Source organism: Paramisgurnus dabryanus, chromosome 12 (genome assembly GCF_030506205.2).
Source record: "Paramisgurnus dabryanus chromosome 12, PD_genome_1.1, whole genome shotgun sequence".
In the NCBI taxonomy this organism is placed as follows: Eukaryota; Metazoa; Chordata; class Actinopteri; order Cypriniformes; family Cobitidae; genus Paramisgurnus; species Paramisgurnus dabryanus.
This window is the reverse complement of record NC_133348.1, coordinates 2939893-2995322: the sequence shown is the minus strand read 5'-3', so window position 1 is coordinate 2995322 and position 55430 is coordinate 2939893. Positions and strand designations below refer to the sequence as shown.

At 38.1% G+C, this 55430-nt stretch overlaps 2 protein-coding genes across 2 annotated transcripts; both read right to left on the bottom strand.

The window, feature by feature from the left end:
• Positions 1 to 9939: 9939 nt before the first annotated feature.
• stum (stum, mechanosensory transduction mediator homolog) lies at positions 9940 to 30640 on the bottom strand. The gene is made up of 2 exons (XM_073811487.1): positions 30358 to 30640; positions 9940 to 10214 (listed from the first exon to the last, which is right to left on the bottom strand). Exons 1-2 carry the CDS (start codon positions 30524 to 30526, stop codon positions 9940 to 9942), a joined length of 444 nt encoding a protein of 147 aa, XP_073667588.1. The 5' UTR covers positions 30527 to 30640.
• An 8931-nt stretch (positions 30641 to 39571) lies between these two features.
• LOC141283074 (C-C motif chemokine 3-like 1) lies at positions 39572 to 40569 on the bottom strand. Its single transcript, XM_073816338.1, has 3 exons — positions 40338 to 40569; positions 39978 to 40089; positions 39572 to 39888 (listed from the first exon to the last, which is right to left on the bottom strand). The coding sequence occupies exons 1-3, from the start codon at positions 40483 to 40485 to the stop codon at positions 39759 to 39761; spliced, it is 390 nt and encodes a 129-aa protein (XP_073672439.1). The 5' UTR covers positions 40486 to 40569; the 3' UTR covers positions 39572 to 39758.
• Positions 40570 to 55430: the final 14861 nt, after the last annotated feature.

Genomic DNA, 55430 nt, shown 5'->3' with positions numbered 1-55430 from the left:
TACTTGTTCCTTAACCCACGATAGTGACTAGGCGAACTGGGAAGCGAACTCGTCAGGCGGGACTAAGATCGCTGCGGAAAGAAAACCCTCTAGGGGTCTACCACTAAGGTGATGGACAAAAAGACACGAGGTCTATAAAAAATACACTCTCTTAGCAACACTAGAGAGGCGCGGGACGAACTCCGCTAAGGGAAACATGGTAAATCAGAAACTTTCCACGGAAATACTTCACAAAGAAACCACTAGGGGGCGCAATGTGGGCGCTAGCCTCACCCAGATAGTCAAGGATACATCTAGTGAGAGGCTGGCAGCCGATGCTCCGCAACATCGGCCACCAAGCGGTGGAGAAGACAAAAAACATTTTTTGTAACGTTTTTGCCTTGATGGCCTTCCATAATGGTGCGGTTTTTGCGCAGCACCAAAAAGAAAGGCACCAAGCCGACACAGGAGCCGTTCCTCGATGTTCTCACTGATCTGACGAGAGAACTCGAGAGGATACCGGCTCAACACGAACACTGTAAAATCTAGTGAACGTATTAGGTGTCGCCCAGCCAGCAGCTCTACAAATATCTGAAAGTGAGGAACCACGAGCCAAAGCCCAAGATGAAGCCACGCTTCTGGTTGAATGGGCTCTCAAACTAAAAGGGCAAGAAATGCCCTGTTTCTCATACGCCAGGGCGATTGTGTCTACAATCCAATGAGACATCCTCTGTTTAGTGACAGCTTTCCCTTTCTGCTGACCACCATAGCAGACAAAGAGCTGTTCTGAGGTCCGAAAGCTTTGAGTACGATCCACATACACACGTAGTGCACGAACAGGACATAACAAAGCCATGGCTGGGTCTGCCTGCGAAGGCAGCGCTTGTAAATTCACCACCTGATCTCTAAAGGGAGTGGTGGGAATTTTAGGCACGTAGCCCGGCCGGGGTCTCAGTGTAACGCTGGATTCAGCCGGCCCGAACTGAAGGCACGAATCGTTGACCGAAAATGCATGAAGATCCCCTACCCTTTTAATAGAAGCCAGTGCGAGGAGCGTCAAAGTTTTCATAGTGAGAAACTTGACGCTCACCGTCAGCAGAGGCTCGAAAGGGCAGTGCTGAAGGGCTTTCAGCACCATGGACAAGTCCCACGGAGGAATAGAGGGAGGGCGCGAAGGATTCAGCCTCCGCGCACCTCTTAAAAACCTAATGACCAGATCGTGCTGACCTACAGATCTACCGTCTATGGGTGCGTGATGCGCGGATATTGCCGCGATATCTACTTTAATAGTAGATGGTGACAGCCTCTTCTCCAAGCGGTGCTGGAGATATGAAAGCACAATACTGATCGAGCATTCTCGGGGGTCCTCTCGTTGAGAGGTACACCACACAACAAACAGGTTCCATTTCAGCATATACGCCTGTCTCGTAGACGGCGCTCGCGCTGCAGCTATGGTGTTAGATACCGCCTGGGGTAAATCACCTAGAACCTCCGCGCCCCGTCCAGAGACCACACATGGAGGTTCCACAGATCGGGACGGGGGTGCCATAATGTGCCCCCTTCTTGAGACAGAAGGTCCCTCTTCAGGGGAATCCTCCAGGGAGGGGCTGTCGCGAGGAGAGTGAGCTCTGGAAACCAACTCCTGGTGGCCCAATATGGAGCAACTAAAATAATTTTCTCCCCGTCCTCCCTGACTTTGCACAATATTTGCGCAATGAGGCTCACTGGGGGAAATGCGTATTTGCGAAGACCTCTCGGCCAGCTGTGTGCCAATGCATCCACGCCGAGTGTTCCCTCGTTCAGTGAATAGAATAGGCGACAGTGGGTTGTTTCTGGAGATGCAAACAGATCTATCTGCGCTCTGCCGAAACGTCTCCAAATCAGCTGGACCGACTGAGGGTGGAGTCGCCACTCGCCGGGGCGCGCTGCTCGAGAAAGCGCGTCTGCCGCTGCGTTGAGCGACCCCGGGATGTGAATGGCACGAAGAGACCTCAGATTCTTCTGACTCCAAAAGAGGAGATGGCGGGCGAGATGCGACATGTGACGAGAGCGCACTCCGCCTTGGCGATTGATATACGCAACAGTCGCAATGTTGTCTGTGCGAACTAACACATCTTTGCCTCTCAACTCGCTGCTGAAGCGGACGAGCGCAAGATATACAGCCCACAGTTCTCGGCAATTTATGTGCCAGTGCAGCTGGGGTGATGTCCACACCCCTGAAGCTGCAAGCTCGCCGTACGTGGCTCCCCACCCCGTGTTGGAGGCATCTGTGCATACTATTGCATGTCTGGAGACCTGTCTCAGTGGTACCCCCGCCCTGAGAAAAGTTGGGTCTGACCACGGGGAGAAAGTGAGACGGCATTTCGGTGTGATCGTGACACGGTGAAAGCCGGTGAGCCACGCTCTCCTCGGGACTCGGTCGTGAAGCCAATGCTGAAGCGGTCTCATATGTAGCAAACCGAGCGGTGTTACAGCCGCGGCTGCTGCCATATGCCCCAGTAATTTCTGAAATTGTTTCAGAGGGACCGCAGTCTTGCCCGAGAACGTATTCAAGCAAGCCAGAATCGACTGGACGCGCGCCTCCGTGAGACGTGCTGTAAGATTGACCGAATCCAATTCCATGCCGAGAAAAGAAATCTTCTGTGTAGGGCACAGTTTGCTCTTTTCTCGGTTGACCTGAAGACCGAGACGGACGAGGTGTTTGAGGACCCGATCTAGATGAGTGCAAAGCATTTGACGCGACTGTGCTATAATGAGCCAATCGTCGAGATATGCCAAAATGCGAACACCGCTCTCTCTGAGGGGCTTCAAAGCCCCTTCTGCGACTTTCGTGAAGACGCGGGGAGAGAGAGAGAGCCCGAACGGTAAGACTTTGTACTGATATGCTCGACCCTCGAACGCAAAGCGGAGAAACGGCCTGTGTCGGGGAAGTATTGAGACATGAAAGTACGCGTCCTTCAGGTCGATGGCTGCAAACCAATCCTGTGGGCGAATGCATTGAAATATACTCTTCTGCGTAAGCATTTTGAACGGCATCTTGTGAAGTGCTCGATTCAGAACGCGCAGATCCAGGATCGGTCGCAACCCGCCGCTTTTCTTGGGTACAATAAAGTAAGGGCTGTAAAAACCTGCCCTCATCTCGGCTGGAGGAACCGGCTCGATCGCGTCTTTCGCCAATAAGACAGCAATCTCTGCACGTAATACGTGCGCATCTGCGGGTTTCACTACAGTGAAACGAATGCTCGTAAATTTGGGAGGTCGCCGGGCGAATTGTATCGCATAGCCGAGACGGATCGTGCGTAAAAGCCAACGCGACGGACTGGGAAGTTGCTGCCAAGCTTCCAGATACCGAGCGAGGGGAATTAACGGCACAATCGTAGTACCCGCGGCGAGCGGAACAGCGGTGCTCGATGACGCGCTCTCTTGGGCTGCGTTGATATGTGTATTGTGTGAATGAGCACTCACCTGAGTCCGCTGACGGATGGCTGCGCGGGGAAGACTCTGATGAAGATGTCTCGGTGCGCTCGACACATCCGCTGGCGAGAGAGGAGAGGGAGGACGTAGGGTTATGAGCCCATCCGTCACACCCGGCTGCCTCTGAAGGCCTGGAGGAGGAAAAGGAATTCGCTCTTTTTGTGGTTCTGTGGGTGCCGGCTGAAAAGCCGGCGGAACGGAAATTAAAGAAAACCAAGGATTCCCCACCCGGTCCTCCTCCGGGGGGGGGAGTGGTGCGTTCACCATCTCCCGAAGAGCGATCCCCTCCACCTCCAGGTCGCCCGTCTCAGGGCCGCTTAGATTTATGCTTTCCACCAGGCTTAGCGGGCTGAGCGGGCGGGGCGGGCTGCTGACGGCCGGTTCCTCGCTTCCTAGGACGGCCCCGATGAGGAACGGAGGCGGCCGTCGCCGCAGGACGCCCTCGGCGAGGGGCAGACTGAGGTGCCGACGTCGACGGGGCAGGTGTTGGTTTCTTTCGACGTGGCATGATGTTGGCAAGGGCCTCAGTCTGTTTCTGGGTGGCGGAGACCTGTTGTGCGAAGTCTTCCACCGCCTCGCCGAACAGGCCGGCCTGGGACACCGGGGCATTTAAAAGCCGGGTTTTATCGGCATCCCGCATGTCCGCAAGGCACAGCCAGAGGTGGCGCTCCTGGACCACCAAGGTGGACATAGCACGACCGACGGCTTGTGCGGTGGTCTTGGTCGCACGTAGCGCCAGATCCGTAGCCGCACGTAGGTCTTTAAAGACCGCCGAATCGTGACCTCCCTCGTGCAGGTCCTTCAGAGCCTTAGCCTGATGGACCTGCAACAAAGCCATGGCATGTATGGCTGAGGCCGCCTCCCCACAAGCCCGGTATGCAGACTCCGTCAGAGCTGACGAATGCCTGCAGGCCTGTGAGGGAAGGGTAGGACGGTCCTTCCAGTAGGAGACGCCGGCAGGACACAACTGCATCGCTACCGAACGCTCCACTGTCGGGATACCGGCATACCCTTTAGCGGCCCCCCCCATCGAGGGAGGTGAGGGGTGATGGCTGATGCGGACGGTTCCGGGAGGAAAACGGGGTTTTCCACGTCCGAGTCAGCTCATCATGCACCTCGGGAAAGAAAGGCACTGGTGGGGAAGACTGTGAAGCCCGTGCAGCCCCAAAGTACCAGTCGTCTAGGCGGGACGGTACGGGAGGGGGAGGAGCTCTCCACTCCAACCCGACCGCCTCCGCAGCCCGAGCGAGCATGGCCGTCATCTCCGGGTCGAGATCGGGAACCGCAGCCCTTCCCGAAGGAGGGAGAGGATCCGGATCCACGTCCGAAAATGACGGCCCCCCCTCCGATGTTACGACCGATACCGAATCCTCGGGAGGTCCGACAGAGGCAGAAAGCGACGCAGAACGCGCGCTCTCCGTCTCCATCGGAACCTCAGATGGTTGCGGATCCGGTGGCTGAGAGCCGCTGGACGAACCAGCTTGCCGATTCAGCACCGTGAGGCGGAGGTCGTCTCTCCGTAGCTTCACAGCCGCCTTCTTAGCGGTGATCAGCAACGGAGGGCGGCGTTCCCGGAGAAACGCCACACGACCCCGCAGATCCGCAAGAGTCAGGCTCTCGCACGCGGAGCATGTCCCTCCCACGAAAGCAGCCTCAGCATGCTGGAGACCCAGACATGAGAGACAGCGATCGTGTCCATCGCGAGGACCCATGTATTTGCCGCATCCAGAAGTCGAACACGGACGAAAAGACATCTTTAAAAAGACGCTTTAACGCCCGTGAGCAGTGAACGGCTGTCTTTAAAAAGACACAAGTTCAACTGCAGCTCTTTTAGGGGAAATCACTCTTTTAGCTGTGTAGTTGATGAAGCACACAGGGAGGAGAACGCACACACTCAAATAAAAGAGAGTGAAAAGGGTGGAACACTCCGCGAACCTCGCTGTGGTGCCTTCGCCCAATCAACTAAGCACGCAGAGATCTATCCAGAGAGGTAAGAGCAGCTTCTCGTGAGCAGTGTTTGTCTGCCAGCTTTCGAAGCTAAAAAGCTGATTTGATAACTGCACCTGCCGCTCATTAAATACCTGTGCGGCGGGGCGGCGCCGGCAGATGCAATTATCTGCATGCCAAGTTCATTGGCGTTTTAAAGGTTTCTCGAAGCAGATAGGTCACCCGCGAAGCGGTTCCCAATTCGTCGGTCACGACGTGACGTCGTAGTGACCGACTGAAAGGGAACAGAACAATTATCAAAACATACAGAGTTTAAAATTTGTAAATAACGTTCTGGCTTCAGTTTTTTCATAAATTGGGTAAGTAATCGCGGTATTGCAGATTAACATAAAAATTCATCATTAACACGTTTTTATGCAAATGTTTTTTCTTAATTCATGAGATAACTCGTCAATGGCAGGGAAAGAGTTAAAAGCCAGTTTATGAGCCATGAACGTTGTGCTATTTTGCAAAATATTTTAAAGGTTAATTGACCTAATATTAAAATCCTATAATTTACTACAGATAGACACTGTTATTCCAAGTAAATGCATAGATTTGTTTTATCTGTATACCAAGACGTCTACATTTTCAGAAAGAAACTACAAAACTGTACCGTTACTGTTATTGTGAGGGTACCTTTTTTTAATGCATATACAACACATTTAAATGTTTATGTACAATATTATACCCTAATGCAGGGTTCACACCAGACACGGTACAGGCTGCAAGCATGAGTGATTTATATGTTAAGTCAATGCAAAGACGCGATAAGGAATTGAGCGTTGCCGCTTGAAACGCGCGAGTTGAAAAATCTGAACATCGGCAGATTTCCGCGTTGCTTTAACCAATCAGGACCTTGCTGTAATAGTGACGTGATTACAAAAAAGCGAGTTTCACGCACGAATGAAGCAAGTAAACTCAAATGTTCAAGCGTCCAACTACACGCGAGTAGCATGTTTTTGCCGCCTCTACCGCAGCTGGTGTGAATGCACCATTAGAATCTATTGTGTACTGAGGGCATCTAAAATCCAATGTTTGGACATAAATGTGTGTTGGCAGTGAATCCACCCACCCCTTGTTTAATCCCCTTTAAACCAAACCAGTCTCATTATACATGCCGTTTTAATACTTCACACTGATAAAGCCCCGCCCACGGCCATTGACAAAGTCCTGCATTACCTTAGTTTCCACCCTTAGCGAGTTGTCCACCATATCTTATAGTGAGAAACTATTTTCTCAGACTGTATTAACAGGAATCAGACTTATTTTAACTTAAAGCGCTCACTGTCTGTATTTTGTAAGGGAGTGAGGAGCAGTAGCTCATTTGCATTTAACTCATTCCCCGACAGCCTTTTTTGAAAAGTTGCCTGTTAGCATTTTTTTGTGATATTCACAAAAGTTTTACAAAATGCCTTCCAGGAAAATTTTCTTCTAAGAATATATAAACATGCAAATATATCAAATGAAAGAACAGACCCTCTGCTTTTACACAAACAATAAAAAACAAAAACAAAAAAATAAACGGGGAAAAAAACGTTTCATCCTACACTGTAAAAAAATTCCGTAGAAATTACAATGTTATTGCAGCTGGGTTCGCCGGTAATTTACCGTAGATTTACATTTATGTTATTTACTGGCAAGAGTTTGTTCAAAGTTAAATAAATTTTTAATATTAACAAGTCTTTATCTTTACAGAATAAAACTATACAATTACAGCCTCATGCAAAGCATTCTGGGAACCAGAAATCATCATCAACCTTTTTCTGTTTTTTGCTTCAGATTTTGTTTTCCAGAATGTTTTGCTTGATGCTGTTTTTTTAGTTTTACTCTGTAAAGACAAAGACTTGTAAATGTTTAATGTTCATTTAACTTTGAACAAACTCTTGCCAGTAAGTAACATAAATGTAAATCTACGGTAAATTACCGGCAACCCAGCTGCAATTTCTACGGAATTTTTTTACAGTGTATCTATATTTTTTCTCTGCTTATAAACTCTTAAATATGGGTATTTTCTTAGCAAAAATCTGAAATAATTGCATTTTTGTGAAGGAATTTTGTTACAGATCAGATTCAGAGCGATTATCAAAACATACACAGAGTTTAAAAGTAGACATTTTTACTTGAGTTTTTTAATAAATTGAGTAAGTGCGCCATCTAGTGGATAATCGCGGTGCTACCAATTAACATAAAAACTCATACATTTTTTTCATGCAAATGTTTTCTCTTAATGACAAGACAACTTGTCAATGGCGGGGAAAGAGTTAAAGTTACAGACTAGAGGTCTTCACGGGTCCAAAGAAATGTACCCAACCCGAATAGCTTTATACCCGAACCCGACGTGCATAAATAATTTTTTTAAAGAAAGACCCAAGACAAAACTGAGAAAATTAGACCCGAGTCCGACCCGAACCAGTGGCAATTTTTTAACCCAACTGGACCCGAATGTAAACGGCACCTACGTGTGTGCAGTCTGCAGCCCCGCATGCAGCAGTCCGACAGAAAGAAACCCAGCTGCTTGTTTTACTTCGTTATCTGACGACGACACCAATGTAACCGCTAAAATGTACATTTAAAATTGACTGACATGTCTGTCTCAATGAAAATTAACCTACCGCCAGCCACACAATGTCGCAAGCGCTCTCGTAAACAGAGGAGAGATTTGAAAACGACATTGACCCACACACGCAAGAGAGTTCAGGTCTTCGGGTCCGTTCTGCAAAAACACATTGATTTTAAATTACCCGAGACCCGATGCCGCTATTATTATACTCGACCCCTGTCTGAGGCACACGTGAAACTTTTACACCTTAACCCGATCGGGTCTTGGGTCGGACCTTGGGTTTTCGGATCTAAGTGGACCCGTGAAGGCCTCTAGTACAGACACAAAATGATGTGTTTTTTGTTCCCACCCAAATATGACAATTTTTGACATGTTATAATAAATGATCTGTGGGGTATTTTGGGCTTCCAAGACACATTCTGGCAACCCTGATGGGCATAATAGGTGCTCTTTAATGACCTATTGTTTACTAGTTAAATGTTAGGGGTACAAAACATCAATAAAAAACATTAATGTACCCCAAAGGGTACAACCTTGTACTATGTTTTGTATACCTGTTAAGGTACAAAACCCCCAGGGACAGACAGTGTATAGTAAATGCTTTTAGTATTATACAAGCTTAGGAGGTTTTGAAACCAAAATATAAAAAACCTGTGAGCCTCACTTGACAAATCCGTTGACAGATCTGGAATGGTGAGTCATTTTATTTATATATATATTATTTATATTTTATAGCACAGGCTAAACAATCACTGGCAACACCTTTATGCAAGCTTTATCTTGCAGTGATTTTTTACAACTAACCTAATAAATCCATCACATTAAAACTGCATAAAATGCAGATAAACCAACACAGCTTTATAAACAATAAAACTTAAGATTTGTTGCATGCAAACCACAACAAATATTTATGCATGCATAAGCTGTCTTCCACGGCACAAAAGAAATGCTGCAGAAAGGTCTTGTGAAGGGCTCAGCGTGTGACTGTGAGATTGTGGCACAGGTGCATCTCGGCAGACTCTGTATGATGTCTAGCCTTTGCAAGGCTTCTAATGAGTGCTATGGTGGTATTTAATAGACAAAAAGTGGCTTAAGAAGACTGATGGGAGGCTGGCAGATGGCAGGTGGTGGGAGGCACATTATCTTAGATCAGAATACGAAAATTGGACGGGAAACATGTGAAGTGATGATGGGCTGGAATGAGTGACAGCCATGGAGACAGAACGATGCTATTTAGGATAATCTCATGCATTTTAGTATCGTTTTGATTAGCATATGTCCATGTGCACACTGCAAAATTTGGGAGCATTATCAGTTTAAATGCAAGGTGAATCTGAATTTAGTTTAATCTGGGTGAACAGAAATGGAGTCGCTTCTGAAATACAACAACTATTGCAATATTTTGGTTTGAACTGGATTAAGCACTAAGACGTGGAGTGACACCAAATGTGTTTGCAGTGTGTACATGTCCGATGTTTACTTGAAGCAGATCTGATAATGAGTTTTAATACAACATCCAATATGAAGTTCACCTACCTTCAGAGACTTCAGATCCAAAGCGCCATGAACAAAATAAGAGAGAAAAAAAATGGTTAGAAATATAAACTCAATCTGTAAAAAGCCACATGCAGATCAAAAACTCAGCAGGGAATGTATGAAAATATACATTGTATATATAGTCTATAGTTTTAATAAAAAACAGAAATAAATTTGTGTGAGCTTCGACCGCCTACACGGAGCAATTACTGTAACGCTTACGATTCACTCCTACCAGCCGACTGCTGTAATAGTCATTGTTCAAAGGATTCTGGCATTTCTACAGCCCTGGAAGGCAAAGATGGCATTACGAGGAACATGAAAGATGTGAGATTAGATCTGAATAATGTAGACTAATCTGCATTCGAGATTTTACTGGAAATTGATTGTGAAAGCCGTGTTTATGCACTTATTTGTTCAATGACAAAAAGTATTGAATTAGTGAAAAAAATGCTGCTTCCTCTGTAGTCTAGTGATATTTTTGCGACATACTCACTTGCAAGAATGACCATGTCCATTCCCCAAAATATGCTCATGATCCAGCCCACCATGACGATGGCAGTCAGGATCTGAATGAAGGCGGCTGCGATGTTTAGCCAGAACACGCAACATATGTGTCTGTCAGGAAGGTCTGTCCTCGCTCCGCACAGGACCGTAAAGGCTGAGATGAATGTACCTGCCACAAAAGCACGGTGAGATGCTGTTAACATGGGGCCATGTGGCTCTCAGGCAGTTAAAATTGTAAACAAGCAATATAAAAAAAGTTCTGGTTTCATTTATATTAGATTTATGACCCTCATTTTTTGTAATTTACATTTTTTTTTTACATAAAATCATCCTATATAAAGTAAAGAACATTCTGTGAATATATAACCTTGATATCTTTAATATTATCTGTGAAAGATTTAATATTAGATTATTAAATAATAAGACTTAAGCCTGTTTTCCAAATTAATAAATGTGGCCGATATGTTATCCAAAGTGACTCACAGTGCATTTAAAATAAAAAAAAATTCTGTATGTGTGTTCCCTGGGTGTTCAAACCTATATTTAGGTTGCAAATGCAATGCTCTACCAGTTGATCTCAGGTCTTTATAAAGAGAGCTGACTTTCTGTAATGACCTCATTCATCATGTGAATTATTAAAAAGTACAGTAGTGACAAAGTCATGAATCTTTATGAATAAAGCTTGAATAGATATTAAAATTGTGATTTTAATAGGATTCTGACACTGCTGTCTATAGATCTCTGGTAGATTTAGGGCCGGTTTTCAGGACAGGGTTTAAGTCTTGTCCAAGACTAAAATGCTTGTTTGAACTGAAAACAGCTTGGATTGACTTACTATGCTTTCAAACCAGACGCAGTAGAGGCGGCAAAAACGTTGGACGCTTGAACATTTTGAGTTAACTTGCTTGATTCACGAGTGAAATTCTAGTCATTCGAAACATTCACGCAGATATTTGCGTCATGGGAGGGGCTTCTGCGACTCCGCTTCCTTCCTGTAATCATGTCAGTACTAGAACAAGCTCCTGATTGGTTTACATGGCGCAAATATCCGCCAAAGTTCTGGGGCCATATTCACAAAGAATTTTAAGGCTAAAAGTAGCTCATAAATGGCGAATTTAGGAGCAACTCCTAAAAATACTGGGCGTGTCACTCCTAAATTTAGGACTCCTAATTTTTTTCACTAAGAGTAATTCACAAAGCATTTTAGCCCTAAAAGTAGCACCTAAGTCTGGGACAGCTTAAAAGAAGTCGAGAGGACTCCTAACCAGTGTTCGAATTGAAGGGGGTCTGGGGGGGTCCCGGACCTCCTATAAGCCTTAAGGGACCCCCCATAAAGCACAAAAATATGAATTAGGGGGGTCCCCTGGTTTTTATTAAAATTAAAATACTACATAAATTTCAAATCCTCATTTTGCGTGTCACAAAGCGATACTGTCCATTATTTGTCCCAATTTCGCAATAAAATAATTCAAATGACCTCTGTCCGAAATAAAGAAACTCGCAAGTGCGCCTCATGCTGTTTTCTGGAGGAATTGACAGACGAGTTGAATGTCTCTATCTGCGTGTGGAGTATTTTTTACCTCAGTTGCGGTAAGAATCTTTAGTAATCTTTAGGTTTAAGGTTTTTTTTTTAATCTTCTCAAACAATTATTTCATAACAGTGGCAAAGCTATCCACTCAGACTGACGGCTGGTCAACCCAGTCACACAAAATATTTTATTAGGAAAGCAGAAGAAATCACGCTTAAATGATAATAAATGATAGTCTCTTTAATACTTAGCCTATCGTTCAACTACGCATCTTTCAGAAATAAATAATTATTTGTAGAAAGTATCTTTTGCATGTGTTTTTTTTAAACCTTGGAAAAATGTAACATGCAGGGCCGAAGTGGGACTCATTTTCAGCCCTGGAGTTTCATGGACCGGCCCACTTTAGTTCACCACTGACTATATTAAAATAATATAATTAAATCCTCAGTGCACTATTCTTTGCAGCCTTGCAATTAATATATTTTCCAAAAATATCGTTTCCAATTCAATGCAAATAGTCTAAAAACAGTTATGATTTTGCCATAATCATGCAGCCCTACAATAAGGTATTTTAATATTATTCAATTAAACTTATATGTTTTCCCCTATATTTTTTCCCCTAGCGTTTGCATGAAATAGATGAAGAATAACTATTAATAGATTAATCATTGTTACATATATAACTTACCGGTAGATTTTTACCTTTTTTTACATTTACCTTTTATCAAGGTATCAAGTTGCGCTCAAGTTTATTTTAAATCTAAACGTGCAGCAAGTGCACTCAAATAGACGCGTCTAAAACAAAACTCGTGTTCGCAGGCGACCGCTTTGAATAGCAGAAGGCGGCGGCGCGTCATGCGTTGTCCATGCGTTTTAAATGAATATGGACCCTAATTATGATTATGAACGCAAGAATTACTTCGTGGTCAGAAGTTGGGGCACAATCAACTTGGTCATAAAGCGGTGGGGACGTATACAGTACCACCCGCAAATTACGCGAATTACGCGAATGGGGCTGCTGTGAGTGCTGGGGACAGCAACCTTCAACCTGGTGGCATGATAACTATCTTTATGTATCTTTAAAAAGATTAATTATATGTAATTTATACAGTGAAGAAGACAGTGTTATTATTCATTTGATTCTATTTATGTACCTAAATACTACTGTTAGATCTTGCTTTATTCGTAACTTTGTTCTTTTCTATTTTTATATGCTCATAATTTCCAGTTTTGCTGATCCGAAAATTATTCAATCTATGACTCAAAAAACGCAATGTAATCATCCATTTAACCACTACTATATAGTAAAATTATGTAATTTAAGAATGAGTCCACCCTATTTCACCCCTATTCTGTTTAAAAGTTCTGCCCTTGCCAGTGTTTCACACTAATTTGAGGGGTAAACTTTTTTTAGAGTTTGAGTTAAGGGTAATTTGGGGTTTCTTTGATTAAAACCAGGATCAGATGATTGTTGATCAAGGACGATCACATCTTACGTTGTGAAATCACAGCGACCCTATAATGGAGCTTAGCCGGGGGGTGGGGCTTAGCTAGGGGACCCCCCATAAGCTTTGACATAATTCGAACACTGCTCCTAACTCACTAAGACCTATTCACAAAAGATCTTAAAATGCCTTAGGTGCTGATCCTCCTTAACATGGACAGTTTCACCAACTCAAAAGCATTGCACATACTTAAAAGCACACTTTAATGTAAGCATATTGTTTATGACATTTGTTTCATAGGCCTAATTCATTACATTCATGACAAGCAGGAAGTTTTTTAGAATTACATGAAACAATAATGATATTAAATATTTAATATTATAGGCATACCTGTTGCCATGCTAGTCTGTTTAAAGGCTGCAATCTCAACCCTCTACTGCGATTGTAATGCATATACCACCGCCTCTCGCATTCGTCCGGGGTCCGCGACATAAGCGGAAATGTTGCATTGATCTGCAACAAATCCTCTCCCCAGTGATGCGCGGGTTGATCCGAAATGAGCGGATGCATGCGGTCACCCGCGGTCACGAGTCATCCAAAAATATTTTTTATGACATTCGGGTCGCGTTCGGTCGGGTCGTTTGAAATAAAGATGGCAATTAACTATTAAACAATTACTACTTAAAAAAATGCTGGCCAGGGAGCGGGTCGGGTACACTATTTATTTTTTGCGGTCCGAGTTGCGGGCGGGTTAGTTGAAAACGTTGGTCGGGTGCCAGTTGTTTTGTACATTGACCCGCGCATCACTTTCTCGCATGTCTCACGCTTAGTTTTGCTTGATATCTCAGTGCCGAATTTCCCTTTTATTACGTTTCTTTTTTCCAGCACAAACTGGGCCAGCAGCAGTAACTGATCCTGCATCCATTTGGGCTTTCTTTTTCGTTTTGGCGAGTTCCACCATCATTTATTTATTACATTAGGCAGGCTTCTTTAATATGGGCAACATTTCCTTGCTTTAAGTAGTCTATTTAGGCTAATAGGATGTACATTAATCAAGCAAGTGTTAATGCAATGTCGTTTTATTATTAGGCAATTGGCGGCGGTTTTCATTTGTATTAGGCTTGATTTAATTTAATTCACGACTTTTCTTTTATATATGCATTTCGATGGCATTACTATTATTATTATTTTGTATAGGACACAGACATATTTCGATATTGTAATTCCATGATTTGGTGTGTCTGTGTTATGTTCCGCATGACAGCCCTGTCATCTAACAACCAATCACCGTGGTCATTGCGAGGCAGCTCGTGCATGAGAATTGACGTCATCCGTAGCAACGAAGACTCACTCTTAGTTTAGGAGTTATCATTTTTCCTTACTAAAAGTAGGTCTAAAAGGCGTTGTGAATAACTTTTAAGAGAAAACTCCTAGCTAAAATCTTTTAGTGCGATTTAGGAGTAGCCTAGTGATAAGATAAAATGCTTTGTGAATACGGCCCCAGATTTTTTAACTTGCGCATTTCCCGCGGCAACACTCAATCCGCACATTTCGTGCCATTCGCACCACGCCATTTGCACCACGCCATTCGCGTGTCCTTGCATTGACTTAACATGTAAATCACTTGTGATTGCCACCTCCTCTGCGTCTGGTGTGAACGCACAGTTAGCCTATTTAACTGTGCGTTCATACGAAATGTGGTAGAGGCGGCAAAATGCGCTATTCGTGAGTAGTTGGACGCTTAAACATTTTGAGTTTACTCGCTCCATTCGCGTGTGACATTCTAGTCATTTAAGACATTCACGTGGAAATTCACGTCATGGGAGGGGCTTCTGGGACTCCGCACGCTCCTGTAATTACGTCACTACTAGAGCAAGCTCCTGATTGGTTAACATGGAGCGAATATCCGGCAAAGTTTAGATTTTTTAACTTGCGCGTGTCCCGGGGCAATACTCAATCCGCACATTTCGTGTCATTCGCACTGCGCCATTTGCATGTCCTTGCATTGACTTAACATGTAAATCACGTCACTACTAGAGCAAGCTCCTGATTGGTTAGCGCGGCGCAAATATCCGGCAAAGTTTAGATTTTTCAACTCTTGGGTTTCCCGCGGCAACACTTAATCTGCGTGTTTCGCGCCATTCGCATTGCACCATTCGCATTGCACCATTCGCATCACACTATTCGCATGTCTTTGCATTGACTTAACATGTTAATGACTCACGATAGCCTATTTTACATTTTACCAGATGCGGTAGAGGCGGCAAAAATGCGCTATTTGCACATAGTTTGGAGCTTGAACATTTTGAGTTAACTCGCTCCATTCGTGCGTGAAATTCTAATCATTCGAGACATTCACGCGGAAATTCAAGTCATGGGAGGGGCTTCTTTGACGCCGCTCGCTTTCTGTAATCACGTCACTACTTGAGCAAGCTCCTGATTGGTTAACAGGGCGCAAATTTCTGCCAAAGTTCAGATTTTTTTAACTTGTGCGTTTCCCGTGGCAACACTCAATCCGCGCGTCTTTTCGCGCCATTCACACAGCGCCATTCGCGTGTCTTCGCATTAACTTAATGTAAATCAGTCACGATTGCCGCCTCTTCCGCGTCTGGTGTGAACGCACAGTTAACATGCATCAGTGCAGTTGTTTAGAGTCAAGATGAACACTATGTTTTTTGTAAGAGATGTTTGTAAAAAACACTTAAATTTCCTAATATAACTAAGGCTCAGTCGTGACTTAATCCAAACCCTGTCCCCAAAGTGCCCCATGCTGTACTATTGTAAAGATACTTGTGGTTTTTTAAAAAGGTTCCAATGTTTTTTTCCCTGCATAAACCGCCTTTCAATACGTGAAGTATGCAGAACACATGGACAGTGTTTGATGCTCTAGGGCACTAATGCATTTCCAAATGATTTTAAGATCACCTAAATATGCAAATAATGCAGAGAGAAAATAAAATTTACATCTATTGTACATCAAACCCGGCAGTTTTAATTTCTTTATTGTCTATTTCTAAATCTCCATTAATAAACATCATAAATACTACACGACACTGGTTTTCTCAATCATCTTCAAACCAGGGCAATTGGGTTATAAATAACTTTCTATATTTGTAAGACAGATACGTATGATTTACAGTGAAAGAGCAGGCGGTACTGTGTCTGTCTGTATGGATACTGGTGTGCTGCCAGGCATAATTTAGCATCTCATTACTGCTGTCAGAATAGTGGATGTCTAATAGAGAAGATAGCGGTTAAATCATTTATCATAGCCAACAAAAGTTGTAAATCTCCTTTAAATAATAGATATTTACGGTGGTTGAAACAACAGCCTTTAAAGCTCTGGATATGCTCTGTTCTTTTGTTGACACAGTGTGAGCCGGTATTATTTGGAGGGGACCTGAGAGTAAGACCCCATGTTTATCTTTAAAAAGTGAATTTCGAACAGAATGGAAATAAAACATTAATACCCGTTTCACCGTATCTTATTCCCATTGCTCTTATGCAAACAATACAACCTCGTAGCCTGAAAAGCAGCTGTAGCTTACAACAGGCATCAAGGATTTAATCGAATACAGAAATAGGAAGCTCTCTGTTAACATTAGCATTAATCTGAATGGAAATAATGCAGATATTTGTGCTTTATGGAAACTCTGACAGACAATCACTACGTGAACATTTGCGTATAAGAACTCCTTACATAAAAATGTATAAAATCCAATGATTTTGACATGGAAAAACTTGATATTGCCTGCATAGACCCTTTTACTGTTTGTACACAAGAACTTTTTACACAGAGAAAGTTATTTTAAAAAGTTGACTATCAACTTTTTCAACACAGCTACCAGATCCGTGTACTATAGTGGAGTGTATAAAAGACGTTAGCAGATGGCCAAATATAAAGTGGCCAGATACATATATATGTATATATGTATATTAAATTAGTGCAATCAAATGCAACAACCAGATGTTTTGATGATGGGAAACCATTTTAATAAACTTTCTGAGTTGTTAACACGTTAGAACCACTTGCGAACAACAACACATCCGTTGCCAAAATGCGCGCAGGCTATTTGATCACGTGGGCTGCAAAAGGGTCTATAATGCAAGGTGTAATTACAGCATTTACCAGCAGGGGGTGAGGATGTTTACCATCCTCCCTTATGGCAAAAAAATATTTTAAATATATGCTTTGTAGAAAGTAAAGCTTAATTAAATATATTTTTGAATTTGAAAATGTTTAGTTTTACCTTCTTATATTAACATATATTTTAAAAATGTATTGCAGGGGCAACAAATATACATTTCTATTTTTACAACCCATGGAAAAAATATTTTTTCCTGGCCAAAATAAAAACTTTTTTATTAAATGTATAAGTATAAAATGTATAATTATGAATAAAATGTATATAGGTATATTTTTGCAGTTAAAAGTAAATTAAATTTTAATCTTTTCAAACCTGTAATGTGTACAAGTTTTTCTTCCAATGCAATGTAAATATAAATGCTTTAAAATATATTTATTTTTAAAATATTTTTCAAAATCTGCGAAAAATGGCCAAAAAAATTTATTGGTGAAAAATAAATTTTTGTATACAATTTTTTTTGCCGTATGGGCTTTGCGTGTCCATGTAAGCAGGATGCTTAACTCATTCCCTGCCCGCCATTTTTTGCAAAGTTGCCCGCCAGCATTTTTTGTGATTTTTACAAAAGTTTCACAAAATGCCTTCCAGGAATATTTCTTGTAAAAATATATAAACATACAAATATATCAAATAAAAGAACAGACCCTCTGTTTTCAAACAAACAATAAACAAACTAACAAAACTTAAATTTTTAATTTAATTTTAAACTTAAAAATTTAAATCTGGGTATTTTTCTCTAAAAATATTTTTTTTTTTTTTGCAAAAAGCTAAAATAATTGCATTTTTGTGAAGGAATTTTGTTAGAGTTCAGATTCATAACGATGATAAAAAACATATAGAGTTTAAGATGAGTAAATAACATTTTGGCTTCAGTGGATAATCGCGATATTGCAGATTAACATAAAAATTCTACAAACACGGTTTTTTATGCAATTTTTTCCTCTTGTATATAACTCGTCAATGGCGGGGAAAGAGTTAAAACTTCCGTTCTGCAACTTTTAATGCCTGGACAGCTACAGGCAGAGGAAATCTGTCTAATTTAATTTTAAAATCCAGTGTCAACAAGCAATGATGCTATTTAGTTTGAGGTGGCAGCACAAGCACAAGAGTATTTAACAAAAACAACAACTGTTCCTCACCTGATGAATTTGCCCAGTGCTACCTCCTGTATCGTTGATATGAAGTTCTAGACATTTGTTTACAGTACAATTGCAATATTTAACCAAAATAAATGTTATTTCATTATTTCATCACACACACACACACACACACACACACACACACACACACACACACACACACACACACACACACACACACACACACACACACACACACACACACACACACACACACACACACACACACACACACACACACACACACACGTGCGCGCACACACACACTCTGCATATAAACATCACAATCTCCCTCCTGTCAAACTGCATTGAGCATCAGATACCCAGACAGACTACTGTCTGCTTACATATGGCACATGTCATGTAAACAGCACCACAGCCCTAACATAACAGAGAGCAAGAGAGACGTTCACATTCACACTGAAGCTTATTCTCTTATTACAGTTTTTTTTCGATTGCTAAACGCCAGTGGGCACAACTGAAGTCACATGTGCAAAACTCTAACTACAGTCTGCACAGCAGTGGACCAAACTCTAGTTTGTTTTTTTATTGCTTGAACACAGTTTTCAAAACTTTACACACTTATCCCATGACTTTAACCACAACCTGCACAACACTGTGGATTTACAGCACTTTGTTCAAATGCTAACACACTGCTGTCAAAACTGTGAACCACACATTCAAAACACAATTGATTTCAGCCTTGTGCCTTTCAAACACTGCTGACTGCAATTTCATATAAATATAAATTCCAATTTCATTTATATATACAGTAATATTACCTTTCATGTACTTTAAGTTTCTACCTTTTTTTCTCATTACTGTAATTCCGTAAATTACTACAGACTACTGAAGCAAACTGCTAATTTTCATTTACCTTAAAAAATTATGATGTTCTAGAAAAAATAATGTGATAAATCAATAAATAAATCATTCTTTAAAGAAAACATTACTTGGTGTGACATCACTGAAATTGTTAAAACTGTAAAGATATAAAGTTTGTATTTTGTGTATTGGTGTTTGATGTTAGTGTTTTTCCTCTCAGTGTGTTGTGAGTGACAGTGTGTGTTATCTCAGTGAAGGTTGTGTTTAGTGTTTGGCTGCACGGAGCTGTTTTGAGCCATATGTTAAGAGTTGTGCTCATGTGACTTTTGGTAGTGCAGACTGTAGTTAGAGTTTTGCACATATAGCTCCAGTTGTGCCCACTGTCGTTTAGCAATCGAAAAAAACTGTAACTAGAGCCACGCTGGTTAAGCGTCAGAGGAGCCCCGGCCCCTGCACATTAGACTCGTAATGACTATAATTTTCTTTACTCTCTCTCACATGTGCCGTGCTGTCAGTGTAGGAGGTTAATTATGCTGCTTGGTTCCCTTTCTTCTGAGTAAGACGAATGTTGCTAGGAGGAGGAGAACAGGGGGTGTGAAATCTGTCTGAAGAGTCTCAGGTGCGAATGCGGGTTTTTAAAGTGCGGGTTGTTTTAAACACATCTGTTACATAAACGCATTTGATAAAAATAGTTGCGATGACCCTCGGTGTTCCTGCGTGGAATGGAAAATCACTTATCTGCCCACCAGGCTGAGCGAGAGCCTCGACGGAGTTTGTAGATGCACCATTCAATAAACATTTTTCAGGAAATCATTCACAAGCCGCCTCTCCTGTTGATTACACAATGGATTGAGTTTGGAAGTCACCAAGCATAAAACTACTGGATAATACTGAAGTTTTTATCCCCACATGCATTCATTGGCCACCACTCCAAACTCTTTGAGACCCCTATGTTTAATGATCTAACCTATAAAACCGTTTCTGGTAAGATTGCGTCATCTTGCATTTCATCCACAGGCAGAAACAAAACTGGGCCAAAGAGCTTGATGTATAACAGACACATCGACAGAGAGATGAAGGATTACCATGAAGGTAGGCCCGGAAAACATTCAGCGAGATATCGGAAATTGAAAATTCAACAACAACTCAGTGGCCTCTATTTATAATAGCTGAAGGTTGAGAGCCAAGACAGCTTGTGAAAAGACATGACATAGTGAGTCTGATGCCTACAGCCATCCCAGTTCCCAGCCGATTACTCATCACACATCTCTTCCTCAGCGATTCGAGTTGTTAAAAAACGCTGTTTAACGCACTTTAAAAGACTGATTTTTAAAGCATTCCTGTGTGACTCAATGCAGAACATTGGGGTAGCAGTGCAAAAGGTCATGGGTTTGAACCCAGTAAACACACATTCTGATAAAAATGTATACAGTGTAATACACTGTAAGTCGCATTGGATAAAATGTGTCTGCCAAAGGCATAAACGTTTCTTAACACTTTTAAAGAGATTTTTAAAGAGAAACTTGAGGCTTTAGCTAAACTGATAAAAAGCAAGATTATGTTATGAAATGCTGTAATATAAAAATAAGCATTAACTTATTCCCCGCTAGCCTTTTTTTGAAAAGTTGCCCGCCAACATTTTTCGTGGTTTTCACAAAAGTTTCACAAAATGCCTTCCAGGAAAATTTTCTTCTAAAAACATCAACAAATACATCAAATTAAAGAACAGACCCTCTGTTTTCAAACAAACAAATAAATAAACAAACAAAACCGGAAAAAACGTTTCATCCTATCTACATTTTTACTCTGCTTATAAACTGGGCATTTTTCTTTAAAAATATTTTTTTTAGCAAAAAGCTGAAATAATTGCATTTTTGTTAAGTAATTTTGTTAGAGATCACATTCAGAACAATTATCAAAACATATCCAGAGTTTAAAATTAATAAATAACGTTTTGGCTTCAGTTTTTCATAAATTGGGTAATATAATCGCAGTATTGCAGATTAACATAAAATTAATCAGGTAACCGTTTTTATGCAAATGTTTTCTCTTAATTGAGACAACTGGTCTATGGCGGGGAAAGAGTTAATAATATAAAAAATGATCACACTGTAAAAAATACACAACATTTTTATCAAATCAACATATATTTTTATGTTACTTTTCTTAAAAATTAAGTTAAACCATTTCAGTTCCTCAAAAGTTCAACTTCATTGCTTTATAGCCAAATGCAACAATCTGAGATTTGCTCACAATGGGTCTCATTCATTAAGCATGCTTAAGCACACATTTGTGTGTGATATGTGCGTACGTTTGTTTTCACGAACAATTCGTTATTCAACAGAAACTTTCGTATCAAAATTTCTTCTAAATGTATGCAACAATTCAAGAAAAACCAAAACCACTCGTATGCTATTATCAAATACTGGGCTATAATTATAATGTTTGTAATAATGTTGATATATTATATTCGAAGAGTTTCGTTGAAAAACTAGATAAATCCGTTTTTAACATTTTTGTCAAGACATGTTTATTATAATGTTATCATGTTAGTATTTTGTTTTATGGTGCTACTTAGCTGTATTTTTTAAGTTATGAAGGTTTAAATCAAAACAATCCAACTGCAGTTGAATTGATATTAATTGGAATGCACAACCAAAAAACGAGATTTCTGAAAAATAAAAAAGCGGAGTTATCTCGTTTTGCAACAAAACTCTTCATTTACATGATTATATTTTATATTATAATATTTTTTGTATTATTATTATACATGATCTATATTTTCTTATTATTATTATTATTATTATATACATTATATTTAGGGCTGTCACTGAGTAAATTTTCGTCTTATCATGATTGTTTGACCTCATTGCGATGATTTCAGATCAATGATTGCACATCTCTTTAAAAATACAAGAGGGAGCTGCAGCGCCTGCATAAGAGACTGTATTAGATGTCTCCTATCAGATTGACTGCTATTGAAGGCCTGTTCTGGTTTAGTCCGTTTATTTTGTTTGCATTTTTATTTTTAGTTATGTTTCATATTTATTTTCAGACACTTTATTGTGTTTATTTCTTATGACAAATTTTCAGTTTTTGAAAGATATATTTGTGTGAAAATTATTTCATGAACAAACAAAAAATGTCAAATCATTAAACAGACAATTAATCCTCATAATCGTCAAAGTCCTAAAACAGGAAATAAATCATCATAATCATCACCATTTATTAGACAATTAACCGTCAGACAAATTTAATAACCGTGACAGCCCTAATTATATTATACATTATTATAGTCTACTTATTTTTTCTACAAATAAAGAAGATGCACGTAATGACAAATCGCCATGCTTTCCTTCCTCACTTTTTTAAATCTCTATATAAAAGCGTTTGTTTAATGCCTAATGTAAACGTCAAGTAAATGTAATGAGAAGTCCAAACGTCAATCACTTGATCTCCTGTTTTACTTTAGATACAGATGGGCATTTCTGTCATATTAATTAAATCAGTGGTTCTGCAACTGGAGGCAGCGAGATGGTGCCAGGGGGCCCAAGTTTAAAATACATTAATTTAACATGAATTTAGCACTACTTTGTATACTTTAATATGTTTTGTCTAATTAAAATGTTACGTTTTAGAACAAATTTGTCATAAATCGTCTTTGGGGGGCCGCATAGGAATGTGCCGTACACACACTGAAAAAGTTTGAGAACCACTCAATTAAATGTCATATTTGTTAACGCATCCAATACTTCTTTAATGTTACTCCGGTCGGTTGACAGCATTGGTTTCTTTCAGCAAAACCTCCCAAATAAAATATTCAAAACAAAACGTTACTGATTATAAATATGATCATAGATTTCTTTTCGAGCTCTTTCGCATCTATGACAAACTGCTCTAAAATTGTATGTGGACATGCGCTGCGGAAAGCCCTTATATGGAGCTTGTTTGGGCGTGTTTTATGCAAATTACCAACCTTGTGCACGCGGCCGCACATGTAGAACGCTACAAAAAGTATAAAAACAAACTCATGTGCGTACACACTTGTTGTGAATTAGGCAGAAAGTTTTTGTGAGAAGTTCAAGCGTGCGTATAAATACAAAAACGTATGCAATTATTAGTCAATGAGACCCATTGTCTTTAGGGTTTTAGTGAAAATCACTGCCTATTGCTAAATAGACATTACAAATACTATGTGAAGCAAATCCATTATTGTAATATGTTATTGGCCGTCTCTGTTTATTGCCATAGTGCAGTCATAATAAAATAATTGGACAAGAACGATATTAGTCTCTGGTTGATGATATCTCATTCTTATTTTGTGAGCATGGAGACCTGGCGCAGTGTCATTGTCTTTTTGATGTTGCAAATAGCTGAAATGCTCAGTGATGCTCGTGCGCACAGCACACACCATTTTTTCCTTTCAGTGTTAACTAGTATAAAAACATTAAGGAGCTCAGATGCAAAAGCCTCTAAATGCCACCTCCATCAAGAATGAGATAATAATATTTACAAAAAACACATCAAATGCACTTAGAGGGTTTTGCATTTGCTGCATTAATTTACTATCCATGTACATTGTATACTGTCTGTCCTAATGTGGAAAAATGTCAGTTGCAAATGAGCTTGTTTAACTTAGACTCGAAAAATACTGTAGTCCTGTAAAGAATATTTTTTTCAGGAGTATGTTTTTAGTTTTGCATGACAAAGTACTAAGAGTAACCCAGTCTCTAGAAACACCCCTTAAATAATTTTTTTAGTGATTTTACTGTTTTTAACACAAAATTGTCCTACATATTGCGAACATTCGGTGAAAAATAACCTTGATATCTCGTATATTTGTAAGCCGATTGCTAAGGTCATGTTAAAGATTGAAATCAATAAGTGAAATTAAACTTTAATGCTTTTCATCATTAGATTATGAGACTTTAGTTTGGACTTCACAGGCAGGATCACTATGTCAAGAAATGAGAATGTAAAAAATATCAGATTACAACACTGTTTTCTTGCTGTGATTTATTCAGTCTATTTTTAGTTGCATCCACAAGAGAGTTGTAAAAACACGTTGAAGGTTAAACACGAGGCCTTACCTGACAGTCAGAAGGTTTCTGTCTTTGTTCAGTATTTTGGTTGCTTTATAGAAGACTACAGAGAAGCTTTTCAAACATATTAATGGAATTAAAAATGAATTCCAGGCTTAATTTAATGTGGTCTAAAACATCACACTGTACTCTTTTATTGCCATTTTAAGTTCTCTGCTTTGCCTTGGAATGAATTCACAGACGGGCTTATCTACTTTCTATCTCTGAGATAGGCAAGCAGTCTTCTGCAAGCATCTGCTGTCATGGAAACTAGAAGAGCACCGGGGTTTGTGCCATGGGTACAGTTCAAAGAGTGTTGGGATATAGCATCCACATGAATCTTTTGACTTGATCCCCGAGAATTACATCAGTCATTTCAAATCTGACACATGAGCAATTTTTATCGAGCAACCGTGATCCAGATCTGAAATGCCAGATTTAAACACTGAAGACATTTTTAGGATCTTCTGACCACTAAATGTTAACATCATAGCATTTTAATATGTAAACTTTGTCTTGGCACATAAACAATCTTTTTTTTATGATACCCCCCTGAATCTTGGCTTAAAGTATACAGTAAACTATACTATTTCCTTCCATTTCAGATCTTCTGCTAATGCAAAGCTTCACATATATATATTTTTAGTGATTTAAAGTAGGGGTGTAACAATACATCGATATGGATCAATACATCAATTTTATTTCTAACGATCCGATGCATTCAATCTGGAAAAAAAATAGATTGAGGTACCTTAATTTTGACATTCTCTACATCCTAATTCCATAACATAACGTCCATCTGCGCATTTCCGCCAAAGCATGCATTTTTGTTTATTTTTATTTGTTAGCGTTGGTAAGTAAATGCAATGCAGCAACAAAGCGGTTGTAGCAGCGAAAACACAGCGAAAGAGACAGAAGACGAGCGTGTGTTCAGCACGGCAGATGATATTGTCCATGCAAAATGCAGTGTCCTCTGTTCTGACATGTTTATATTTATTTTTCAAAGAAAAATCTCTCAAAAGAGACCACTGCAGCACTTGCTTGACTGTTAGATCTTTTGTTGTGTGACAGATCAAATTCTTAAGTTTAACAGTTTTATTTTTTCATATTTATTTATTTTTCAATTTAATATTTTTTTCTAAAACTACCTCATTGATTGTTATTATTGCACATTTTGGCACAAAATACTGAAAGATCTCTAACAAAATTCCTTCACAAAAATGCAATAATTTCAGCTTTTTGCTAAATTTTTTTTTTTTTTTTTTTGAAGAAAAATATCCATATTTTAAGAGTTTATTTAAGAGTCTAGCAGAGAAAAAATATAGATAGAATGAAAATTCTGACATTTTGCCCTCATTATTCATTTTTCTTCATTTAAAGGTGCAGTGTGTCATTTTTAGAAGGATCTCTTGACAGAAATGCTAAATAATATACAAAAAAACTATATTATCAGTTGTGTATAAAGACCTTTCATAATGAACAGTTATGTTTTAATTACCTTAGAATAAGATGTTTTTATCTACATACTGAGGGTCCCCTTACATGGAAGTCGCCATTTTGTGCCACCATGTTTACAGAAGCCATTAACGGACAAACTTTTTTACTAAGTTGTCTCTGAAGATGATGTTTTTATGCGTTTCAAAAGCAAGGGGTGAGCAGTGGACTGAGCCATTGGTTGTAATTCACAACCTTACCACTAGATGCAGCTAAAATTTACACACTGCACCTTTAAAAAAGATTATTTTTGTTAGTTTTTTGTTGTATGTTCCAATTGAAAAAGAGATTGTGCCATTTTCAAAGAGTTTAATTAAATATTTTGGTTGCATTTGTACAAATTGTGCAAATCTTAATGAACTTTCTGATTAACACCACTAATTTAAAGGTGCCGTTTTTCATGATCCCATTTTTTTTTACTTTAGTTAGTGTGTAATGTTGCTGTTAGAGCATAAATAATACCTGCAAAATGATAAACTCAAAGTTCTATGCCAAGCCATAAATTTTCTTTAACAAAATTCACTTTTCAAGGACTACAGAGAATTGCTAGTTTGGACTACGGCCCTTTACTTCCCAGGTATATGACAACTATCATGGAATATGCCAAGAAAGGGGTGTGACCTTGTGCTTCCACGGAGAAGAGGAAGAGTAGAGTGTTTTTGTCGCCATGCCATAGAGACACTGTTATTTTTATCCCAAAGTCAACTCTCCTTTTGTTTGGCCTTTGCTGAGGATGGCTTCCTCAATCTGGCGTGACCTTTCCAGACAACGTGTGCTAAGCTGCTGTCGTCGAATCGCAGCAAACTGTACCAACTACACATCAGAACTTGTTATGATGTATTTCTGCAGGAGGGACTTTATAGAACAAAGAAGACATCAACACGTTTTTAGAACAGTGAAAAGTACCTTATTGTCATCCCCTGCATGTATTAACTGAATAAAATATGCAACCTATAAAGATCACTAGTACAGGCTTTAGTTGATTCTCCATGTGAAATGCCTTACAAATTGCATTCAGGGTCAAGATAAACAGTCAACTATTTTCCACTTTTAGACCTTGAGAAAATCTTCAGATGAAATTCCATCTCATTGAGTCTGGACAAAATACACACTTCTGGAACAGGGTGTATTATTGGATATCAATGTAGACACAACGGGCTCCCAAAATACCCTTGTGATGTGTACAATGTTTAGTGCCCTCGTTCAATCCCATGATGCACCGCAATAACAAGTGTACATTACAACCAAACAGCTCCTTTGTTTCAGAATTCCCTCACTCGCTTTTATTTACTCTTTCAAGTGGACTATATAAGTAAAGTGATAAAATAGGAAAAGTTAAAGATGCAATTTCTATGATCCGCGCCGCTAGAGGGCGCCAGATCAAATCAATAACAATGACGTAGATTAATGACGTCTGAAGCAGCGTGGACTGATGGAATTTGTTGTCTTTAACTCAAACGCTGATGGCCATCAATCAGACGGGACGAGAAATCATGTTACACATGAGGTAAAGTAAAGTTTTTATAAATGTTGTGTTTGATGACATCGTTTTTTTTTCATTATGTAAGCTTTCATGTAATGTTCAAAACGCAATTGTTAGTCATAGATGTTACAATATTATTCCAATACAATGGTTTGTTAACACAGCACAGAATTAAGTGTTCAGTTGAACAAACTTACCATCAAAAAGCGAGTGGCCCGACAGACGATATTACTTCCGCATTTGTCCACGACACTGTTGTCATGTGGTTTTTACGTCAGTGAAGGCGGTAACAAAGGGTAACGTAGATATTACCATCATTTACAGTGACCCCGTGTCACTGTTTAGGGCAGCAATTTTCTCATAATTTACAAGTAGTTGAAAACATTATAAATATTTTGTCCAGCTGATTACTAACAATATATAACACCGGACTAGTGATTTTTGGATATTTTACTGCAAATATCTTACAAATTGCACCTTTAATGAGGGTATAAGGGGTGATTTCAGACAGCCAAAGTCTTGAAGTATGCTTGAATAAATTATGCAAATAAACATGCAAGACTACAATTAAACTGTGAATACAACTGTCAAAATGTTTTGTCAATGAATTTATTATTGGCAATGTGAAAAAAAACATTAATCTACCTTCAGCACTGAATGCTCACTTCATAAGCTGTGTGTTAACCTAACGTCCGAAATAGCTCCTTATGTTGAGAGGACAGCCATTTTGTAGTGATGTCCGAAAATATAGTGGACATTATCCAGTGCACTTATTTAACCCTATAATGCACTGCAATTAGGAGTGCACAACCAATGTACATTCAAGAAAAAAATCCATGATGCCAAACCTTGCCCAAACTCAATGGCACAGGGTGAAAGCAAAACCGTGCAAAAATGTACAAATTCCCAATGAGATCATATTTTTTTTGGCCTTGAATCCACCAACATGACCTTTTTTAATGCACATGCAAATGAGCATAAATCTAAATCTAACCTCATCTGGCCTAATGCATGCCCAGCCAACTATCTGTAATTAAACACGAGGAGCAGCTTGTCAGGCACGATACACTAAGTAGTGTTGTAATGGTCTCTGACAACATGAATGCAGTATGTACTCACATGAGCCCCATTTGGCTCTTGGCATTTTCCTTCGTATCTTCACCGTCTAAACATGGACTATCTTGTCATAATATTCTGTTCTAGTTTATGTTTGAACAAATGTGCAGCAGACGGGAGCTTTGTAAACCATTCCCATCTGGAGAGATGATAAGAGACGGGCACAGTACAGCCCTCAAGGGCAATCATACAGAACAATAATGAAATGGGAAATCTATTTAATATCTCTATTGTCCTAGCAAAGAGGTTGAATAAAGGGCAAAGGGTGACTTGCTTATTTCTTTTATTTTTTCCTCCCATATGCGTCACTAGTTGCAGGAAAATGTGCCCGGATTTGTCAAGATCCAAAAGACTACAATCTTAATCTGAAGATATACGGGACAAAACAATCCGAACTGTTATTCAATTCCATCTCTCTATACTGTGTGTTAAGAATTTTGCATTTGTGAGTAATATTAGGAGAAAATAATATCTAAGGCAATGTGAATACTCCAATAAATCGTATCAAATAGCATGCACTGATTCATACTAAATCCAAGCAAGACTCATGGATCACTTTCACAAGATGTAAAGCGCACACACGTTCACCACATGTACTCCATGTCCTCTAGAGTCCAGAGGGACGGCCCGAAATTTGATGAGGGCCGATGAAAATGTGGACTACAAGATTAGATGACATGAAGCACGGTTCCAGTGGGGGTATCCTGATGGATGAAACCAATATTGACAAACACGAGAGGGCCACAAGTGGCCGAGCAGACGGTAACAAGGTTGACAGTTGGTGTTTTTATTACCATATTAAATCAAACCACATCTGTCAGTGCCTGGACCCTGAGCTTTGCCACTGTCCCAGACACATAAACCATAGAGGTGCTGTGTATTTCTCACACCTTAAACAAATAAATTTCACCCTAACAAAGCACCCAAACACCCCAGGGTGCGGATCTAAAAAGAGAGAAGTTAATCTGATATATTATGGTGATCCATAAAGACAAGAGATCCACGATGCATCACTTCAGCTTATACCCTGAATAACAGTATAAGTGCTCAGATTAAAAGTATAAAGTTTATGTTTCAGCAGCATTCCTGGTATTAAAAAGCTTTGATTGTTAAAAACAAAGAACATATAGGAAGATTTTTTTTTTACCGTTTCATGTTTCAAAGGCTTACATATTTGCTGAGGCCATAACTCCTCAGGCTTTTTAAACGTAAGGTATACTCTGTCTGACTACTATTGAATTGCATAAGTACAAAGAGTACAGTCATTCGATTTAATGCTTGTAATGCAGTGGATGCAGCATCGATAGAAGGAAATAAGATGATCCATTTGGTCTTTGGAAACCTCCATTATCCTCAGTCTATTGACAATAAAGAAGAGAGGAGTGCTTTGTTTAAGGATGAAAGGAGATGGAGGCAAGATAACACATACAGTAAAGACCCAAGAATCACAGGTCAAACTGAAATGATTGAAAATTGGGTAGAAATGAAAATTGTGGGCTTGAATGAATAGATCACCAAAAAGGTCAAGTTATCAATCAGGGCAATGAAGTGCATGCAATTATTTACAATGTTTATATATCTATAAACGTAGGATCTCACCTTAGCTAAAACAGTGTATACAGAATCGGACCCTAATGTCTCCAAGAAACTTGAGCTGATCCAGAATAGATTTTGCGCTCGATATTTGCAAAATAATTGTGCATTATCCATAAGTGGACACATGAATAAGTGCACGACTAAATAAAATGCTTTGTGCAAAGTCGCGTGACTGGACATTTCCACCGCGCCCCCGATCGTTGCGAAGTATAAACAATACAATACAATGCAACATATATAAAGTATATAAAATGCAAAGTAACATTTTGCTACATAAACTAGTACTTTACTACCAAACTGTTGACTTTGTGCTTGTTGCACGTTGAACTTGCTTATGAAATGCGTTTATACTGACTCACAATATAAAGGCTACTGTAACACCTAATGCGTAAACAATACAGATCTAAACTTAATTTTTGCATAAAGTCCATTGCATTTGGTTAGAAATGATCAACTCACCCAGTCCGGGCACAAACGTGTTGAGAAACAAGCAGATGACAGCTACTGGAAATGGCATATAGGGAATGGCTGCGCGTAAAGGTCCTTTCTTCTCCCTGACTTGAATGACAACTCCACTGGTAGAAGATGAAACTCCTTTATCATTCATTTCTGCGTCCTTCTGGTCCATTTTCAAAAGTAGTTAACTAAGAGCAAACCTTAAAATCCGTATGGTGTATAGTGGTCACTATCAGGCGCAGCTCCGGGCGCGATGAAGATGTTGAAGTGCGCGCAGTGATCGGTAGAGGCGTCACACTTTACTACACTATATTACACAATGTATTTATAGTGGTGTCAGTGGGGTAGAACTATTAAAGGGATAGTTTATTAAAATGTAAGATTCATTTTATCCCAAAATGATTTAGTTTTCTTGGTTTTAACAATTGTGTTGTATAGTGTCTGTTTTGTATTTCTGATGTGGTTGAAGAGAAAATCCAATCTTGGTTGATAACAAAGTTGGATTGTATTTTTATTGTGTGCAAAGAGCATCACTAAAAGCATGGAAATCTGACCTTTTGTACAAAGGAGTGAAATAATGGTCCCATCTGTGTATATAGCATAACAGGTTTTTATCCAGCTGATATGTAGCACATGTTGTGAAAGGCCATTCAATGCCAGTGCAGTCACAATGAGCCGGACATCCAATCAAAACCATCTGGATCTGTTGTGTCAACAGCTGTCATCCGAACACAATCACCATTTCCCAGCCACGTGGCAGAAAGCAATTTATTTGAGTAAATTGTATGCTTAACATTATTTTATATTACCACTATAAAGGGTGCACCGTATTTAAAGCCAAAATGTATTTCTATTTACTGACAACATCAAAACCCAAATCAAATCCATTTTATTGTCACTCAATCATACACAAGCACAACACAACCTTCCCATCGACATGGCAGTTTTAACAGTGGTGAGACATCTAACCAATATGAGACCAATATGACAGTGATGAGAAAAACATGAGACAATAAATCAGAGGTGTAGTTAACCAGAAATATTAAAGTACTGGTAAGAATTTGGTCCACCATTAGTGAATCATTGCCTAAAAAAACCACACGCAGGATCTAGTTATTACATTAATGTTTAAAATGTTTATCTCCAAATCTACAGAGATAATTAGCTTCTCAAAAAAGGGGGCACTGTTTTTATTTGACTTTAAATTCATTTTAATGTGCTTTATTTTTGTGCTTCAATTATGTTAAGGTGGTCATGACAACACAGCTGTATGTTAGGAGTTACAGTAATTTAACCTTTTTTGTGAATATAAGTGTACTGTCCACTTTTGATCTTGGGATGGAAAAAGCAACTAAACGACAACAAATACATTTTAGCTCAGGCTGATTTGACATTTAAGTACACACATGGTGTCTTAATTAAATCATCTTACCGTCTTTCGATACTTATGCACTTTTTCCCCGGTGAGGTTAAGCTGCTCTTTTCTTAGGTCCCTTAACTAATAGTGACTAGCCGCTGGATATTTCTCTGGAAAGAGTCGTTAAGGTGACCTCCAAACTCATTTGCTGTTAGGTCACATAGCAACTTGGTGGATATGGTAAATTTGTTTTTACTGAGCAAGTACATGATCTATGAAAATGAAAAACATGCTGGCAGTTCATAAAGACTGTGCTTTCTAAGTCTGTTTTGCAAACCACTTGGTTTTACAAATCAGGAAAATGTAAAAAAATAATGAAGTTGAAGGATTGATATATTGTAATAAATATTTATGGGTTAATTATTAAATATTTCATTTTTAATTATTGGACACTGAGCAAAAAAGAAGGCAAGGCAAATGGAGATGCATGCACAACATATTTCCAAAAGATTTCATTCACCAAAGTTCTTTACATCAAACTATTTATGTATTTAAAATGTTTTTCTCCATAAACATTTTGATATTGCCATCAGTGCTACCATGTCACATTGTCTAGCCGGTTGAGAGCACACCAAAAACAGACATTTGGGGTCAGCAATGTTTTTACCAACTGATGGCCTTTGCAAATTTATCAAAAGTGGTGTTTTTCAGCCATAATCCCCTTAGATCTTAAGTGTGTCAAGACTGTGCCACTTTAGCTAGCAAAGAAATTGAAATATTGATTGTTCTCAAACAGGTTTGCTTAATCCCCTGTCACCATTACAAAATTAAATATAATAGCCTTTAGATGTCAACTCTGAATAAAAACACATTTTGAATCCTTTTAATCTGGAAAAGACACTGTTGTGGGATTTGTGCCTGTGACCACCTGTTGGTATCATGTCTTATCAAAGACATTATACCATCAAAGCTGTTGGATGCACATTTGTGCTGTTATTATATGCTAAAATTGCATTCACCAGCCAAACATTTAAAGTAACAAGTTAATAAGACAAACACATGAACTTATAAACAATGAATTAGCCCTAGTGTATTTTAAGGCATTCACACTCCAACATACAGTCAGTTGTAACATTTATGCATTTGACAGACACTAATCCAAAGAAACTTGCAGCAGTGCATTCAAGCTATGCATTGTCTATAAAAGGTTATTAGGTGTAACTGAATCACACATTAGATGGCTTTAAACATTAACAAAGGCCCTCCTCATGTAAAAACATGTTCAGTGTAATTGCATAGGTCATTAAATGTTATTACCAGAATTTGGTACAAATTATATCTGAATGTTTTTTGAGGTGATCTGCTTGTTTTATATTGTCTATATTCTTTAGACAGTTATCAAACAAAGTGTCAAGAATGTTGATAACTAAGTACAAGTTATTATGTGAGATAAAATGCATTTCTAACAGCTTAAAAGTGCGTTTGCTGCGTTAGAATTGTGATGCGATAGCGGCCACTAGTGGGTAGATGGGTAACTTGCTGTTTTATATGAAGGTTAAGAGAGGTGAAGATGACAACACTAACAACCTCGAATTGAAGATTCAAAGAGAAATAAATAAAATGTTAGAACCAGTCTGACCTGACATTCATAACAACCTTGTGCCATTGGGAAAAGTCTCCGTCGTTTATCCAATAGCTACAACCAAAATGTAATAAATCTATATAATGTCATGTAATTATTGATAATATAAAAAAGTAAAGGGAACCCCAATGACAGTATTTTTATTTTGTGGGAAACAAATTTTTTCTAAAATATGAAGAATATATATATTTTTTAATTATTTTGTGCAATGTACTTTGTGACATAGGATTTTAAAAAAAGACAACATTTGAAAAATCATGCCCATGTCGGATACATAGAATAGTAATAAAATTAGATTTAAGCAAACAAGTTATTTTGTAGGACTAGAATGCTGATAAATTGATCACGTTCAAGGAAATAAGAGGGGTAACGATGCTTAATAATCACAATGTTCAAAGATTTTTTACCACAGTTTAATACAGTACAATAAAATGGTTTCAATCAAACAAAAATTTGCTGGCAATCTCATTTGCCTGCCCTCCATATCAAAACGTTCCAGCAGGTGGCAGCATTCTCAAAGATGTCCTGATGTGATGTCAGTTATTCTCTTCCTGGACTCTGACAAAAGTGGGTAGACCTACAGTGTGGTACAGTAAACAGTCTATTACAATTGGTCTGTTTCCACTCTGTGAAACCTGCTTTGTGAGAAAACTCATAAGAGATATCTTACCAAAGTGATTTTTCATGATCCGGACCCTCTGGTTTTCGGAGCTTTGTGGTTCCAGTTGTGCTCATTGTCTCTAAATCTAACCTTTTAGAAGAGACACAATATAAAGACAAAAATGGTCAACAAAGCTATAAAAGATTCATAACTCTTTCTTTAATTCAACTCGTGGTATGGAGATGTTTGCATTAGGGTCCTTTAGACAACAAACGCCTTTCCTTGAAATGTGAAAGAAGATTAAATAAATTCTGCCAAGCTGCTTACTACTTACAATATGAACAGAAAACATATTGATTTTCCAATCAAGAAGTATGAACTGTACTTAATACACTCTAAAATGTTGGGATGTTTTAACTCATGGTTGGGTGAAATATGAACAAACCCAACTGTTGGGTTTAAACTAACCCATGCTGGGTTGGGTCATGGACATTCAAGATCAGTTTAAACCCAACCATGTGTTGTACGCAGCCAAATACAACCTATAGCATTTTTTGTGTATAGTGCAGTAGGGACTTTCCAAATACCCACACTTGGGGTATTGGCCACATATGTGATAGGAAATGCACATAGGGTCTGATAAATACCGAAGCTCAGTGCCCTTAATGCACGGTAAATCTACACTTTTCCTTCTGAGTTTTTTTTAGGCTAACTCTATCCCATTATTTAGTACCTCAAGCCCAGAAGTTGCAAGCTGTCATGTAAAACATTTCAGTTTAAGCTAAATAAATGAGATATTAGCACCACAGTTGGTAAATTATTTATTCAAAATATGTAAATAAAGAATGAACTTGCATTTTTGCCTTTACCTCTAGTGGTAAAAAACTACATACTGTTTCTTTAATTCATGCCTTGACTGTAAACCATGCAAAAACAATAAAATGTTCTGTTAAAAATAATTTCAAAGAGAAGAAAATATTACTTGTGTAACGTTTTGAAGTTGATAACTTCCATTGATCTCTGACCCTGTGTTGTTCCCACTGTGCTGACTGGTTCCAGCTCTGGCTTCAGCTGTGATTCGGTCTCTAACTCTGGTTTTGGTTGCATCTCTGAATTTGTTTTTGGCTTTGGTTCTGGCTCTAGCATTGGCTCGGACTCTGGTTCTGGTTCCAGCCTTGGTTCTGTTTTTGGCTCCAGCTTTGGTTCTGGTTCTAGCTTTGGCATTGGTTCCTTCTTTGGCACTGATCCCATCTCTGGCTCCAGATTTGGTTCTGACTTTGGCTTTGGTTCTGGCTCCCGCTTTGTTTCTGGCTTTGGCTCTGACCAGCTATTTTGCCTATAATTACAGTGTTTGAATACATTAAATAGATAGGACAAAAATACACTTTATTCTGCAGTTATGATAGTAGTAGAATCATTTATAGCATTACAAAGATGGTCTTGTGTGTTATTTCTGATGCAGAGTGGAAAAAAAGGCATCATGACACTAGTATAGCGGTTTTGATGCTGTTCCTTTTAATTTACACAGAACAAAACCTCAAACCTCAGTCCAAAACTTAATTAAAACTTTAACAATATTATTTGGCAATTATACAATTATATCTTGTAAACACTGACATTTAGATTTTTTTTTATGTTGTACTGTAGTTTGTATAGCCTACCTATAATTGAAAGATGTTGGTTATAGAGGTTAAGTAGTTTAAGTAAAAACATGAGAGATAAAACATGAAAAGATAGAAAGTCAGGAATAATGTATAACATATAAATGACACAAATTCAGGCCTTATCCCAAGATTTTAAAAGTAATGTTTAATCACACACTTTTAAAATCATTTGAAATAATCGATTTTTAAATGTAGGCATACAAGAGGTGTAGAAACTACTTTATACAAGCATTTAAAAAATAAAGAGTGAAAAATAATTGATAGAATGACTGTACAACCATGGCATAATAAAATCCTTTGATGTATGTTTAAGGTTGCGAGCATCCACCAGTTTCTTCAGTATCTGAGCCCATCTCTTTTTCGGATTAAAACAGATCTCCTTTCCAGTGTTTGTGACAAAACTATAGATTTTCAAAAGTATAAGGTTTCTCAGTTTCACTTAACAGATTGACAATTGCTATTGATTCTAATTAACAAACAACAAAATAAACTTACATGATTCCAATAGTTAAGCATCCAGGAGTTGTACGGTAACTGACAACCTTGCTCGGTGGGATCCTCCCATAAAAATAAGAAACGCAGCATTTATCAGGACCAAGGGTGTCTGCAGGAATAATAAACTATTAGTTTGTTAATGCACAATTAGCATTTAAGAAAATTTTAGTTTGTTAGTCATTTGTAATAGAAAAATAAACATTAAGAAAAAGACGAACATCCATAGGCAGAGGGTGAAAAGAGAAAGAGACAGGCAATAAAGATGCCTTTAAGCCTCATGTTGGAGTCTGTGGTTGTTGTTAATCAGTAGATTTTGTGTCAGTGGCAGGACGTCTTGAGTTTAATCACCTTACTGATGCCCTCCGCTTTATAAGGTGTGCGTCCACAAGTCGGGCGGTCTTTTTTCTACTACACAAACCCCATAGTTTCGTTCCATGAGAAAAAAGTGACATCACACACACGTGACATCAAACGTCAGCACCGATTGCAATGAAATATTTTGAACACGAAAGAAAAGAAACTTATATGATTCCATTTCTCTGGCATTCAAGATGAGCTGAGTATGAATATGATGTGCTTTAGTCAAATTCTTGCATTGGAAAAAGCAGTACTTATCGAGACCTTGGATGACTGCAAGTTAGAAATGTAATTTTATAATTTTCAATACATCCAGCAGCATATGAATTTAGATGCATTTGATGATTAAGGCTTGCTAGGTACATTTCTGGCACTCAGTTCTTTATCTCATGAAAAAATAAATATCATACTGTTTAAGAGAGCAAAGACAATAAGCAAGGGAAGAAGATGCAGCAGTACTTTATGTCTGGCTTATTGATGCACATTTATTCAGAAATTGACCCATATTTCTCCACCACATACCTCTGTTTTGTCCAACCAGGAACACGTGACAGCACATGCATGGTTAGAAACCACATAGTCTACACAGGCTTGAAGCAGGAAATGGTTAACTTTATCTATTAGAAGTGGTAAAGTACTGCTTGCATCGAGAGAGTGTTGTTGATGGAGTGGCCTAGTCACAATGGCAACAGAAATGCAATTGTTTTAATACCTACATGGGCATTGAATTGTGAAATTCTGAAGACAACCAAAACTAAAAGTAAATGTATTATTTTGTCCAGGTATACTGTGCAGTTCACACAAGATACCAAACATACTCATAGAAATAAACAGTAATCAATTAGCAACTTCTAAAACACGTTTATTGTTTTACGTTCATTAATGTTTTGTATTTAATGTAAATTGTATGTATCATGTTGGTAAAGTCTATCACAGACATGATTTGTCTAGTAAATATAATTATGCCACAATAGCTGCTTGTCCGAAACCGAGCACACGTTTCATTACACTGTATTGCATTATATGCAAGCGGCCCGTTCGCTATAGGATTTTATTTCTTTTTCCATGTATCGTCCTTGAACCCGAGGACACTGCCTTGAAGCTCATCACACCACTGATCTACTGGCCTCCCATCACTGTAATGCCCAGCCGATGTCTGACTAGCGACCATTGACCGCTTACCTTAATTTCTAAATTTATAACATTTTATTTAGTTTTTAATATATATTTTTTTAATCTAGTATTTTTGGCTACTGGATCGCCTAGTGTGCCCAACAACAACCAACTGCTTCCTTGTATTTTTAAATAAAATGTATAAAAATAACAATTCCCATAACATTTTGTCTGGCTCTCTCTCAAAGGTTTGGTAGTCAGCTGACATAGCTTAACTTAGAACTTTCTTCTATACATTACATTAATAGACCATTTGAGTGTTTGCAAACACAGATAAACGTTCGTCTGTCCGTTTAATGGCTTATTGCAATCATAAACATCTACGTTCTACATTCTATAAAAATGAAGGCCATCTTTTTTTGGCAATGCTATTCTGACACTCAACAGCACAACAAGACATTTTCTAGTGAGTGATCTTGCAATTTTCATTCGTGTTTAATTCATTTCGTGTTTAATTCATTTCCACTTTTTGTTTTTTGCCACCACATTGCGTGCGCAGCTTGCAGTGACGTAACTGTGATGTCTACTTGCAAAAGGTCTATACACCGCTCACTGGTGCGGTTTAATCTTAGCCGTTGTTCTTTGCTACTTTTGCTGTCCTCTATTTTTTCGTTGTTTTCTCTTGCTTTAAATAATCTATTGTAAAGCAGATTTAAACCATTGTGAAAATAATTGAAATTAAATGGTTAAAATCCCATCTAGTGGTGAAATTGTATTTTGCATTCAAACGAGAAGTGCTCTATAGTGCCTCGCTTTTCCAAATTCGTGTTGCAACTACGGTAGCCCTTATGTAATCATACTGATCTCCTTGTTCGTTTCAGCTGGTTCACGTGTTCTGAATGAAAACGCGTTGTTAGGCTAGTGCTTTTTGTCCCTCTCGGCTATTATAGTTTATTAATACAGTGGAAGGACATGGAAGCCACCTTGGACTTACACGTTCAATGTAAGTAAAGAGAAGAAATTCTAAGCTTACAAAGAAAAGTTAGATCACTGGCAGAGGTCATGACACAATGAGGACATATTTATGAATAACACTTTAAAAACCTAATTACAGTCCCTTTAATTAGAGTAATGTGATTAATAGCTTAAGGAAAAAATTGCCTATCCTGAATAGAAAGAATATAATTAATTTCAGTATTGTAATAAAAATAGCAGTTAACAGGTACAGTGCCGGTCAAGATAAGGTCTGGAAGACCAAGAAAATAGACAGAACTAGAAAAGGAAGTCAGAACCCCCGTTTGACTGCAAAATACCTCCAGGAAGATTTGGCAGACTCTGGAGTTGTACACTGTTTAACTCTTCAGCGACACCTGCAGAGATATGGCCTTCATGAAGAGTCATCAGAACAAAATCTCTGTGTCCTCACAAAATTCAGATGCTGAACATTTACACATGCCTGATGCAAACTGGAAAAAAGTCCTGTGGATCGATGAGATTTAAAATAGTTCAAATATACACTGGCCGCAATGAGCAAAGGTATATTTGGAGAACAAAGGGCACAGAATTGAATAAAAACACCAGTCCAACTGATAAGTATGGGGGAGGATCGATCATGCTCTTATGGGTAGAGGGAAGAATAAATTCAATTAAATTCCAACAATTCTGGAAGCATGCATAACACCATCTGTAAAAAAAGCTGAAGTTGAAAAGAAGAAACAAGAACTGAAAGACTTGGCTGGCTACAAAAAGCGTTTTCAAGCTATAATATAAATAAATCTCATATGTATTAGTAGAAAGTAGTACTAGTAGTTGTCAACAGGGTTACAGTATTAGAGTTAGTTGTTAGTAGTGTTATTGTGTGTACTACTGTCATGTTGTAATTTGTGTTAATGTTGGTATTTTTAAATAGCTTATTAACTTTGTGATTTAAATTGATCAAGATTTGTCTTTTAAGTGTGTTTTCAAAAAATGATAATTTTGACAATGTGTCTTTTTGTATTGTTTATTTGTGAATAGTTATGTTAAACTTCAAATACAATTTTATATTGCAGTATTATATATTGCATTTGCTATAAATGTATAATGACAGTCTTTTATGAACAGCATTGTCCAAGTACATTCCAAAATCTGCTGGTTTTGTTTCTTTACATGAAATGAAAATGTTTAAAAACTTTGCTAATATGTTTCCCCAGACCTGACCTCTATCATGTCTATCAGGTCACGAGCGTCCACCAGTTTCTTCAGTCTCTGAACCCATCTCTCGTTCAGGTCAGCGCAGATCTCATTTCCAGATTTCATGATGAAACTGGATTTCCAAAACAATGTTTTTCTTTAGAATTCACATCAGATTCACATTTGCTATTTATAGTAATTAACGCAACGAAAGAAACTTACAAGATTCCATCTTTATGACATTGATCATGAGTTATATGGTAACCGACAATCTGCTTTACTGGGATTCTCACATTGGAAAAAGAAAAGCAGCATTTGTCAGGACCCTGCGGGGCTGCAAGAAACACACAGATTTTTTAAATTAACTAATATATAATATTGGCATATATATATAATTACATTTCTGAAAAAAAAAAACGAAAAAACGGAGTTATCTCGTTTTGCAACGAAACTCTTCATATATACAGTGGACTTTATTTCAGTGTATTCATGTACTAACAATGATAATGGTTTTGAAATAAATTTTAGACAGTTTGTTATAGTCATTTGTAAAAAGAGGATTATGATAAAGACATAGCCTACCTACACTGCTCGTCAGGGAGCTGATAGCGAAGAGAACAAAACAGGCGACGATGTAGTAAAGCCTCATGTTGGAGTCTGTGCTCATTGTTATCTGTGTATTTTGTTGTGTTGTCAGTGGCAGGTTGTCTTGAGTATTGATGTTAGCCATTCCACCAAAGGTCCGTGTCAACAAATCTGTGAAGCAGGGTTGCCAGATACTGCTGATGATTTACAGCACAAAAGCTGTCATGATTCTGCCCTCTTGTCCTTGTTCTACTCTAGTTTTGAGGCAGGATCACTAGGGTGACCAGACGTCCCGAAATCTTCTCTTTTTGTTTTATAGATTAGATTAAGAGAGTGAAAGTTACAGCATCCATGAGTGCAGCTGAAAGTGCAGGCAGTGACAGTCAGTCGCGTGAAGGAGTCAGATTGGTCGAGGGCAAGGCAATGTTTAAAAAAAACTACTTCTATAAGTATTATATAAATGTATATGCATATGTACTTATATTAATAAAAATATGATTGGTTCAGTAGATTCAGTTTGAAATTCATTGTCTTTTATACATTAAATAAAGAAAACTATTGGATGATTTAACTATTACTGTATGAAGTATAATACTTCTATAGCCTACGTATATAAATTTATTTATATATGCATATGTACTTATTAATATGATTGGTTTAGTTTGAAATTCATTATCTTTTATTTTTAAATAAAATAAATAAATAAATAAAACTATTATTGGATGATCCGCAAACCAACCATACCAGGCACTGTTGCGCTTTCAACCACATGGGGGAGCTGTAAGTCATTTTTACATGGAAACTACATAGTGTCGCTTTAATCATCCTGTCATTGTTTGATCATTGTCACCTGTTCCCTTCTTGATTTTCTCCTTTATTTAATGCCCTTGTGTTTACTGTCCTGTGCTCATTTGTTTTTTACCTTTCATATTAGAAGTTTGTTCTGTTGTCAAGTCTAAGTCAAGTGAAGTTTATTGTTATTATTGTCTAGTTTATATTCAAGTTTATGGTTTGATCCGTCTAGTGTTAAGTATCTTGTTTATGTTGTTTGTCCCCTTGTGGGTTTTTGTTTTCCTGTTTTGTTTTGTTAATAAAAGTGTCTTTTGTGAAGCTGTTTGCACTTGGGTTCTGTCTTCCTGATTCCTGACAAAAGCTGTCTAATAACCACGAAATGCAAAAGAAACCTGTTTGATCAACAATTAGTTAACTGTCAGGATTACTACTAGCCTACTATCGTGACAAACACCAGCAGTAGTTAATTCCCACTGCACACCTCAAGATTTTGATACCTATTTTTTTTTTTAAAGAAAATTATGTATTACATTAACTGTAAATAATATTACATATTTTTTTAAATAAACACGTGAGAGTGCTTTGGTCTAATACTACGGAAGATGGTTCAAAAACAATTTTTTTTGATTTATAAGCTTGTTTCTTCATGGGGACAATTGGTTCCCACAATGTGATAATTACCAGGTACACACACACACTTGAGCAGTTGGCCACATTAATTAAATGTATGGGTCTCTATGGGCCTCTGCTGGTCAAAATGATCTATTTCCTAAACTGTAATTCTTTTATGTTTTTTTCTAAACACCTGATGGTCGAATTCAACACATAACATCTAGATCAAATCTAAAAACAATTTAAATCAAATTTAGATAATGATTTATGTGAATTTTTCACACAAATTGGATAATTTACAGGCAAGCTAATGGTGTAGTTGAGGAATTGAATGGTAAACAGGCATAGGTGTCATTTACACTAGGGGCGCTGGGGACATGTCCCCGCCACTTTTTGAAATGGCTGATTTTGTCCCCACCCTTTTTTGAAACCATTTGGTTAAAATATTCTGAAAAATCAAGTGAAACCAGTGCGACTTACGACTGGTTTTTTGGTCCAGGGAAATATCACATATGTTGTGTTGTATTATGGTGTGTTTTCTTTTACATATGTAATGAATATCATTGTAATCATTGACTTCATTGCTGCTATTTTCTACAGTATGGTGCTTTGGCACTATTCGGTTGAGCTGGTGTTGCAGGGACTGACTGTTACATGTGCAGTCGACATTACTGAGGGATTTATGCATTTTGGTGTTGTTGACTGGCCTATACTATGGCCATTTGATGTGCCGTTATTCAATATTTTCCCGTTCTGGTGTAATGTTTTTTTATCTGATTTTTTTGTCCCCACCACTTTTTAACACATACATTACAATGCATGTCCTGTCAGAACATCAGAACTGTAGGCATCGTTCTAAAAACCATGGTTACCATGGGTCTGATGCCTATTCCAACTAAAGTTTGATGCCCAACTAAAACAGTAAATGTTTAATTTAATTTGAAAGAACTAACAAAATTCTACCTTCTGTTCAAATTTCATGCAAATATCTAATAAAATGAAAAAGTTACAAGCAAAAACGTGCAAAGCAGCATTTCACACACCTTCTATTGACGTTAATATATAACTTTTTCCTCTGATTTCAAATATTAAAAATATCATAACTTTCTCAATCCTCAACAGATTTTTAAATTTCTGCTCTGTCTAGTCATGTGATAAATGTAGGGTTTTTTTTTAAATTTGTTATCATAACTTTAACTGGTGTTTTCAAAAAATTACAATTCTGACAAAATGCCTTTTTTATTGTTTATTTGTGAATAGTTATGTTAAACTTCAAATAAAGTGTTTTTTAGAGTGTAAAATTTTACATTGCTTTTGCTTTAAATGTATAATCACAATCTTTTCAGCAATCAATAAACAGCATTGTGGAGGTAACTTTAGTTTCTTTACTTAAAATAAAAAAGAATTAAAAATGACTGAAAAGTTAAAAGTTAAATCTTAATTGCTACCCAGCCTCTGTCTATTCTTTTAGGTTAAACAAGCATTCACTCGGCTCTTCAGTTTCTGAACCCATCTCTCGTTCAGGTCAGCACAGATCTCCTTTCCAGATTTCATGATGAAACTGCATTTTCAAAAAGATTGGTCAATGGGGTTTGACTTCACATCACCGATACACAATTGCTATTTATTTTAATTAACACACAACAAAAGAAACTTACATGATTCCACTCATGTGGCATTCAAAATGAGTTGTATGGTAACCGACAACCTGCTTTACAGGAATTTTCATATTGGTAAAAGAAAAGCAGCATTTATCAGGACCTTGGGCATCTAAAAAAGAAAAAAAATATATAACAGTAGAGTTTAGTCATTTAGTAACAGTATAAAACTTTTTTTGTAATTAAATGTAATCTTGCAAATATTGATTATTTAAAATGTTAAGCCATAATTTGTAAACAAAAAAATCTATATGTTATTATTTTGTGTATTCAGAAACATAATAAAACATTTTTCAAAATAAGATTCAGGCAATTTGTCAAGAAATAAGAAAAATACGAACTTTGGGTGCTTGCCAGTGAGCAGAGGGCGAAGAGAGCGAGACAGGCGATGAAGATGCAGTGAATCCTCATGTTGGAGTCTTTGGTTGTTGTTAGTCAGTAGATTTTGTTGTGTTGTCAGCGGCAGGTCGTCTTGAGTTTGATCACCTCACTGATGCCGTCCACTTTATAAGGTGTGCTCCACCAGTGGGGCTGTACGTTTTTCCACTACACAAACCTCAAGGTTCAGTCCAATGAGAAACAAATGACGTCACAGGCCTGGGGGGAAACCATGATGTGCTCTGTAGAAGTTGTACGTCCTGTACCCCTCCCCATTTCTGTGAACCTGCCTAAATTGCTGACAACTGCAACCTGACAACTGGGTCTGATGTAGTTCTTTGCTATGCACATTTTAAGAAAAGAGTCTTTAGATTTGTGAACAACCATCATAAAAAGCACACTCACAAATCAAGCCACTTTGCTGCATAAAATCTGCATTTTGAGGTTGCAAGTTCTGCCCGATGTTCTCAAGTGCAATGCATTGCAAGTAAAGTCCCTTTATGTTGCTATAAAATTAATTTGGGGTTCGAGATGCAGGAAACTGAACACTTTGGCGGAAAGGTTAGACAAAAAATTTGTGTGGTTAACAGATCTGGACACAGTCATCTGAACTTGAATAATACAAAAAGTTACCCATTACAAAAACAGATGTTTTATCATAGCTTGCTAACATGTAATCAGTTTTATATTTAAAGAGCATGCATAAGAAATACTGTAAAGTTTCTTTACATTTTTTTTTCAGTTAAGTATCTTTATTTATTGTCTTCACACATTTTGGCTATTCTGGTCTTCATGTGTGAGCTGTGGTCCGGTCCCCCTTAAACACTGTTTCCATTACATCACTTCCTCAACACCCATCATATATATTTTCATATTGCATCTGTTTAAATGACAAGTAACAATGTTGCATTTTATGAAACTAATAAATTCACCGGCACAGTTTATGTAGCTGGTACTGTTAACCATGGTAACCACAAAATAACCATGGTTTTTAAAACCATATAAACTATGGTTAGTGTATTAAAACCATGGTTTTGCTGTTACTAATCAATACACAAAAAACATGGTTACTACACTTTTACCACAATAAAACCACAGTTAATTTTCAAGGGATGCTTCTTAAACTAAGTGTGTTGAATGCATGTGATGTGAGTAAAGAAGCCTGGCATGAAAGCAACTCTCCGTGTGTTATTTAAACATTTAGATTAAAAGAGAACACAACAGTGCCATGATAATCATATTATATTGAAATGTATTAAATAAGATTGGTAAGACTTCTTGGTCCTAGAGGGTCACAGTCCTGCTGAGTTTAGCAATAATCAAACATAACAAAAAATCTAACCGCGTGTCTCAATCAGCTCCCTTGTTCAGTAGTCAGGGCACTGATCAGGGAGTCGGCCATTTTAAGGGCTGTCTCAATCGCAAAATCCGTTCAGTGCACTGGAACGTTCGTTCCCTAAAAATTCCCACAATGCAACGCAAAAACCAGTGAGCATCGATGTTCCCTATGTTCCCTAACCGGAAATCACGTGACCTTTTCTGACGCTCGCCACCCGAACATCACGTGATCCAACTCAATAAACTTTATGAAATGTAACAGAACTTTTATAAAGACAAACGTTTGTTTTAGTTGTAAATATAAATACACATTGCTACACAGTAAGGGACCACAATCTACTCAATATTTAAAATAATAATATTTATTTAAAATTGTAAATATATTTATTACATTTAAAATGTAATTATATGCCTCCAATTTTATGCACAGATATGTAAGAGAATAATGACAGCATTTTTCACAATGTACTGTTTTTAAAATTAAGTCAGAGAGATGTTGGTTTTGCCGGTTGTTGATGAGTAACAGCTGTGAATAATCACAACGCGCTTAAGCAGCCACGTGACAGAAAAATAAGTGAACATTGTCCCAATGTGAAGTGAGCTAGGGTCCTTACCAGTGCCCGAACCTGTGTACACGATATACTGATTCACGACCTCGGGAGCTAGGGAACGAATTGAGACACACGGTAAGTCTTTAGTATTACTTGCCAATGATGTTCAGGTGTGTTTGATTGGGGTTGGAGCTAAACTTTGCAGGACTGTGGCCCTCCAGGACCAGGAATGCCCACCTCTGCTTTAGAGAAAAACACATTTTGCCTAACATATTGCATAGGGTTCCTCCAGCTGTCTGTCATGCACATTGTTAAAGTTTTTGTAATCTCTGAATACAAAGTCAGATGTGGGTTTTTGCAAAAGTGAGAACGTACTCAGTGGATTTTGTTGTGTTTTCTGTGGCATTTCATGTGTGCATTTTCTTATACACCAACCAATATGTACAGTCTAATGAGGATCAAGACAAGGTTAGAAATGTAATTTCATAATTCAACAGCATATAAAAATAGGTGCATTCCATGATTTTGGCTTACTAAAAGTAAATGTTTGTCACTCAGTTCTTTATCATTGTAAATAAAGAACATTACAAACTTTCTCTACCCATTACCTCTGTTTTGTCCATCTAGGAACAAGTGACAGCACATTATTTGAAACCACATAGTGTACACATGCTTGAAGCAGGAAGTGGTTCACTCCTGTAGGTTATTTTCAACCCAGCGTTTGGTCAAAAAGGAAAGAACCCAACCTGTTGTGTTGTTATTTAACCTACAGTATGGTGGGTGGTTTCAACCAAAATGCTGGGATGTTTTAACCCATTGCTGGGGTGGTCCAATATAAACATTTTCTGGGTAAATTGAATCGGATGGCCATGTAGGTCACTTTTTGACCCAACGCTGGTGTAGTGTATTGCTTGAGAGTCTTTAGTGTTGTTGATGGCCCAGTCATAAAGGCAACAGAAATGCAGTTGTTTTAATACCTACAGGGGCATTGAATTGTGCAGTTCTCAAGACAAAACTTATAAATAGTCAGTTTTATTGGCTAGGAATACTTTAAGGAGTGGTTTCCCAGACAGCGATTAGACTAATCCTAAACTAAAATAAATATAAGAACTGTCCAAACTGAAAACAACTTGCACAGGCATATCTTAAAATACATCAGTGCCCCCTGTTTTGTCTCAAAATGCATGCCGGGAATGTTTTTAGTAAGGCATGTTTGTTAAAACTAGCTATATTTCCTTATTAAACTAAGGCCTAGTGCTGGTTTCAGCTAATCCCTGTCCGGGAAACCACCCCAAAGTATTTGATGTAATAGACTGTGCAATTCACACAGAAAGAGAACAAAAATTCAAAAATAATCAGTAACATTGCCAACTTAAAAAATAAACATGTTTAATGTGTCTGTGCCGTATTGGTTTTCATAAATTTTCTTCCCAAAGTAAATCAGGTCTCGCGTGAGGTCTCTCGAGGCACGCACAAGGAGCTGCGACGCCAAATAAAGAAAGCTCTTCTCGCACATAATGCTGTAAAGTTTTTTGAACTTTAAGCAAGCTAAGACAAAACTTTTCGCTACTGGAGCGATGAGTTTGACGCACCATTTGCTTCTAATAAAAATGTCTTTGATTAGAAAGACGAGAAAGAGACGCAAAGGTTAAGGTCTTATAAAGTGCGTCAAGACCTTAAAACAGACTCAATGGTCATCGCCTCATAGCACTTGACATATTTATAATATCCATATTTAGAGATCCATCTCTCATATACATGTATTTATTCTGCCTGTAGGTTTGTGCATATATTCATACCTGTTCATTTTAAATATTGCCTATTTTAAATGTAGGCTACTGTATGCATAAATACAAAATACAATGCATAGTTTCAAAAGTCTATGTCTGACCAAAACACAGTTACCAGCTTGCTACACCAGCAAAAACAGCTAAAATCAAGCTGGAAGACCACCTTGCTGGTCTTAGCTGGATTTTTCAGTAGGGTGCATTTATTTACTTCCTTTATTCTTGAGTTTAATATGTTTACAAACAAAAATGTCCACATCAAAAAAATACAAAATGTTATTTTTATTATTAATGTGTTCATCAATCCATTCATTTATTTATTATTGCCTTTAAGATGAATGTGTTGGTCGGTTGTGAAACATGGCTTTCCCTCACTTTTGCCAGCAGAGGTCCTCGTCGAGCTCTGATTTGAAAAGCTTTGAGCATGGCTGAGAAAGATGCACTTCATCATGCAACCATGACAAGTAAGGAGAACTATACTAGAGTATATATATGTGTATGTATGTGTATGTGTGCATGAATGAAGCATTGTCTCAGTGGGTATTTAAAACTCTGTCCAGCTTAAGTCACTTCATTTGTATGTGCAAAAAAAAGAGAAGATTAGAGAGGTAAAGTGATAAACACAGTGGAAAATACTGCACTTTTTATGTGTACATATGTATGTATGTATATATACTTTATTTATTCAACTTTTTTGGTCAGTAAGGAGTTGTGAGGTGCCGCCATCCCTGACACAACTCCTTTTTGGGGGGACTCATGACACCAGGCTTTCTGGGAGGTTCTGTGGTAATAGAAGAATTGTTAAGCAACTGTATTAATATGATCATATTTACTGTTGTTATATGCAGTAACATCACTGCTTGAATTGGTTTAGTTTAGTATTTAGTACTTTGTCAATGTCATGGCAGAAGTGAGTCAGAAGATGTCATCAGAACATTCATATAGCCTCGAGGTGCTAAACATGTCATTAAAGCTCACGTAACACACGCTGTTTCTGCATTTCTGATATTAATCTGGAGTACCTATGGAGTAGTATGACATCCTTTATATCTCTGAAGAGTCTTTAGTTTAATCAGATTTATAAAAGAAAGATTAGCTTTACCGAATCTTTCCGATAACGTACGAAAAAATGAAGAAGGAGGAGTTATAACACGGGAGGAGCGAGTACGAGTCATGCAACACTATACAACACTGTTTTAACTTATGATTCACTACATGTTCGTGTCATTTATATAATATACACGCGCCTATTTCCAACATAATACAGAAGTCTTACTTACCGCGTGTAACTCGTCATGAAAATCCACCGCATCAAACACACACACGCAAAACTCCGCTGCTAATCCGGATAATAAACTATATCCATTGTTTCCATAAGGCTGGATGTCTTCTCCTTACATCCAAAAACACACTTCTTGTTGTGCCATTGTTGACTTTTGAAATTAAACAAAGCTGAGTGGCGTGATAAGCTGTTAGCAAGCTCTAGCGTCTCCCGCTGACTGACGGCTGGGCGGGGTTTTCCAGGGGAAGTTTTCCGGCGGAAGCCCATATAAAGAAGTGATACGTATCGAAAACCCCTGAAACGTCAGTTAGAACCGTAATCGAAAAAAATTAGCCGAAACTTGTACGAACCCTGGCGAAGTGCATTCGGCACAGAAATACTCTGAAACACGCCCAACTGCATTTTTGACACTTTGCCTACATTTAGCATGAGGAAACAACTCTATAACTGTGTTAATAAGTCAGAATGCTTGAAATACCATTAAACCCCCCCTTTAACCAAACACAAAAAAGAAAAGGATTCATCAGTACACGTCATGCATGTTATTTTTGTATAAAATTTTAATAATCTATGGCATAACAAACTATATCTGTTCTATTGTTATCATTAAGTAAATATACCTTCATATCAATCACTGCACCTTAGATGCATTTGGATTCTATCATTGGAAAAATCAGCACTCATCAGGGGCCTTGGGTGGCTGAAAAAGAAATATGAGGTTGCAATTCTGACTTTGTAATTCAACATTGCTGAAATCTTTGAAACCCTTTGCTTTAAAACCACACAGGCTTGAAGCAGGATATGGTTAGCTTTATTTATTAGCGGTGGTAAAATAGTGCTTGCAACAGAAATTTTGTTGTTGCCTAGAATGCCTGTATAGGCTTTTATTTGTGCAATTCAAAAGACAACAACAACTACAGAAAGAAAATTATCAGATTTTTATTTTGCTAGATATACGTACCTTCCTTGAACCTGACCTTTAACTCGGAGATGCCCTGCCATGTTAGTCATGCTGCCAGTGGAAAATATGGTACACGACATACCTTATAAAACAAAACTTCCTGTCAGATGAACATTCCTGTCAGTACCAATTTGCAGACATGATTGGGTATAAAAAAGAGCCTCTTAGAAGTCAAGATGGGCAGAGGATCACCAATTCCTCCAATGCTGTGGCAAAAAATAGTGAGCAATTCAGAAAGGCAAAGAGTTTGAAAGAAATTGCAAAAAGTTTGAATTTATCATCTACAGATTCAGAGAATCTACAACAATCTCTGTGCATAAGGGTCAAGGCCGGAAAACCATACTGAATTGTGATCTTCGGACCCTTAGACGGCACTGCATCACGTACAGGAATGCCACTGTTATTGAAATCACAACATGGGCTCAGGAATACTTTCAGAAAACATTGTCGGTGAACACTATCCACCATGCCATTCGCCATTGCCGGCTAAAACTCTATACTGGAGGTCAAAAAAGAAGACATATCTAAACATGAACCAGAAGTGCAGACATTTTCTCTGGGCCAAGGCTCATTTAAAATGGATTGTGGTCAGACGAATCAAAATTCTAATCAAAGTTAAACTGGGAAAACTGGGATGCCATTTCATCAGGACTAAAGAGGACAAGGACATCCCAAGTTGTTATTAGTGCTCATTTCAGAATCCTGCATCTCTGATGGTTTGGGGTTGCATGAGTGCGTGTGGCGTGGGCACCTTACACATCTGGAAAGGCACCATCAATGCTAAAAGGTTTATCTAAGTTTTAGAACAACATATGCTCCCATCCAGACGTCGTCTCTTTCAGGGAAGACCTTGCATTTTCCAACATGAAAATGCCAGACCACATACTGCATCAATTACAACATCATGGCTGCATAGAAGAGGGATCCAGGTACTGAAATGGCCAGCCTGCAGTCCAGATATTTCACCCATAGAAAATATTTGGCGCATCATAAAGAGGATGATGCGACAAAGAAGACCTAAGACCGTTGAGCAACTAAAGAAGCCTGTATTAGACAAGAATGGGACAACATTCCTATTCCTAAACTTGAGTAACTTGTCTCCTCAGTCCCCAGATGTTATAAAAAGAAGAGAGGATGCCACACAATGGTAAACATGGCCTTGTCCTAACTTTTTGAGATGTGTTGATGCCATGAAACTTTTTTCCCTTAAAATTATACATTTTCTCAGTTTAAACTTTTTATATGTCATCTATGTTGTATTCTGAATAAAATATAGAAATTTGAAACTTCCACATCATTGCATTCTGTTTTTATTCACAATTTGTACAGTGTCCCAACTTTTTTGGCATTGGGTTCGTACATCAAATATACATATCTGAACCTAAATGATACAAGGTACCATCCTAGTGACATCTTTTGTACCTTTTTTTTTCTGAGAGTGTAGAACATTGTCAGCTCCTCAGCCTGACTGATCGTGTGATATTTGTGGAAGGACAGTCCTAGTGGTTAAAGTCAGGCTTGCAACCCGAGAGCCTCATGTTGGAGTCTTTGTTTGTTGTTAGTCAGTAGATTTTGTTGTGTTGTCGTCTTGAATTTGATCACCTCACTGATGCTGTACGCTTATAAGGTGTGCGTTTATGAGTGGGGCTGTACGTTTTCCACTACACAAACCCCATAGGTTTAGTACGATGAGGAACAAGTGACATCACACGTCTGGGGGAAAACCATGATGTGCACTATAGAGGTTGTATGTCCTGTATCTCATTTGTGTGAATCTACAAGAAATGTTAACAAGGTATAACAACTGGTCCACAAATTTCTGCATAAAATATCTTAAATAAGAATTTTAATGTTGCAAGTTCTGCTCCATGTTGCAAGAAAAGTCCCTTCTGTAGATGGTGTCAGATGAGTCTGGGGCTCGCAGGAAAGTTCACACTATTGATGGGTGAAGGTGGAAAGTGGTTAGACTGTGTGGTTAACAGATCTGCACACGGTGTTATCTGAACTTGGTTATTATCAAGAGTTACTCATTGAGTTTATACTTCACAAACAGATAATGCTTTATCATGGTTTATTATCATTTGGGTGATGGCTTTTAATTTAAAGCAACATGTTTAAGTGATACTGTATATTTTATATATTATTATTAATTTTCTTTATTTATTGTCCTCACACATTTGAGCTATTCTGGTCTTTATAGGTGTGGTCATTGGTCCCCTTTATCCGCTGTTTCTGTTACATCACTTTCTCATGTATTCTATATAAAAACATTTACTTTCAGTTTAAGAAATAAGTGACCATGATGTTTTCTATAAAAGGAATAAAAGAAAACTGTATTTTTCATTTAAGTTGAATGGCTCAGTCCAGGCATCATTGACACAGTTTATGTATTTGATATGCTCGTTGTATACTGTGTATGCTCCTGAAACTAAGTGTGTTGTGTGCATGTGAGGAGAGTAAAGAAGAAGAGCTACTCTCTGTGTGTCTTCATGTTAACATTTAGATTAATACAACATTGCTGTCTTACCGGTCTTATCCACACCCCAATTATTTTATTGCTAAAATAACTATTCAGTTTGTTTGTAGTAGTGGTATTTACTGAGCTGTGTGTTTGTTTGTGTACGCATCAGTGTATGTTTATCAAACCACAATATCACCACAAAAACAAACACTCAAGTGATTTGATCAACATGACCTAGCAATGCAACACAACTCGTTAGATATTATGAACTTGATAACAAACACTCTTAAAGCTTTTATTATCTTACGTTAATGCTACTTTATAAACATATTTTGCTAAATGTATTGTAACTTCATATTTGTTGTTTTATCTGTATCTCTACATTAAACTAAAGCTTTTGTAATTTCTGACTCTGATGCAAAGGTAGACGTGGGTTTTTGCAGATGTGAGAAATGGAACCACAGAGCTCTAAATTAGAACCACAGATGATGGGAAGGTGTGAGAAATTTTATTAGAATTTTTCCCTTTCCACCCCACAGTTACCTGGTAGTTAATTTGTATGTAATTGCCAGCCAGTGGTTGCTGGTCAATGGGGGCGCCCTGGTCAAAGGTCAATTCTTTCTGATCCCATTTATCAAACTTTAGTTAGTGTGTCATGTTGCTGTTAGAGCATAAATAGTACCTACAAAATGATAAAGCTCAAAGTTCAATGCCAGGCGATATATTTTCTTTAACAGAAGTCTTATGACTTCAATAAAAGAGTTTTGGCTAAACTCCGCCCACAGGAATACATCAACTCAAACAGCTCTGCTAAGCTAAGCTGCTGTCGAATCACAACTCACTAAACAAACTACACAATCTGAACTCGTTATGTATTTTTGAAGGAGGGACTTCATAGAACAAGGAAGACATCAGCCCGTTTTTAGAACAGCGGTATACAGATAAGTAAATTGTGTGAAAAATACAGCATTTTTTTACACGTAAAACAAACACGTTATATTGCGCACTGTAAACACAATCAAAGCTTCAAAAACACAAGAAGAACAGGACCTTTAACATGTTACCAAAAAGTTAAATATATAGTGCAAATTAATACAAAATAAAATCATTTGGATGTACTATTTCACTGTTAGTCATGTTATCATTTGTAAAAAAAATCCAAACTGAGTTTGTTGTGTGTGTGTGTGTGTCTGGGGCACCACCCAAATGAGTGTGTATGTAGGTCAGTCAATGTGGTAAAAGCATGTGACTTGAGGCTGAGCTCTAATTGGCTGGTTTCAGATCTGCCTTGCTGCGCCCCAAACCCTCCCACTTTTATTGCTAGCAAATTAATGTTGTTATTTTAAGTTTATGACCTCATGTGATTGGATCGTTCTCAGAGTCTCATAACCTTGATGCAGATTGATAGTAACTGATAGTTATAGTACTGATCAGTGGTAGCAAGCAAAATATTTTGAGATTAAAAATACAATCTTATCCTTACAAAATCACCCTTTACAAGGCGTACAGTTGAAGAATAAATAAAGGATTAAGAGGCTTGGACCAGATTGACAAATGGAGTCAAAGGATTGCAGTCTGTGTGCTTCCACCACTTCTTATAGCAAATGGAGTTGGCTAGCTGGATATGATGTAATAAGTCATGACTTTTATTGATTTCCCTGTATGCTGTTTTAAAGTCTGAATGCATGATAGACTGCACAAAATTTAGTGGTGCGTTTGAGATGGTTTTGCGTGGACATGATGAGGGCGAGAGCTCAGGTTATCCGGTATATTCCGTGGCTTGGTCGACATTGTTGCTTATGGAGTTTAAAAGAGCACCCATGAGAATGCCACTGTGTTTGGGAACTTCGAGAATGGTGCAGAATGAGCTGTTGGACTGTATATTCTTTGTTAAGGGAAAACGTGCCTGTGAAGCAACTCCTATTGGAGCAAAAAGAAACATACTGGTCTGGTGATAGACAGCTTTAGTGTGTGTGTGTGTGTGTGTGTGTGTGTGTTTGGTTGCGTTAACCGAAAAGTCTTTGCCAGAATATTTTTAAAGCAGGATAAAGAAAAAAATCTGACCGCAATTTTGACAGATTGCACTGACAACTTGTCTAAATGTAATTCCTAGTCATGTCCTGATGGAGGCAGTGCGTTGATCTAATGTAGCACTGTCTCAAACTCTCTTGCAAAGAAGGCACAAACCAGGGGCGTTGCTAGATATAAAGCTATACTGGGGCACAGGCCCCCCATTTTTTTTTAACTTTTTTCTTGAAAGCCTGCAGCGTCCGTGTGCAACACTTCTATACAATTTCCTTTGCTTAACCCACTATTCCTACACTGCAACAAGTACTGGGAAAGAAAAAACATGTATTTAAAAATATTTAAGTATTATAAGTATAAGTATCTTCATATGCTTAACATTATTAACATGTTTGAAGCATAAAATGTTTGAAAATAATGACAGCAGAGAAAATATTTTGATGCACATTTGCATTTTACATAACAATGATTAATAACTTATTTTTTACAAAAAAAAATTTCTTTTTATGACTGCTACTAAAATAACCTATCTTAGTTACTGCTAACTGTTTGTGTAATGTCTTAGAGCTAGTGAACTAAATATTAATTTCATATCTGAAAATACAGAACAGTATAACTATATATTATGTTGATTTTCTCAGCAACAATGCAATTCCATAGACTTGAGATTTTTCCTCTAATGTTTAAGACCTGACTCGGTAAAGATGTAATTTGTCTTAAACTCATCATCTCTCTCATTTTTGCTTCCCGTTTCCCTGCTTTGCACAAAACATTTCTGATGCCCATCACATGAGCCAATAACGATAGAGTCAAAAAAAGATTATTATTATTATTTACAAACGTACTCATGTTTTTTTGTCTCGTCCTGTTTTCATAAGTCAACTCAATCGCGTAGCCTTACCTGAACTTTTGTTTGCGGCTGCGCATGTCTGAATAGACGCGCACAGACTTGAATTGGTGCGTGCACGCGTCAGTGCGACTGCTGCGTCGCTTTTTCAAACGTGAATTGGGTAACTACATTGCATATAGATCCGTTTTTCCTCGATTATATTTGAAAATTAATACAAAAGTTAACTGCTAAAATGTACACTTGAAATTTACACTGGGGCACAGAAGATTTACAGTGGGGCACGTGCCCCAGTAAAAGGGGTCTAGCGACGCCCCTGGCACAAACCATAAAATAATCGCCAACTACAGTAGTTTGCAGTTATTTTTTGGCTGTTGAATAAGTATATTGTGTTATAT

Excerpts from the sequence above, each read along its gene's own strand:
- LOC141283074 (XM_073816338.1), bottom strand. The coding sequence starts at position 40,485 with ATGGCTAACATCAATACTCAAGACAACCTGCCACTGACAACACAACAA. Across the intron at positions 40,090-40,337 it reads CTCCCTGACGAGCAGTGTAG|CCCCGCAGGGTCCTGACAAA; the intron begins GTAGGCTATGTC and ends TGTTTCTTGCAG. Across the intron at positions 39,889-39,977 it reads TGTCATAAAGATGGAATCTT|TTTCATCATGAAATCTGGAA; the intron begins GTAAGTTTCTTT and ends TTGGAAATCCAG.
- stum (XM_073811487.1), bottom strand. The coding sequence starts at position 30,526 with ATGGACCAGAAGGACGCAGAAATGAATGATAAAGGAGTTTCATCTTCT. Across the intron at positions 10,215-30,357 it reads CACGTTTGTGCCCGGACTGG|GTACATTCATCTCAGCCTTT; the intron begins GTGAGTTGATCA and ends CTTTTGTGGCAG.